We start from the raw sequence: 72,089 nt of genomic DNA, 5'->3' as shown, positions 1-72,089 counted from the left end.
ACACCTAGCATTAAAATTTTTATATAAAGCAAGTGAATTCGCTCACATCTAGATGAGTACAAGTTCGATCCTCCTCGTTGGCAATCATAAAATTATTCTCTCTAGTTCGCTATTTTAACACTAGGTAACTGCTAAGAGAAGTGTACTTTAAAGCTAACTGGAGTATACACCATGTCAGTGTGACGTAACGTAAACTGTAGCACACTATTTAAAAAAGTGTGTGAATAAATATTAAGGTATTGTCTTTGTTGGCAACAGTGTGTGCGTGTCATCAGTCATGGAGCGACAAGTAAAGAATGAGTTTGGTGAGAAGAGAAACCGTAACATCCAGTGTAAATGTGAACTTTGTACACCAAGTATTAAACCTGATCCTTTACGTACAATATATTTCTCACTAGTAAGTGAGGCTATTACATCATACTATACACATGGCAGTTTACTTCGAATGCCACAACATCTAATTCGCTATTTACCATCTGGGTTTCTCTCAACATATGCCGCTAAAGATTTAGATGAAGCATGGGAGAAACTACCCTACTATGTAAAAGCAAAACTGGAAATAGCAGTCTGCAGCCCATGTGTCAGACATTATTGCTACAGAGGACAAGACGAGGTTGATGGTTTTGACGGAGCGAATCCAATGATTAAAGACTGTGAGGGATGCAAGAAAGAATTTAATCATGTATTTTGAACTAACAGGTAAATAAAACAGTGTGATGTTCCACTTATTATTCGAGTTGCTTGAATAATTCATCCTAACCTATATATATACATACACATATTTTTTTTGTTTTTACACCATCCAAATGCTATAACCTTGAATCCTTTACTAGATTTTATTTTTTCTATCCTCAAATCACCAACCTGTGTAGGTGTGACAAATTATAGCTTTCACTCACACACTGTCTCAATTCAGAGGTTGATTAAGAAATAATTCGTAATATTTTATTTAAAAAGAAACCATGCTTTACAGTTTTTCAACCAATATTTCAGCTACGTGGCAGCACGTTCTTTTGTTTTGTTAAAACACTGTCGTGTTTGATGTCTTTGTTCACTGAAGTTCTTTGCTGTTGTTCTTTGCGGTGAATTCACGCGCCCCTAACTGATTCATTAAACGATTTATTACTTCATCTTCCGTGCTAAACATATATATTCGATATAATTTTTGATGAGATAGCACATCATGTGTTTGCCTAACTAATTTATTAGTTCAGAGATCATAATGAATTTTTTTTTGTGTTAGCCATCTTGGACAAAGATAATAAGAAATCACAGACATGACACTCTCATGTATGAGCTGTTTGACCTCGATGAGTATAAACAGTTGCCGACGTATCCAACAAAAATGGCGAGATGTTTTTGTTTTATTCCGTATGTAAAAATTCATACTATCGCGTTCGTAACAACGGAATGTCTTAATTAACCTCTGATTTCAGACTTTATCAGAGTTTTTTTCTTTTTTTACCTAGTACAATGATATTTCATTGATGACATTTATTGATGTAAGGTTAGTAAACAATGCGTGTATCTATCGTCAAGAATTACAGCTAGATGTGCATCCTGTTGAAAAAATAATTAAAGGTAAGTAGTCAAGAAAAATATTTTTATTATTTAATTAAACTAAGCACTTTTGTGTTGTCCGTCACTCATCACCAGTTGGCTAGAGTTGTTACTCGCTAACCTTCAACAGACCAAAGCAGGAGGAGAGGAGCGATTCTTTTTTACAAAAAAAATCTCATATCCTGTTCACCTTTTGGGCAGCAAGTAACCTTGTCAAGCAAATCCAGTTGCTGCAATTATTTAACATGTAGCTGTCTCACCTTGAGCAGTGAGAGGAACTCCAGCAAATAACTTTTAGAAGCAAATCTACTCACAGAACCTTGCCTTTCAAGAAATATTTACCTCTTACATAAAGACCTCTGGGAAGTGTAGTTAACATTTCCTACATGCACCCTAACATGTAAAAAGAACTCTGCAAAAAAAAAAATATAAATTTAGTACCATATCTAACATGATGATTTTTGTCAAAATGTCTTTCCTGTCACCAACATAAACATTTCAAGAGGTAATCACATAGGCAAGTAGGGTAGAATATATTTTTTTTGCTAATTGAACAAAGCAGTTAATTACACTCAATAGAGGATCTTTTTTTAAATCTCTACTAGAAGAGTGAGGTTAATAGTGAACTTGTTTTGCTCTTACAATACCTTTCAGTAAAAAGATACTCAATTACGCACCAAAACAAGTGATGTTACCTATCACGCCCACCCACCCTAAGCATAGCAGTAGTAAGCTACCGCAAGGAGCGACATTCCACACTTGTGTGTAGCCTTGACAGCGAGAGGCGCCCCCCGCACGTGCCTTGCCAAGTGAGAGGCCCCTTCAGGGAGTGAAGCGCACGGGGCATGCGCAGTGGCTGCCGCTGGTCCAGAATTATTCTCTCGCAGCGCTGGTCCAGAATTCTTCTAGATACTCTACTCATATCGTACTATAACTGCTACCTTCAACCAGGCCGCTTCAACAAAAAAACAAAAGAAACATCTAAACTGAGACTTGAGTGTGTACAGCTACCATCCCAGACCTATCGTCGGGCTCACTTGAAATCTGTACACCCTAACACTAATCATTATGTACATGATGCCTTCCAAATCCTATCGTCGGGCGTGACCTAGGACGTTTCATCATCAGTGACTCCAAGAATAACATCTGACGTCCTAATCCTATCGTCGGGCGTCAAAGTGGGTCGTACTACGCCTCCCTTAACATATCAGGCGAACAGCAATTTCAAACACCTCCGACATTTAATACAAAATCTGGTCAGACAAATACCACACGATCGGAACCACGTCTCTTACTATCAAATGAATGCAAGTCGAAAAACACAGTAAGTCTCTACCATTACAATACGTGAACTCAAAAATAAATATACGTGACGAACGATTCTCCACCTCGAACACACTCTCAGCCTGTGCACTGAAGTGTTAGTGAAGCAAATGAAAATTCCCAACACACGTTTACTATTTAGTGGGTGCCTTCAAAATAATAATCATCACTACCGCATTCGAAATTCACAAATCGCCTATCATCAATTCCAACCATTTTATCAATGACCTATCCAGTGAACAAATTCAGTACAACCCAACCATGGATCCAAAGTGCTCTTTGATCCTTGAGGTCGCTCATTATCTTATTATCCATACGGGCTTTACGTAACAAAAATCACTGGACGTTCACTACCAAGATTTTAACATTTTACTAGAGTCGTTTTCACTTGGGATCTTTCTATAAATTTACGATGCTTCACACCATAGTCGTCTCAAATTCGGATTGATTGCGGAAAACAATACAGCCTGCCTCAACACAGCCTGTTTCCTAAATACTTCCTCTTCAAAAATATAGCTTGTCTCAAACTCCTTCTCCTCGCTTTATTCCAGCGGTATCACTTAAAATCCGAGCTTCATTTCATCCATCTCTCTCATCTCCACATACATATAAATTCGTCGCTCTCAATCCCTTTTCCTTCAAGACCCTTTTTCATACTTCGATCCCCTGGTGAAAACGACAACCATTATTAAACACATCTCTTACTTTACTATTATTACGACCTTCGAACCTCGAGAGTCCAAGAGCAAACCGCGACTTTTCGTATCATTGATATACACGATGTCTCAAAATTTCCTTCCCATTACTAAATGTGACTCTATCAAATTTCACCGAAATCATCTAAATATGCCTGCGATCCTTGTAAAAATATACTGTTTAAATGCACTTTAACATAGAAAAATTTTCTTATCCCGCGGTGGACATTATTATTATTATTATTATTATTATTATTAATATTATTATTATTATTATTATTATTATTATTATTATTATTATTATTATCGACCAACATTTCTGAATTCAACTGACATCTGAGATTAAGATATTCGCCACGACTAATTTACACTTATAACTTTCCAAAAAATCCACGCTTTGGATGATATCTCATCGAACATTCAACACAAAATTTTAAGCGTCGCATTTTACCGTTCTTGACATGAACTTTACACACTGAAATTTTCACACGCTGACCAAAAATTACAACACCTTTCGCCTGATAATTACGAATATCAACCCGACAATCATCTGGAAAATTTGTTGGGACAGAACAATAACTAACTACAACATAATATAAAATAGACAGACCTGCACAATGGTGACATTCCCAGCATTCTGGTTACATCGTCACCAGCTGACCTCGGGCTTAGCCGCTCATTTTCACAGATAACATTTTCATTTCCAAAATCTCACTCATACAGACACTACCCTTCACACACACGATATTAAAATTACCACATAAATCAGGCACTTTCTCCGTAATTTGCACCACGAACTTCCCTCGTCCTGCAGTCGACTACAACTGTCTGATGCGTTCCCAGAGCGGTTTCTCTCCGTTACTTCAATAAAAACAGGTGTTCAGCAGATAAAGGGAGCAGAACTACTCTGAATAGCTTCCCCCAAAAACCTCTTCACTTTCAAGCGTACATGAGATTATATAAATAAAACTTGCTGTGTGTATTCAACCAGCCTACACCTTCCTAGTTCGTGGGCAAACGTTCAGAACTTTTCCAATCACTTTCTCTTCTTAACCAAGTATATGGACCTTAGCCACGGACATGTATTTAATTATTTGTCGGTCAATCTGGCGCGAATTCTCAATGACGACGGGCACAAGCTCCCGCGGCTTCAAGTTCCAGATCGACACTGCAAAATCCACGGTGGGGGGTTTCTTTTATAATCTCAGGAGGGACGCTATCCCCTCTATGAGGCTTGATTGTGTAATCTGCCAATTTTGCGTCTAATAGACGGATTTTGATGAGACTTGTCCCAGAACTCCGGACAGACTTGCACTTATGTTAGATGTTAAATTTATAATTTTTATACACTCACAACCGGGGAAATAAATTATTTCTGCCCGTGCGTTTCGCGCGTTTTCTTCCTCCCCTGACCTTGGCACGTGTATCTGGTTCGCTGATCTGACGCTAACATGTACTTAGGCTTAACTGCATTTAAGTTTTTCCCTGGTGTCTCTGTCTTCACGGAGGGTGTGCGAATAATTTTGCTTATTTATTTCTTTATTTACTATATTGCCAAAATCCCTCGTTGTGCAGAATTCCATGAATTTAAAGAATTGTCGGGCACTCGAGTCCCACCGAGGTGTCCCGGCAATTCACGAGCTTGCCGTGAGTGAGAACCTTCCCACGCGGCATCGTGGATCTTAGGAGCGCAACATGGCTGCCCTCAGACATAAAAGTACTTTCTTAATATCAGATAAATATTGGAGAAAAAAAATTTTTCTCACCGTAGAATTATGGGTTCAATATATTTAAATTATCCGCGGACAACCAATTTGCGTATTCGGAGTGAATGCAGATATTTTGTATATCCACGCATTTCTCTAGTTATGGGTAGGTTTCCTGATAACGCTCCACTGGACGAAGTCTTTTATCTTACACCTTAGACTTCCGAGCTGGAGCGAAACACTAAAAAAATGATAGTTGAAATATTATTTTGTAATTATAAAAATGTATGTAGTAATTGTCATTTCATATTTTAACTTCTTAAAGAACACGAGAAAGTAACTTTCAAATGCAGTAATAAATTTCTAGCAATGTATAAGTTATCTGATTTTTCGCAGGTGAATAATCTTATAAATAAAGTTGTTCGTGTCTGTTTGTCTGTTTGTTTGTTCCACCATCACGTCGAAACGGCTGGATAGATCTCAACCAAACTTCATATTTAGAGTATACTCACCCCGGGGAAGGTTTCGATATGCATATCATTTTAAAATCTTTGAAAAGTCGGGGGTTTTATAGGAAAACCACAACGGTTTTATTTTCTCTTATACTATTATAGCCAAAATAACGAATTTGTCGTATAAGGACGAGACAAAGCTCAATGTATTCCTCTTGACGCAAAGAACAAAACTCGGTAAGCCATACGGGCCCGAAAACCATGTTTTAAGGCCCTAAAACCAACCGTTACGGAGATATTGGCACCACACTACCCCTGCTCTAGGAATCGGATAAAGAAATGAACTGCCGTAACCATGGCAACGTCAGCTCCACGATTCTAGAGCAGTGAGATTATGTATGTACGTTTGGGCATAGCTGCCAACCAAAATTGGTACAAATAAGACTTAATATCTGGAAAAGATATACTGTTGTGTAAGGCACTCATAGGACTCCTTTGGGCGGGGATGGAAAGGGGGTGAAGTACGAGTATAAAAATATTACTATATATAGAAATGGAAGTGTATGTGTAAACGACACATCTCCTCGTAAACCACTAGAGCAATTTCAACCAAACATGGTACACGTATTACTTACTATCAGGAGACGATCACTGTGGGGGTTAAGCCATCCCTAGCGCCCTTAAGGGAGAGGGTCAGGGGGAGGGGTAGTTACAATAATAATCTAGAATAGTGTCGAATTCATAGTTTTTGGGGTCGCTGAGTTGAAAAGTAATACTCTAGAATTCTTTAAAGTCCAGCCCCCTTTTAGGTGGGGAGCAAAGGGGGTTGAGATATAGAAATAATTAAAAACAGTTTCGAATCCATAGATTTCAGGGTCTCTGAGATGAATAGTATTACTCCGGATTTTTTGCAAGTCCAAGTGGGGAGCGAAGGGGGTGAGATATAAAATTAATCGAAAAATTACATATAAAAATATTATCTTCTTCTTCTTCTTACTATATCTAAAAATTTATGTATGTGTGCGTGGGTGTGTGAGTGTGTGGGTGTGGGTGTGTAAATGACACATCTCCTCCTAAACCACTGGAGCAATTTCACCAAACTTGGTACACTTATCAATTAGTGTCAGGAGGCAAACCGCGTGAGGGTAAGACACTCCTAGCACCCTTATGGGCAGGGGGCGAGGGAGGTGGTATAAAAATAATCTGGAATATTATTGAATCCATAGTTTTCGTGGTAGCTGAAATAATTAGTGACACTCCGATTTTTTTAAAATTCATGTTCAGCCCCATTTGGGGTGTGGGTGAGGGGGAGTGAGATATAAAAATAATCGAAAACAGTGTCGAATCTACAGTTTTCTAGGTCACTGAGATGAATGGTGACAATCCAGATTTTATATCTCTTAGTGGTGGAGGGCGGTAGGGGGACAGTCTCATTGACATTTGAAATCCTGTACATCGTATCTATAGTGCGACGGCTAAATACATATAGTTATCACTTATTAATTTTTGACAGGATCAAATACTTCCCAGTCGATTCGAGCTTCCATAAGGACGAAGTTTTACTCGAAAACTAAATGATCTAAAACTTGAAGTCAAACTAATCTAAATAATTTTAAAACTACATAATAGATCATAACATATCAATCTGCAAGTCAAAAAGGAATTCTATAAAAATTCACATCACACATAACTAACTGGTAATGCAAATCTTAAAGGTAAATATTCAGAAACTATCCGGGCAACGCCGGGTACTACAGCTAGTTAAGATGATAATTTTAGAAAGAGATCGCAAGATTTAGTGTACAATATATTAATAATCGTATTGGCGTGTTAATTAACTAAAATGTTGATTTTCATCTGATAAGAATTCCGTTGCAAGGACCATTTTACGCACGCAAACAGATGAAAAAAGCAATTGAAAGTTTTAAGAAACATACTTGCTTGAAAACTGCCCTAAACTGTAAATTACTCCCTCAGATATCTTTCTCCTGTTACGCACAGCGTAGGCCTACCACAAGATACATTTTCCAGCTGGATTATTGAAATCGTAGTCCGAAAGAAATTTGAAGCCAGTATTGTCTGACACCGTCGCAGAAAGGTGCGTGATCTTGCTCTACATATGGCGAACCGCTACATTTAAATCCGGAATTTACAGCATTAAAAATTGGCGTTAGGGAAAACTGATAACGGGATTTGAAAGAGAAAGAATAGGGGACTTTTAAGGTTAAAATTGAAAATTCATTTTTTGTCAAAAATAGCCAAATTTCAGTCCTGACTCAACTCAAAGAAGGTACATTGCTGGCAAAGGCTTCAGTCTGCAAGGCAGTACCGGAAGTGGATCTCTTTGCGAAGGCCTGCCTTGTCTTATGAGTTATCTGGCTCATCGACCAACGGATGGATGTCGGTCTGTCAGGCAAGAAACATCGGAGAACAAAGACACTACAACTGTTACTAGAAGAATGATAGCTGGTTGTGCGAATGTAAATGTTTTCGTGACATTATTTGCACTACTCATCATTGACGACTAGTTTACGAATCAATCCTTACACCCATACATTCTGATTGTATTCCCTCACTTGAATGGGATTTTCCGGTAGGATAATGCATGGTGCCAAATGGCCAGAAATGTAAGTCAGCGTTTGCAAGAAGGAGGCAAATGCCTCTGAGTACCTTCCAGCCTCCCCAATTCCCGGACTTGTACCGTTTGTGGGTGTATGTGACCATCTATGCCGAAGTGTTCACTTAAAGATTCTCCTGGCAGACATGCTACATCAGCTGCGGAATGCACAAGGTTCATAATAGCTCAAGATACCAGCAAAAACCCACTCACATATTATTGGGTCACTCTCAGGACGCCCAGCTACTGTGCTAGTTATAATAATATCACATGACTGTGTATTCTGCAGAATGTATTTCTATTGTCAGAGACCCATTGTTATCTACTTCGATTGTTGGCAGCAGCTGGTGCCAAGATATTGAAAGAACGCCTGATACAAGTTATTACACCATTAAGGAACGTTTGCTGGCCGCTGTGTGGCAAAGTGTGTCTGAAAATGAGGGTATTGACATCCATAGATTGTCAATGAATTATCAGATAATGATTTAGAGCAGGGCCTCTCAGGGTGCATGCGCGTGGTGCATGCACTGTGCACGGTGCAAAAGACGACTTGGCTTGGTTGACCAGAGTGCAGACCCCCACTCCTCGATTTGGAGCAATAGCGCTTACTCTCTCTTTCCTTACGCCTCTCTCGCTCGCTCCGCTTGTCTCCCTCTTACCCACTTGCGCCGTAGCGCTCCAAATCCGGGCTGAGTTGAGCCGAGTATAGCCGAGTAGAGCCGAGCATAGCCGAGTAGCCCAGAGACGAAGCGTTGATCCGAGCCATACCGAGCGGCACCGAGCGGCACCGATGCACAGTGCACGGAGCTCTTGCGCCTCGCTTTGCACGCGTGAGATTTTGGGCGTTTGAGAGGCCCTGATTTAGAGAGACATGTTGATGCTTTTGGTCAGATGCTGCAACAATTCCAAACAATCACGCAGAAGTCATGTTCCCTGTTGATTGTGCGATTTATGGCAGCTCCCGTAATTGAAATGCATACTTTTGGGGTAAAGCAAATTCACATTTGTTTCAAGAAATCCAGCGAAACTCACCTCACATCATTATCTGGGAAGGAATAACACTAACGCATCTGTCTGGGCCATATATTTGATCGGTCTGCTAATCAGAACAGTTACCTCCAGATGATAATGACTGGTTCAATCTGCATGTGGGAATCTTAGACATTATTTTGTTTCAACAGGATGGGGAGCCGGCTCAGTTCGCACTGGCTGTTCGACAACGTCTGAACGCAGTCTTTGGGAATAGCTGGATCGGACAATGATCCAGATCCTCTTCCATGGCCACCACAAGGAGCCCTGATAACGCACTCTGGGGTTACATAAAGGAACAGCTGAGGAAGCAGTGGTATGTTGGAATTGATCTGAAAAATGCGGTGCGCGAAGCTTTCCAGACAGTGATTCCAAGGATGTTGCTTAATATGAGCATGAGGGGCGATGACCTAGATGTTAGGCTCCTTAAAACAACAAGCATCATCATCACCAGTATGAGCATCAGTACATGGAGACGTAGTCAGCTGTTCAGAGACCATGGAGGGACACATACGGATGTTTTAGATTACTGAGATGTACGATGTAAGCAGAAATAAATAAATAAATAAATAAATAATGAGTATATGAACTTTTATACATTGTCAGTTTAATTTTATTTAATATAGGAGTAAACAGAATTCGTGCGCACACTGTATAATACATATAATGCATTTACACTTATAGACAGAAAAATGATCCCGCAGATATGCGAAGCTTCTCAAATAAAAATGCGGTCCTCAACATAAGTAATAAACTCACTCAGTTTCCACTGTTAAATATAAAAACGAACTTTACTAATTAGAATACTGGATAATGAGCATTATGTATGTAATCAATGTTCCACAAAAAACACACAGTAAATTGAGATCTAATGTGAAAAAGTTACAAGCAGTAAAGTTCAGTTTAGAATGAGCTAACTGCTGCGAGAAGGAACTTAATTCATGGGCAATTCTACTTCCTAAAGGTTGATGAAGGATTAATTTGGTGACGTAAGAAGCCGTGCTGTTAGCTTCAGACGACGCCAAGAAGCAGACCGTCCCAACAGTGATCAACTGCATCAGGTGGAATACATCCCATAATATAAGAACTAAAATTGTATGTGGATGACTGGATAGTTCACTTTGGAATAAGCAATATAATCTGTAGGCATCGGATGCTAAAGCAATGAAGTAGTATATTATTCGAAAAAGTATGTCGGGGCCATAGATCGAATTGATTAAGTGAGCGACCTTCGTAACTTCGTAATGAAGGAACCGAACGGTCCTGATAGAGTACAAGTCTCCAGTTGTCCTGTTATTGTGAACTGACATGCTCAATCCACCGTAAAACCATATACCACACTCAGTTTTATCACCATCCCCTGCATTTAAACCACTAGGAAACTTATCAAGTATTTCATTTAAATATTTTAAAAGTCTTCTTAGAAATATAACACTGCTAACAAACTGCAGGTAAACAATTGTGGCAATCATGTGCGCAAAATTGCTTAGATAATACTTCAGATATGGATTCTCGTAGAGCCCGTTTGCGTACAACACACACAAGAGAGCAATGTGGATGAGAATTTGTGACACAATCCTCTTGGATTGATCATGTTTAACAGAGAACTTCACGCGTAATACCACTTCTATTTCAGTTAGCTTGAGATAAATGAGTTCAACCTTTTTGATGTAATTGGTTAAAAGGGGTATCAAGGTCACCATGGCCAATACGAACGCTTCAAGATCTAGAAATCCTCGTACGAGTTTCGCCATTCCTCTCCCGGTGTATGGCACGCCCAGAACTGGGGCTTGTATGAGCACATACAGGAAGCCGGCCACTATGACGACAGTGATGGTGATGGTAGTCAACAGTCCCTTTCTGTTAAACTTGAGACGTTGTGTGTTAGAGTCCAGCTCGTATGGCATTAAGCCACACAATCTTGACATATAAAAGAGCGGAAGAAACTCTGATAGCAAGTTCTTGTTTGGCTTCATCCTCACGCTCCTAGGAGTTATGGGGTAACTTTCACGACTTCACGTGTAACACAACGCTTTATGACCGCAACAAGACTTCCAGATATTGAGTTCTTGGCTTCTCTTGCCAGTCAATACAGACAAAAATGGAGGTTTGAGTGTTTGATAATTTTCTTTCATCCGGCCAATTATGTTAAAAGCTTCGTCAACACGGCAGTCCGCCTGACAGCTATTCAGATCGTTGGTTGTCAAAGAAATACAATGCTTACAAACAGTCGTCATATTTCATTAATATTATTCCTGTCCGTTTAGTCTGAGGCATAAGATTTTTAGAGTACTAATAAATATTTAGAGGAACCTTTGCTGAAATTTTCCTTAAAATATCACTCTTTGTTATGAAGTCACTATATTTTTTGTGTATAGTAGTTGGAAATATATTAGCTATTCTTTTAATCCTTGAGGAGATCTGGTCAGTACAATATGGGTATTACATGATAATTTTTGTTATGGAGAACCATTGTTTTTACAATTTGTTTTATGTCGCACCGACACAGAAGTCCAATAATAAAAATACCGCGCGAGTTGGCCGTGCGGTAGGGGCGCGCAGCTGTGAGCTCGTATCCGGGAGATAGTGGATTAAAATCCCACTGTCGGCAGCCCTGAAGATGGTTTTCCGTGATTTCCCTTTTTCACACCAGGGGAATGCTGGGGCTGTACCTTAATTAAGGCCACGGCCGCTTCCTTTCCATTCCTAGGCCTTTCCTGTCCCATCGTCGCGCTAAGACTTATCTGTGTCCGCGCGACGTAAAGCAAATAGCAAAATAATATTAATAATGTTTTATTTATTCTTGCAAAGTTGGGATGTACTCCTTTTCTTACACTTAACCAGTCTTAACCTAGAACACTTAATAACAACTACAGATGACAATAATATGATAATATTAACAATAATAACACTAATAGTATTAATAAAATTAATAACACTAAAAATCATATCATCTATATAATACACATCGTACGTAGAGCACAATAAAAATATGTGAATAATGAATACTATAAATATTACTTAAAGGATAGTATCGAAAATAGATACATTTTTAAAATATACCGATTTTATAGCCTTCATCCGAGAGGTGAAGAGAATGATTAGTAAGAAGCAGCAGCAGAAGAAGAATATCTGTGAAAGGAAGAGGAAAATAATGATGAAGAGGAAGTAGGAGGAAGTGTTTTTAGTTCAAAACTTGATATACCTAGTATTTCGACACAGGCATGTTTAAAAGCAGAGCTGCTGGACATGCTTCTGACATCCACTGGTAAGAGATTCCATTGTTGGGCTGCGGTAACGGTGAATGATTTCGTGAATATTGTTGTTCTGAGATGGTTCATGTTTGTGGGTTACTGTAGTCACGTCCTAGTTCGTGAACCATGGGCAACGGCTGAGTGGCCTAGTAAGTGGTCCTGAGAGTCGGGATACCAGTTGCTATGGAAAGGGAGTGGGCATCTCGGACATATTCTGAGTCGTGGCCCTCCTTGTGCTCAGGCGGCTAGGACTATACAATTCACCGGTGGTCCATAACCCGTTAGAAAAGAGATCCTCACTTGGACTATGTGCAAGTAGGGCAGCATCCTGCTTCATGAATTTACCGAGCTCAGAACACTTTAAGCAAGCCTCGGACCTATGGGAGTAATGGAGTCCCACTCCCATTTGACAGGCGAGGGACTCCTTGGAATCAACTTGGCGAACAAAATGGAATTCGATTGGGAGCTATCAATATTAATGGGGCTTATGGAAGAAAGAAGGTAGAACTTGCTGAGTCAGCAAAGAGGATGCATCTGGATGTGCTAGGAGTAAGTGATATTCGGGTAAGGGGAGATAATGAGGAAGAGATAGGAGATTATAAAGTGTACTTGACGGGTGTTAGAAAGGGAAGGGCAGAGTCTGGGGTAGGGCTCTTTATCAGGAATACCATTGCACGCAGCATAGTTTCTGTTAGGCATGTAAATGAGCGAATGATGTGGGTAGATTTGTCAGTGGGAGGAATTAGGACAAGAATTGTGTCCGTGTATTCACCATGTGAGGGTGCAGATGAGGATGAAGTTGACAAGTTTTATGAAGCATTGAGTGACATCGTGGTCAGGGTCAACAGCAAGGATAGAATAGTGCTAATGGGCGATTTCAATGCGAGAGTTGGGAATAGAACTGAAGGATACAAAAGGGTGATTGGTAAATATGGAGAAGATATGGAAGCTAATGGGAATGGGAAGGGTTTGCTGGACTTCTGTACTAATATGGGTTTAGCTGTTACGAATACATTCTTCAAGCATAAGGCTATTCACCGCTACACATGGGAGGCTAGGGGTACCAGATCCATAATAGACTATATCTTAACAGACTTTGAATTCAGGAAATCTGTTAGGAATGTACGAGTTTTTCGCGGATTTTTCGATGATACAGTCCACTATCTGATCTGTAGTGAACTAAGTATCTCTAGGCCTAGGGTAGAGAAAGTGAAATCTGTCTGCAAACGAATAAGGGTAGAAAATCTCCAGGACGAGGAAATTAGGCAGAAGTACATGGATATGATTAGTGAGAAGTTTCGAACAGTAGACAGTAAGCAGGTTCAGGATATAGAAAGTGAATGGGTGGCAAACAGGGATGCTGTAGTAGAAACAGCAAGGGAATGCCTAGGAACAACTGTGTGTAAAGATGGGAAAAGGCGAACATCTTGGTGGAATGATGAAGTGAGAGCAGCCTGTAAACGTAAAAAGAAGGCTTGGGCCGAGGCAGACAGGCATTTGTACGTAGATGAAAGAAACAGAGCGAAACAAATAGTTGTTGAATCCAAAAAGAAGTCATGGGAAGATTTTGGTAATAACCTGGAAAGGCTAGGTCAAGCAGCAGGGAAACCTTTCTGGACAGTAATAAAGAATCTTAGGAAGGGAGGGAAAAAGGAAATGAACAGTGTTTTGAGTAATTCAGGTGAACTCATAATAGATCCCAGGGAATCACTCGAGAGGTGGAGGGAATATTTTGAACATCTTCTCAATGTAAAAGGAAATCATCATGATGGTGTTGCATACAGCCAAGCTCATGGGGAGGAGGAAAATGATGTTGGTGAAATTATGCTTGAGGAAGTGGAAAGGATAGTAAATAAACTCCATTGTCATAAGGCAGCAGGAATAGATGAAATTAGACCTGAAATGGTGAAGTATAGTGGGAAGGCAGGGATGAAATGGCCTCATAGAGTAGTAAAATTAGCATGGAGTGTTGGTAAGGTACCTTCAGATTGGGCAAAAGCAGTAATTGCACCTATCTATACGCAAGGGAACAGGAAGGATTGCAACAACTATCGAGGTATCTCATTGATTAGTATACCAGGCAAAGTATTCACTGGCATCTTGGAAGGGAGGTTGCGATCAGTCGTTGAGAGGAAGTTGGATGAAAACCAGTGTGGTTTCAGACCACAGAGAGGCTGTCAGGATCAGATTTTCAGTATGCGCCAGGTAATTGAAAAATGCTACGAGAGGAATAGGCAGTTGTGTTTATGTTTCGTAGATCTAGAGAAAGCATACGACAGGGTACCGAGGGAGAAGATGTTCGCTATACTGGGGGACTATGGAATTAAAGGTAGATTATTAAAATCAATCAAAGGTATTTATGTTGACAATTGGGCTTCAGTGAGAATTGATGGTAGAATGAGTTCTTGGTTCAGGGTGCTTACAGGGGTTAGACAAGGCTGTAATCTTTCACCTTTGCTGTTCGTAGTTTACATGGATCATATGCTGAAAGGTATAAAATGGCAGGGAGGGATTCAGTTAGGTGGAAATGTAGTAAGCAGTTTGGCCTATGCTGACGACTTGGTCTTAATGGCAGACTGTGCCGAAAGCCTGCAGTCTAATATCTTGGAACTTGAAAATAGGTGCAATGAGTTTGGTATGAAAATTAGCCTCTCGAAGACTAAATTGATGTCAGTAAGTAAGAAATTCAACAGAATTGAATGTCAGATTGGTGATACAAAGCTAGAACAGATCGATAATTTCAAGTATTTAGGTTGTGTGTTCTCCCAGGATGGTAATATAGTAAGTGAGATTAAATCAAGGTGTAGTAAAGCTAATGCAGTGAGCTCGCAGTAGCGATCAGCAGTATTCTGTAAGAAGGAAGTCAACTCCCAGACGAAACTATCTTTACATCGGTCTGTTTTCAGACCAACTTTGCTTTACGGGAGACAAAGCTGGGTGGACTCAGGATATCTTATTCATAAGTTAGAAGTAACAGACATGAAAGTAGCAAGAATGATTGCTGGTACAAACAGGTGGGAACAATGGCAGGAGGGTACTCGGAATGAGGAGATAAAGGCTAATTTAGGAATGAACTCGATGGATGAAGCTGTACGCATAAACCGGCTTCGGTGGTGGGGTCATGTGAGGCGAATGGAGGAGGATAGATTACCTAGGAGAATAATGGGTTCTGTTATGGAGGGTAAGAGAAGTAGAGGGAGACCAAGACGACGATGGTTAGACTCGGTTTCTAACGATTTAAAGATAAGAGGTATAGAACTAAATGAGACCACAACACTAGTTGCAAATCGAGGATTGTGGCGACGTTTAGTAAATTCTCAGAGGCTTGCAGACTGAACGTTGAAAGGCATAACAGTCTATAATGATAATGTATGTATGTATGTATGTATGTATGTATGTATGTATGTATGTATGTATGTATGTATGTATGTATGTATGCATTTATGTATGTATGTATGTATGTATGTATGTTGTTCTGAGTACAGGGAGGGATAAACATATGGTGCTGCAGGATGAGGTATTTTTGTTATGGTCTTTGGAGAAGATAGGCTGGTTAAAAAGTTTCAAGATTATTATGCCAAAAGCAAAGACTATGAAGTGTGCGTCGTTCTTGCAGGCGAAGCCACTCGAGCCGTGTGTACGATGGTGTGAGATGGTCAGCGTAATGAAGTCCATAGATAAATCTTACACAAGCATTCTGGACACACTGTAATTTCCTTCCCCATTCTACTCCTAGGTTGTCGTAAACTATATCGCAATAATCGACCTGAGGTAATTCGAGTGTTTCAACAAGAATTTTCTCTAGTTTAAAGGAGAAAGTCAATTTGAATTTACTGAGATTGTGTAGCGTTCCGTATATATTTCTATGGCGACGATGGGATAGGAAAGGGGTAGGACTGTGAAGGAAGCGTCCGTGGCCTTAATTTATGCACAGCCTCAGCATTTGCCTGATGTGAAAATCGGAAACCACGGAAAATCATCTTCAGTGCTACCGACAGTGGGGTTCGAACCCACTATGTCACGAAAGCAAGCACGCAGCTGTGCGATCCTAACTGCCGGCCACTTTCTCGGTTTGAAGAAACACAGACATCTGTAGAATATTATAAGAGAACAACATAATACGTTTCTACTAAAAGAAACCTGTTTTATAGCTCGCAATAGAACCACAGAACGTGGTCATAAAAATAACATTCCTGACCTTGGCTGGACAGGAGACCCCTCACGATACCGAGATCCTTTGCGTAGTGGGTATAGTCAAAATAAATTGAGTTGCTGTTGACCTTGACTATAATTTCACTCAGTGCTTCATAAAACTTGTCAAATTCATCCTTATCTGCACCCTCACATGGTGACCAGACTGAGACAATTCACGTCCTAATACCTCCAAATGCCAAGGTCGGTGGATGCAGAGTGGGACTCGGACCACAAGTGGTCGTGTTCCAACAGCTCTCTCTGCACTCCGATCGGCCATCCGAGCAAAGGAGGGGTGGCAACGGCTGGTCCGTGGTCCAACAGCTCTACACTCCGACCGACCAACCGAGCACAGGAGGGGTGGTCACGGCTGGTCCATGACCCAACAGCTCTGCACTCTGACCGACCAACCGAACAGAGGAGGGGTGGTCACGGCTGGTCCATGGTCCAACAGCTCTATACTCCGACCGACCAACCGAACAGAGGAGGGGTGGTCACGGCTGGCCCATGACCCAACAGCTCTGCACTCTGACCGACCAACCGAACAGAGGAGGGGTGGTCACAGCTGGTCCATGGTCCAACAGCTCTACACTCCGACCGACCAACCGAATAGAGGAGGGGTGGTCACGGCTGGTCCATGGTTCAACAGCTCTGCACTCTGACCTTCCAACCGAATAGAGGAGGGGTGGTCACGGCTGGTCCATGACCCAACAGCTCTGCACTCTGACCTTCCAACCGAATAGAGGAGGGGTGGTCACAGCTGGTCCATGGTCCAACAGCTCTACACTCCGACCGACCAACCGAATAGAGGAGGGGTGGTCACGGCTGGTACATGGTTCAACAGCTCTGCACTCTGACCTTCCAACCGAATAGAGGAGGGGTGGTCACGGCTGGTCCATGACCCAACAGCTCTGCACTCTGACCTTCCAACCGAATAGAGGAGGGGTGGTCACGGCTGGTCCGTGGTCCAACAGCTCTGCACTCTGACCTTTCAACCGAACAGAGGAGGGGTGGTCACGGCTGGTCCATGACCCAACAGCTCTGCACTCTGACCTTTCAACCGAACAGAGGAGGGGTGGTCACGGCTTGTCCATGACCCAACAGCTCTGCACTCTGACCTTTCAGCCGAACATAGGAGGGGTGGTCGCGGCTCTACAGTGGTTCTACGCCTCTGCATTCGGGAGTCGGAACCTCACAGCTGGCTCCAACTGTCGGCTATCCTGAGAATGGTTTCCCCTGGTTTTCCATTCTCCTGCACGAAAGCGAATGCCAGGACGGTTCCTAGTATATGCCCCCTCACCTTCTCCGAGCATTTCCTTCGCCGTGACAAATCTCCCGACCTAAGAGGCACGTCTCCCTCTTCAGGAGAGGAATGAAAACACTTTAGTAGTAGTAAGTGCAAAATCTACCCACATCATTCACTTATTTACGCACCTAACAGAAATAATGTTGTGTGTAATAGTATATTCCTAACGATCTGTCCTGCGCACACTATGTCTTCCCCTTTTAAACACCTGTTAAGAACTCTTCATAGTCTCCTATCTCTTCCTTGTTATCTCCCCTTATCCGAATATCAATAATTCCTAACACATGGAGGTATAAGATGAAAAATTGTAAGCAACGATGCTCAATTTAGAATGAGCGAATTGCTGTGAGAAGGCAGATCATTCTTAGGAAACTCTACTCCTGTTGTTTTTTGAAAAATTGATTTTGGCCAAGGAAGCAGCCACATATTTGGATTCAGACGATGCCAGGAAGCAGACTATCCCATGGTGATCAGCCGCGTCGGGTGGAATACATCCCGTTACACAAGAAATGAAATTTAATGCAGATGGCTTAATCGTTAACTTTGAAGTAAGCGGTACACTTGGTAGATATCGGATATTAAACAATGAAGTAGTGCATTCCCTTAAAAAGCATATGGGGACCATTGATCGAATTGTTCAAGTGAGCGACCTTTGATACATCATCGTGACCCCCTTAGGGGGTGGGGGCGCACGGTATCTTTTGCCTGTCGTAAGAGGTGACTACCGTGCCAGATGCAGCTTGTACAGGGGAAGAGCTCTGAACTGAGTAGGGGCTTTTCTGTACTCTGTGAAAGACGGATCTGGATGGGAAAGTCCTCAACCCCGACACGGCGCGTCCCAATGGCTGATAGGGGCTCTCGTGAGAGAGTGGTGTTCGCACCTGCGGATCAACTGAGGACATGATATAGTGGCAGCGGCTATATCATTAATGATGATAAGTAGACCGATACGTCGACCTTGTATCAGCATACAGCTGCGTCGCATCCTAGCATCCTTGGATGTTACGATGTGACGTGGTTACTGCGCAATGAGGAAGGCAACGGGAAACCACCTCTATTAATTTTCCCTAGTAATCGCCATGGCTATGCTTGCAGCTAAATTAGTATCCGGAGTAAGCTTATCAATAAGATCTCCGGGAGGGGCAGATAGAAACACAGCGACAGAAAGACTGAAATATCAAAATAGAGTCAAAATTGGAACTTGGAATGTGAAGGCGATGAGCCAGGCGGGAAAGATCCACAATGTAATAAAGGATATGACAAGAATGAAAATAGATATTCTAGGAGTAAGCGAAATGCGGTGGCCAGGATCTGGAACCATCAACATAGACGAGCACCGAGTTTGCTACTCGGGTACAGACAATGGTATGCATGAACATGGGGTAGGAATCATACTGAATAAAAAAATAGCCAAGTGTGTTGACAACGTTATTCCAGTCTCACCACGTGTTATGTTAGTTCAAATCAAAGCAAGGCCAGTTGACTTAAATATTATTCAAGTCTACGCTCCTACTGCAAACAAACCAGATGAGGAAGTCGAAAATTTCTATAACAGCATAAACCATACCCTGAATAAGCTAAAACGAGAAGACCTCAACATAGTCATGGGCGACTTTAGTGCAAAACTTGGGGCGGAGGAAACATCAAACGCCGTCGGACCCTTTGGTCTAGGAGACAGGAATGCTCGAGGAGATGACTTGGAACTATTTGCAGAAACAAATCAGCTAGTGGTGATGAATACATGGTTTAAAGTTATACACATGGAAATTGCCCATGGACAAACCAGGACACACATTGTAAGGAATCAGATTGATTTCATGATGGTGAATAAGAGATACAGAAATTGTTGTACACCTGTCAGAACATATCCAGGAGCAGACATACAATCAGACCATGTCCCAGTGGTTGGAAATTTCAAGATCAGAACGAACTATGTTGTCCCCAAAACAGCACGGAAATACGACTTGAGAAAATTGAAAGATGCTACCATACAGCAGACAGTAAAGACAGCTCTAAACAATAAATTGATTGACAATGGTGACGATGTTAATGAAAAACTCACACACCTACAAGAAGTGATAAAAGGAGTAAAAGAAGAGCATTTGAGACCGGACCTTAGAAAGAGGAAAACGTGGATGACAAATGAGATTCTGGACCTAATGGAAGAACGAAGGAAGAGAAGAGGTAATTTAATGGAATACAGAGCGGTTAAAAATACAATCATAAGGAAAATTGGAGAAGCCATGGAGAAAGAGAAAACTGAATTATGTGTAGAATTAGAGTTTTATCAGAGTAGACATGACGATTTTAATGTGCACCGGAAGGTCAGAGAGGCAACAAAGAATATCGCAAATCAAACTGTCCAGAGCTTGTAGATAGTAGTGGTAACCTCATGATCGACAAGGAATAAAAAAAGAGGAAATGGGAGAAATATCTGGAACAGTTATTCCAAGATGACATGAGGAGACAGGAACCAGAGATATCAGATACAACAGGACCAGGTATTCTAGTAGGTGAAGTGGAAGCGGGCATACAACAAATTAAGGAAGGGAAAGCAGCTGGGACAGATGGCATACAAGCAGAATTTCTCAAATTGCTCAGTGAGGAAAAAATAAAAATGACCACAAAAACATTCAACGACATTTACTCATCAGGTAAAATCCCTCCAGAATGGTTAAAATCAGAATTTATTGCTTTACCTAAGAAATAAAATGCCACAGAATGTGGGGACTACCGTACCATGAGTTTAATGAACCCTCTGCTAAAATTATTTCTTAAAGTGATACACAAGCGGATATACAGTATTTGTGAAGAACAGATAGCGTCCAACCAGTTTGGGTTCTTGAAGGCAGTTGGCACTAGAGAAGCAATATTTAGTGTACAGGTACTGTTCCAAAGATGTAGGGATATCAACCGTAATGTATTTGCATGCCTCATTGATTATTAAAAGGCGTTTGATCTTGTGAATCAAGAACACCTGATAGACGTACTCAGGAAAACAGGAATTGATGGGAAAGATCTAAGAATAATAGCAAATTTATACTGGAACCAATCTGCAGTCATGAAAATAGATCAAGACCAATCTGAGCAAGTGAGAATACGCCGAGGGGTCAGAAAAGGATGTATAATATCACCGATACTCTTCAACCTTTATTCTGGGCACGTATTCATAGATGCCCTAATTGATGTGGAAGGAGGAATTTCAGTGAATGGTGTCAAATTCAACAATTTGCGCTACGCAGATGACACAATTGTCTTTGCAGATACGATGGAAGGGCTACAGAAGTTGATGAACAAAATTTCTGAAACAAGCAAGGGATATGGTCTGGACATCAACACTGATAAAACAAAATTGATGATCATCAGTAAGAACATCCGAGGCGTGAATCTGTTCCTCAATGGAGCAAGTATTGAGAGATTTTCACAGTATCCGTATCTGGGTACCATCATTAACGAAGCATGGGGCAATTCACAAGAAATAAAGTGTCGCATTGGAAAAGCGAGAAGTGTTTTCAATTCAATGAGCTCAACCTTCAAGAATCACGACCTTACCATGGATATCAAAATGAGGCTTCTTAGGTGCTATGTGTTTTCAGTTCTCTTTTACGGTGTGGAAGCATGGACCCTTTCAAAAGCCACCACTGATAGACTGGAAGCATTTGACCTCTGGCTATACAGAAGAATTTTGAGAATATCATGGACTGAGAAAGTTACAAACGTTGAGGTTCTACGCCTAGTTAACAAGAGGCCAGAGCTGATCAACACCATCAAGTGTCGTAAACTACAATATTTTGGACACATCATGAGGAATCAGAAAAGATATGAGCTGCCTGAACTTATCCTGCAAGGGAAAATAGAAGGAAAAAGATATCCTGGGCGAAGAAGAATTTCCTGGCTCGACAACCTTAAAACCTGGTTCAACAAAACATCTGCAGAACTGTTCCGAATTTCAATGGATAAAGCCAGAATAGCCATGTTGATCGCCAACGTCCGAGGCGGACAGGCATGCTAAGAAGAAGAAGAAGAAGAAGAAGAAGAAGAAGAAGAAGAAGAAGAAGAAGAAGCTAATAAAAGGGGCGACCAAGGAATGATAGAATTGGACCATGAGATTACTTGTGATTAAGTGAGAAACAGCATGGGTTGACGATACATGCGATTAGTACCACTATGTGAGGAACACCATCGAGTCTTTGTTACCTGTGGGTGGTACCACAATGTGTGATACACCGTGGGTCTACATTGCCTACGATTAGAACCACTACGTGAGCAACACCAGAGGACTACCGGCACACGTGATTAGCCCCACTAAGTGAGTAGTACCCTTATGTGAGGAACACCATGGGCCTTTGTTACCTGTGAGTGGTGCCATGATGTCTCATATACCATAGGTCAACATTACCTGTGATTAGTACATTTTGCGAGGTACACCCTGAGTGTACGTTACCTGTGATTTGTACTGCTATAGGAGGAACACCACGGTTCTGTTTTACCATTGATTAGTGCAATTATGAGGAGCCGGTGACCTTCATTGGAATGCAGGCAAAAATGTGATTCTTCAGACTACATTACGTTCCGCCAGTCAGCTACTGTCCATTTTCGATGATTCCCAGGCCATTGCTTGCTTGCTTAAATGCTTTCATTCCCCACCCTGAAGGGGTGGGGCAGGCCACCTAGAGGGTGACGCCCTCTCTCTGGCCAAGAGATGCGGGCGAGTTGGAGAGATGTGAGGGAAGAAGGAGGTGGGTAAAGGATGTGAAGAAGGAGGAGATGGGAGAGAAATTGTGCCTATGTCTAAGTATTTATTCTTTATTGAAATTAGAATACAGTTGTGATTATGTCAAAATGAGCTATGAATAATACAGTAAAGAGACACAACAATGATGCAAAGATGAGAGGGGTTATACAAGATGAGAGGGAAATACATGAAGGGCAAGGGTGTGATAAAGGGAAGAGAAGCTAACAAGGGAAGTGAGAAGAAGGCGAAGGATATCAAAAGAAGGAGGTGGGGGAAAGTAACGTGGTGGGGGCAGGAGGAGATAAGGATGAAATGATGGATGAGGTGGTCGGGGGGGGGGGGCGGCCGGGGACTACTTCGAGGTGTGGGGGGATGAGATGAAGGTTGTGGAGGTTAGCGAAATGGTTCTATGCGATGATGACGGCCGTTGAGGTGGATCCCGGTGGCGATGAGACGTTCAACGTCTTCAGCAGTTGGTAGATGAAGTCGGACGAGATAGGTGGGTCCTGCGGAGTTATAGATCCGAAAGGCTCAGCGCACTGGTATCCCTGTCTGGCGGAGTTCCTGGACGATGTATGCTGACGGAAGACTGGGGTCCACACCGCAGGCGACGCAGCTAAATGTGGTTGTGCTGGTAGAAGGCGGTGGGACCAATGGTGGCTGTGCCAAGTTGCCAAGAGTATCTTGATGGGAATATCCCTCGGCAGATGACTGAAGTGATGAACGCTGTGGGTGTGTGGGGTCGGTGGAGAGAGGGAAGGAGAAAGGAAATGTCATGAGAGGGGAAGGATGAGTGTTAATAGTAGTAGTGACAGGGAGGGAAGAGGAGGTGTGAACTGAGGTGGTAATGGTGGTGGTAGTGGTGGTTAGAGCAATGACAGAGGTAACAGGAGGGAAGGAAAAAGAGGGCGGGGGTGAGCAGTAGGGAGGTGGTGTGGTCGCAGCGGGCAGATCGACGGTTCCAGGCGGAGGGTCTTCGGTGTCCGGTAGCTCGGCCAAAAGATCTTCTGGAGTAGGTTCAACCGAATAGAGATGGTTGTGGATGCGTACGCCATTCTTGATTATGGTAGAGACGTCAGCTGGAGTGGAGAAATAGAGAAGTGGTTGAGCCCCGTCGTCGACTAGCCGGCAGGCACCATAGGCACCCGCCGGACGAAGAGCAGTGAGGACATCTTGGTCTGAGAAGACGGGCGAGGCAGGTGTAAAGCATGGTGGGAAGACCGACCTCCTACGTGGTGCCAGCCTATATGCTTTCTTGTCTAGGCGGAGTGATAAGTAAAGGTGAACAGTCACCCGGCCGAAGAAAAATTATGCGTTGCGTTGAAGCAGAGGAGAGCAGCAACAGGTTGTTTTCGCCGAGAGTCGTGAAGAAGGTCGCGCAGGCCATTGAAAACGCGCAGCTTTATATGCCTGTGTGAGCAATGGCCTCTTGCGAGGTGACCAACTCCAAATGTTCATTGCATGCATGCGCTAACAGGTAGAGATGGACCTCCATTCACTGACTACATCAATTCCTGTCGGTTTTGGAAACGATTTTGATTCACAAGCCGTGAAACGCGTCTCAGGTCCCTCTCAGTCAGGATTTTTCTCCAACCACAATTCTGACATCGTACTTCGTGGCCACGTGTAGTACATCACTGCTTGTCAACACGTTGAACAGTCCGCTGAGAAACACTAACAAGTCCAGCATATGGCCTGGGGCACGGCCAAACACGATTTCCCCGTATTTGCCACTCTGTCACATCCTCACTATGTTGACGTGCTCACGTAGAGATAGTGCGCGTGCGGTTGAGCACGGGACTCGTTCGCTGCGCCATCTGTACAGACTTAACGATCCAAATGTGTGTGCGCACTAGGGTGAAATTTTTTTGTCCGATGAGCTTATAATATAATGCATTTAGACCTTATAGACAGGGACATTTCCCATATACCTACTGTAGATGTATACCAAACTTCTCAAATAAAAATTAGATCGCAGCAAAAAAAAAAAGGAATGGATGAGTGGACACTGCCAGAAATGAAGAAAAAATGTTCTAGTTAGAATACTGGATAATGAGCGTAATGTACGAAATCACTGTTCCACAGAAAACGCACAGTAAATTGAGATCTAATGTGAAAAAGTTACAAGCAGTGAAGTTCAGTTTGGAATGAGCTAATTGCTGCGAGAAGGAACTTAATTCATGGGCAATTCTACTTCCTAAAGGTTGATGAAGTATTAATTTGGTGACGTAAGAAGCCGTGCTGTTAGCTTCAGACGACGCCAAGAAGCAGACCGTCCCAACAGTGATCAACTGCATCAGGTGGAATGCATCCCATAATAAAAGAACCAAAATTTTATGCGAATGACTGGATAGTTCACTTTGGAATACACTATACAATCTGTAGGTGTCAGATGTTAAAGCAATGAAGTAGTATATTATTCTAAAAAGTATGTCGGGGCCGTAGATCGAATTGATTAAGTGAGCGACCTTCGTAATTTCGTAATGAAGAAAACGAACGGTCCTGATGGAGTACAAGTCTCCAGTTGTCCTGTTATTGTGAACTGATGTGCTCAATCCACCGTAAAACCATATACCACACTCAGTTTTATCACCATCCCCTGCATTTAAACCACTAGGAAACTTATCAAGTATTTCATTTAAATATTTGTAAAGTGTTCTCAGAAATATAATACTGTTAATAAACTGCAAATAAACAATTGTGGTAATCATGTGCGCAAAATCGTTTAGGCAATACTCCAAACACGGATTGCCGTACAGTCCGTTCGCGTACAACACACACAAGATAGCGATGTGGATCAGAATATGTGATACGATCATCTTGGATTGTTCATGTTTAACACAGAATTTCACACGCAATAACACTTCTACTTTAGTTAGTTTGAGATAAATGTTTTCAGCTTTTTTGATGTAATTGGTTAAGAGGGGTATCAAGGTCACCATTGCCAATACGAGCATTTCAAGTTCTAGAAATCCTCGCACGACTTTCGCCATTCCTCTGTCAGTGTATGGCACACCTAGAAGTAGGTCACGTGTGAGTGTATACAGGAAGCCGGCCACTATGAGGACAGTGATGGTGATGGTAGTCAACAGTCCCATTCTGCTAAACTTGAGACGTTGAGTGTTAGAGTCCAGCTCGTACGGCATTAATCCACACAGTCTTGACACATAAAAGAGGGGAAGAAACTCTGCTAACATGTTCTTGCTACGGTTCATCTTCACGCTCGTAGGAGTTCTGGGAGTAATATTCATCACCTCGCCTGTACCTCAGTGTCTACAACAAGGCTACCAGATACTGAATTCTTGCCTTATCATGCAAGTTTATTTCCACCAGAATGGAAGCTTGAGAGTTTGGCGTTATCTTTCATCCAATCATATTAAGTTAACAGCGTAATCAATAGGGCAGTCCTCCTGAAAGCTCTTCACACCGTCCATTTTCAAATAAATACAATGTACACTGAGGGATGTGAGTAATTCGAATGTTATTTTCTTCAGCTAGAGAATTGGGTCGATGTCGTACAGACGCAGACGTGTACCTGGAAATTTGAGTGGCAGATAAATGGCGTAGTAAAATTATATTCACGTTTACAATCATGTATAGGCTACAGGCTGGAACCTCCATTGTTCAATTTTACTTCGGAAAGGCGTTGCTCCCTTTTTCTTATCTAAACATATTCTGAGATTTGGAGCCTTTGTGACTAAAGTGGCAGCGCGCCGGCCTATTACCGCTGGATACCGTGGTTCAAATCCGGGTCACTCCATGTGAGATTTGTGCTGGACAAAGCGGAGACGGAACAGGTTTTTCTCCGAGTACTCCGGTTTTCCCTGTCATCTTTCATTCCAGCAACACTCTCCATTAACATTTCATCTCATATGTCAGCCATTTATCACTGCCCCAGAGGAGTGCGAGATGTCTTGGCAGCCGGCACAATTCCTATCCACGCCGCTGGATGGGGGCTTCATTCATTCCATTCCTGAGCAGTTCGAATGACTTGAAACAGACTGTGGATTTTCATTCTGAGCTTCCTCGTGCGTGACACAAACGAGATTGAAGAATATGGTTACGCAAGTATTTGGAGGATGTAGTAAGTATGTAAAGTAGGGGGTGTACAAGTCTCTGGTAAGACCGCAGTGTATGGGACCCTCACCAGGACTACTTGATACGAGAACTGGAAAACAACAAAGACATGGATAATTTCCGACAAAAGAGTAGTGTTACCAGTATGTTGCAAGGTTCATGACCGTCTCTGTACACCGGAGGAGGGGAACAGGCCGCCATGTTTTATGAAGTACCTTTCTTGCTAGGAGGTTCATGACCGTGGCTGTATACAGGAAGATGGGAACATATCACCATGTTTTATGAAGTACCTTTCTTGCTAGGACGTTCATGACCGTGGCTAAATGTGTGAGGATGGGAACACGCTGTCATGTTTTATGAAGTACCTTTCTTGCTAGGAGGTTCATGACCGTGGCTGTGTGTGGGGGGATAGGAACACGCTGTCATGTTTTATGAAGTACCTTTCTTGCTAGGAGGTTCATGACCGTGGCTGTATACAGGAGAATATGAACACGCCGTCATGTTTTGTGAATTATGTTTTGAGATGTGAGTGGAGAGTTGGCGTCGAATGACATAAGAAAAAGAACAAGCTTGAGTGGAGCTTTTAAAAGTAGGAAAGATCGTAATAAGAATATAAAGTTGGAATTCAAGAGGACAGATTAGGGCAAATATTAATTTTTAGGACGAGGAGTAAGGGATTGGAGTAAATTACCAAGGTAAGTGTTTCATAAATGTTCACGTTAATTGAGAATCTATATATATATATAACGCTAACTTGTATGTTTCACAAAACTCAAGCTCTTAAACCAGAGGGAATTAATAGGTTCGGTTTGCACCAAATTCTTCCATTCAAATCTTGCATTGTTTGAAAAGTCAACGGAAATATATTTATATTATGTAATTCACTCAATTACAAAGCCGCACCAAGATTTGTGTCGATCTTGATGGATAGATTGTCGGTAAGTGACAGCGCCTTACTCTCTGTTATGATAGACCGGAAAGAAATGCTGTATACAGGAGGATGGGAACACGCCGCCATGTTTTATGAAGTACCTTTTCTTGCTACTAGGAGGTTCATGACCGTGACTGTATGTGGGGGGATGGGAACACCCCGCCATGTTTTATGAAGTACTTTTTTTGCTAGGACGTTCATGACCGTGGTTGTATGCAGGAAGATGGGAGCACATCACCATGTTTTATAAAGTACCTTTCTTGCTAGGACGTTCATGACCGTGACCATATGTGTGAGGATGGGAACACGCCGCCATGTTTTATGAAGTACCTTTTCTTGCTAGGAGGTTCATGACCGTGGCTGTATACAGGTGGATGGGAACACGCCGCCATGTTTTATCAAGTACTTTTTTGCTAGGACGTTCATGACCGCGGCTGTATATAGGCGGATGGGAACTCACTGCCATGTTTTATGAAGTACCTTTCTTGCTAGGAGGTTCATGACCGTGGCTGTATGTGGGAGGATGGGAACACGCCGCCATGTTTTATGAAGTACCTTTCTTGCTAGGAGGTTCATGACCGTGGCTGTATGTGGGGGGATGGGAACATGCCGCCATGTTTTATGAAGTACCTTTCTTGCTAGGAGGTTCATGACCGTGGCTGTATGTGGGGGGATGGGAACATGCCGCCATGTTTTATGAAGTACCTTTCTTGCTAGGAGGTTCATGACCGTGGCTGTATGTGGGGGGATGGGAACATGCCGCCATGTTTTATGAAGTACCTTTCTTGCTAGGAGGTTCATGACCGTGGCTGTATGTGGGGGGATGGGAACACGCCGCCATGTTTTATGAAGTACCTTTCTTGCTAGGAGGTTCATGACCGTGGCTGTATGTGGGGGGATGGGAACACGCCGCCATGTTTTATGAAGTACCTTTCTTGCTAGGAGGTTCATGACCGTGGCTGTGTGTGGGGGGATAGGAACACGCCGCCATGTTTTATGAAGTACCTTTCTTGCTAGGAGGTTCATGACCGTGGCTGTATGTGGGAGGATGGGAACACGCCGCCATATTTTATAAAGTACCTTTCTTGCAAGGAGGTTCATCTAACTAGGCAACTCATTGCCTGTTATTTGGAATTAGCAATCCAACATGCCGTGTTCGAGATGTACTTTCATGTAATTAGGCAATTCATTGCCGAGGAATCTTTTCATTTTCGCATCAGAGTGAAAAGCAAAAAATGTCGTGTATTCACTCACGTTGCAATAAACATCCACGCATGGGGTAAATAAATCGCTATTTATGTAAGCAAATAGAAATAGTTTGATCAAATTAATGGACGTAGGTATCTAAAATATAGAACATATTGACAGTTATTATTTCGTTGTTTTGTAAGTGAAATTACAAGGAAATATAATAAGAAATATATAAATAATAAAACAACCAAGAATAAGGAAGAAAAATGTTAATAAAGATTGCATCAAGTAGAATTAATTAAAATAATACATTTTATTTATTGAGGCGTAGCAGCGCCGTCGGGTATCAACTAGTATTAGAAGAAGCTATGGAAACAATTATAAATAAATAAAAATATGAAGTCAACAATTGATAGGGCATCTACCACTTGGGCAACAGCCCTAAATGCAGATGATTGATTGATTGATTGATTGATTGATTGATTGATTGATTGATTGATTGATTGATTGATTGATTGATTGATTGATTGATTGATTGATTTTCTGTAACCCAGCTCTGATCTAAACGGAGGTTCATGCACTTACAGTCGAACCTAGATATTTCGAATCTCCATTACTCGAATTTTCAATATCTCGAAGTAAATTAAATTTCTCGAACATTTGTCCTATTCTTCAGGTGTATTTTTTTCTCTATTACTCAAAATTCGGTTACACGAATTTCTCGATTTCTAGAAGCAAACATTTCCTCCCTTGAAGCAAAAAATACTCTGTAACTCGAATTTTGTGCAACATGAACTGTGCAATGCGGCATTTGTGGTTGGTAAGAAACAGTTAACAAGTAAAGAAAGGGTTACAGTGATGTTTGCAGCTGATATGACGGGAAGCGAAAACTAAAACTTCTAGTGATCAGAAAATCGGCGAAGCCTCGCTGTTTCTCGCGTGTGAATTAATTACCGGTCACGTACGAAAGCAACCCCCGAAGTCGCGGATGACAGGCTCCATTCACGAATCTCGTCACGTGCTATTGACGAGAAGTTTCAAAGTGAAGGAAGGAAAGGTTAACCGTAACCGAAGAGACTAAACGGATTTTTCCCAAAGCTATGTTTCCTGTTTCACTACTGCATCCTTCTAAAAAGTTACTACAATAAGTGCTATAATTAAAGTGATGCCGTAAAGGAGAGTTTGTTTGTATAGTTTGAAGTACAGTTAAAAATAATGTTCAATATAAGCCCGTAGACACATATGATACAATTATGTGCTATACATGCTCAAAAACAGTATTTTCTATTATATCTCGATATTTTGATAACTCGAAATAAAATTTAGCTCCCAAGGTGATTCGAGATATCAAGGTTCTACTGTACATACAAATCCAACTCTCTGAGTTTTGGCCCTCTAATTTTGAAAGAACGTTATCGACGTGGCTCAGCAGTTTATTAATACATAAATTGCTTTTTTTGTAGTGGATACTATGTATTTTCTAGTTTTCACACGTACAAGGTTCTAGGTTTTACAGGCCTTTAATGTAGCCACCAGCGTCGCTTACGACGTGTTCTTGCACGCGGAAGCCTTTGATACTGTCGGCACCTCTTGATGGTGCGAAGGGATCAATCGATTGCCTGCAGGACGTATTCAACTGTTCGGATGCGAATCTCGCGCAGTGGTTTCTTCATCCTAAGGATTAGGTTGGAGGCGGTTGTACTAAATCCGGAAAGCATGGAGGATGGTATAACACTTCCCAACCCCAGTGATTGATCAAATCACACACCGCTCCTGCTGCATTCGCTCTTGCGTAACCATGCAGAAGGATGGGTGGGATATGCATAAACTTCCGGAGTGGAAGGTGCAGAATGCGCGGTCAGACAACGCCGCAAGCATGATTAGCGGCAAGCGTACAGGATGAAGAGTTCCTGTTGAGTGCACGTTTGTTTGTGTTGCATTCCTACACTAGTTATTGGACGTTATTTGTATTAGTTAACAGTACGGTGAGGTTCAGTATTCGACAACGGCTATGTATAGTTGAGACAACGAGTGTTCCGGAATTTTTACGCCGATGCAGCGTTTATATCGAGAACGATGGACATAATTTTCAACGGCTGCTCTGATGAAATGTAAGATCTACATTAGTTTTCAACCTAATTATTATTAAAAATTATCTAATAATTGACGCCTGCCGTAATGAAACTGCACTCCTGCCCGCGCTACCACAGCTTACCGGTGAGGCTAGCAATGGATTGCGGGCAGTCTTTTCCTCCACGACGTCCCCTACAGAGTGTGGTAACTCTTCGCTGCCTCTCCCTGTACATAGAGGTCGGTGGATGCAGAGTGGGTCTCGGCTGGTCCGTGGTCCAACAGCTCTGCACTCTGACGGGCCAACCAAGCAGATGAGGGGTGGTCACGGCTCTACTGTGGCTTTGCGCCTCTGGATTCGGGAGACGGGACAGAGCTGATCCTCACGGCTGGCCCAAAACGTCGGCTGTCCTGAAAATGGTTTTCCGTGGTTTTTCCTTCTCCTACACTAAGGCGAATGCCTGGACAGTTCCTAGTATAGGCCACGGCCGCCAACGCCCTCGCCTTCGCCGAACATCTCCTTCACCGCAACAAATCTCGCGGCCTGAGAGATGGCGTCACCGCCTAAGAGGCTCCCCTCCCCCTTCTGGGAAGGAATGAAAACGTTTGAGTAGTAGTCCCCATCGATGGTATCTTTACCTTGTCGTGGTGGTGGGGCTTGTGTGATCAAAAGATCCTGAGAGCTATGCCGGCGGTAGCTTAGCTACTGGTAGGGGCCTCCCTTGCCGGACAGGTCGAAGGTCCAGACTAAAAGGGATACCCTGGTCCTCCAGGTTGGGGGTTGGGCATAGGGTTGACAACTCTATCCCGTTAAAAAAAACTGTTGAGAAGCCACAAAGAGTAAGAAAAAGCGGACGGATAAAACTGAAAAACGACCTAGGCGAGGAAATGGTTAAGGCAATCGATAGAGAGATTCGGAAGAAGATTGTTACGGAGACCAAGGTTCTACAAGGACCGTAGCGTCAAGGTAAGTCTTCTATCTTCTATATAAATAAAATTGTAATGATCGTGTGTCTGTACATTGACTATTTTGGCGAATTTTCCGTACAGTTATCTGTTTCAGGTGTAATAATGACCATGCGCATAATTTTTAGCCTTGGTATCTGTCTGTTTGTCTGGTTGTCTGTACTCCTATAACTTGCAAACTACTGGATATATTTCCACCAAACTTCATATTTAGAATCCACCTGTCCTTGGGTAGGTTTTAGGGTAAATATTGTTTCTAAATCCCTGAAATGACTGGGGGTTTATACGAAACCGAAACCGTGATTTTGCACTCCCTCAAAATATACACAACCAAACTTAATGGAAATCTACTTGCCTTAATGAAAATTAATTTCTTAACTTTTTTCTCATGTGCATCCTTTCGATACAAGTATTAATAACGGAGATATCATTAACGGACCGTTTTTCGGTTCAAGTTCCGCCGGACTTAACGCAAGTGCGGATGCGTGTAAAGCGTATTTATTACAACTTTAAAACTACTGAAGATATTTGAACCAAACTTTATATTTAGCATCCACCTGTCTACGGGTAGGTTTAAAGGTCAATGCCATTTCAAATTCCCGGAATGGACTGCCGAAATGGTGATTTTACTCTCCAACAATATATACAGTAAAAGACAAACCTGACTGGAAATCGACCAAACTTCATGGAAATCCTTTTCTAATTTATTTTTCTCATGTGCATTTTTTCGACAGGAGAATTTATAAATGAGATATCATGAACGGTCGGTTTTCCAGGTTAAGTCCAGCGGACATAGCCCAAAAGGAGCTGTACGTGGAGCAGATTCCTTACCTATCTATTGAACCCATGACCTTTGTGCCCTAAGAACATTATGCATAATGTAACAATTAAACTAAAAGTTGGATTCTTGATAGCATGGATTTGACACGTGACGAGGGGGTGATTACCTTCGGTCCCACGCTCTGGGGTACGTGACGTCAACCACACGTGTCGACGGCGGAAGAATCTCAAGTCATTTTTATGAACTATTTCAAAGCGCGTGTACATGGCGTGACCACGCCAAGTCAAAAATATATAGTGCCTATCAAAGGAGGTCAATCATCTCACAAATCGAACCCGTAAAATTTTTAAATGTCCCTGAACACTACCGCCAGAAATGTAGCAAGCATGTAATCACTTTCAAAACTCTTGAAATTACAGTTTAGGTAAGTCAGAAAATTTACAGAAATTTTCTTGGCGGCAAAAGGGAGAGATCCGAGGAGAGGGGGTAACTGCTATAAATATGAAGGGACGCCATGACGAAGTCTCCCTCCTTCTCCGGCATTTGTGATACAAAGCGGACGAAAAATTGTTGAGCTGCTCTGCGAAATCAAACCAACGAAAGTAGACTGAGTTCAACTGCAGATTTTAGCCATTGCGGCTAAGTCTTGACTCCATGAGGAGATAGTTTTCTTGAGTGAAATAATTGTACCAGATAGGACGGTCAAAGTACTGAATAAATTCTAATGTGATTAAGTAATTCGTGTGCGGAAATAATTATAGTCCATCGTGTGCGTTCAAGCAAACAAGTGAAGGGTATTTTCTTTTTTTATGCTTTATTCCAGGAAACTTGAAGAAATAATAATAAATTGTGAAGCCATGAATGTAAAAATGGCTAAATAAAATGCCAGGGTCGCAGGTGAGCCCTAAGACGAATACTGGCATAACGACATGAGGTAGGTGACTTTCCATCTTACTACCTCTTATATCCTGTCTCGTGATTTCTTAAAGTGTATTTGAATGGGAATATACGACGCAGTGGTCACCCTACTAAGTTTTGTAAATGTGAGAGTACTAAAAGAGTCATTTGTTTTATTTTCCACTTGGATAAATTTTTGAAGTCTTGCGAGTGCCGTAAAATGTTGTAAAAAGTTATTGAATAGGGTTCCGAAGTGATATCACGTCCAATGTAGATCGTCATCCGTGTGAGTGTACTGCCTATATTTTGTGATGTCAAATTAAGATGTTCATTCGACGTAAAATTCTTCTGTCTGCAATTTGACGTTAATAATAATAATCCATGGTCACTCATTTTCAATCGAGTGGAAGCGCGCTGTCGGATGAGAACCTAGGGTGATGAATTTGGTCACGGAGAGAAACTTTTTTTTAATGCCAATTTTAAACTGTGTCTGACTGACAATAGAAGATCTAGTAGAATGTTTCAGTCATTTCTCGTAAAAATCAAGTTATTAAATACGATATCATTTATGCGAAGTTATTCATGATTAATGCATTGTGCGATATTAGACGTTGGGATTTCTAGTGAGGATTTTATTCCAGTTCTTTGTCGATGATAATTGTGGAGCTGGGAAACAGAAGTTAGTTTTGTGAATCAGGTTGGACCTGTCATTGAAGCCGGGACACGGAAGCCCGAGGAATGTTTTATATGAGTTGAGATGAGATGTGCGAATCAGGTTAGAGTCCTGTCATTTGAAGCCGGGACATGATAGCCCGAGGAATATTTTATAATGTTGGGAATGGAAAGAAATTCATAGAAATCCATAGCGGTATCAATTGGCGACGCGTATAATTAGTGTGGGCATCTTGAAGCATAATCTGTGCATTTTGTTGGTTAGAATATCGTATTTGTTTAATTATGTCGGCAGAGTTTAAAGGGAGCATTTTGAGAAGTCAGTCAACTGTGAATAAACCAGGTGGTTCCTGTAACTGCCAAGCGAGCTTGGGGGGGATGAGAGAGCTCAGCTATGATAGCGGGAAAGGAGTGGAGTTGAGATTGTACTGTAATTCTCGGCCAGGGGAAACGTTAAAATGCTGGATTTAGTTGAAATTCATAGCCGGTAATGATCTGAGTATTGTGAAATACTGTAATTGGGGATGTAATGAACTTTTGAAATCACGAACTTTGAGTATAAGGAACAGAGTAACCCAATTTCAGGGTTGTCCAAAATATAGAGAGATGGTCGTGATGATCGGTTTGTCTGTGAGGGGTGTGCAAAATTCATAATGGTAATGACGAGATATGACATCGTAATTATATGGCGAGTTGTTTGGTTTGTGCGTAGATTATTAGGATATCCAAGTGTTAATAACGGTTAGGACTAGATTAGATTTTTAAGCATGATATCACGAGATAGGATATATACAGCTGGACATGAATTATGTAAAATTCTTTTCCAGCCAGATAAACATCGCAATATTGAACTCACATCACAGCTGCGTAGAAATTTGTGAAGAAACCAGAGTCCGCGGAGATAAAATTTGTTGTTCGTTAATCTTTCGTTAAATCATTTAAATTTATTTAATTATTAAATTCAATGAAACCGCATTTGAAATAACTTTAATCAAGCGAATAACTTGGAGATGCATTCTGGAAATTTTAGTTTGTTTTCTGGGGAATATTAACATGTAAAGTAACGATTAAGGGGACATATCCGAAGGAAATGGATTTTTACTACCACAAAGTTTGTGAGCATTGCTATTGTTGTAATTATTGAACTTTGATTGATTGAGCAGTGAATGTGCTGGGGATAGTAAAGTGGAACTTTGGTCATCAACCGATGTAACTTAATTGTGTTTAGCCTTCAGCCTAGAAACTTGGATGGTCAGGGGGTCATCAACCTCAGTGACTTAGATTAGGGCCATATGCCATCGTAGCATCATTTCCTTGCGGTCATCATCCACAATGACTTTAAAGTAACATAGAAGATTAGATGTCGGTCCATGACATAGACGCAGGTCACATCGATTCAATTAAGGGTCCATGCCGTAGAACCACTGTGTGGCACACACCAATTGGACTACCTTAATCATACCTAGAGTCCAGAGTTCGCGTTACGAGGGCTGGACCATAACGAATCACTATGATGGTACATGTGGTCTCACATGGAAGCCGAATTTAAGGATTTCCAGACTTTCCTTTCTTAAATGATTAATAATTGAGACAATGGTTTCTAGTAAGAATGCCCGTCAGGCAGGTACGTTAAAGTCTCACACCAGTGTTCTGACATTTATGTAAAAGTGATTGTGGTGTCCAGTGGACACAATTGACTTCTCTGATACTGTTGATATATCCGATGGCTTCAGAATTTTCCTGAATAAATAGGAATCTTTTAAATAGACCTTTCATTCCAGTAGATAGATTAGAATTAATGAACCCTACCTTTACCTCAGCAAGTGACGAAGAACCCGAAACGACCCAAGAGACAGATCTCATGAACTTTGCTGATAGGTAAGGAAGGTAGGTATCCCTCAATATGGACCTAAAGGGTTCACTATATAAATAAAATCGTAACGACTGTGTGTGTCTGTACATTGACTATTTTGGTGAAATTTTCGTGCAGCTACCCTTTTGATGGGTAATAATGATCATCTGAATATTTTCTGGTGTAGTTTCATGAATGTCCTAATTTTTACCACCCTCACCGAAAATCCAGATAATCTGCCAGACGAGGAATATTGAAATTTGAGAAAATTATACGTTTTAGTCAATAACGGACGGAAAACTTCCAATATCTTTAAAATTTTCACATTTTTCCCCCGAAGAATATCGAGATATGGAGGCAATTTTATTGATGGTGCAGACCTTCGTTTTGAGGTATTTCTTGGGATAAACGGAAAGTCCTATCACATAACGGATGGCACAATCTCCATTCAGTTTGGAGTGATCTTCAACCTTGTTCTTATGACTTTTTGTCGTATCTGTATCAGTTATACGTTAGATTTGTCTCTATTTCCCGATTTTAAGTAAATTTGGACTTTTTACATGCATTATTCATATTTTCAATCACTTACAGGAAAGATAGAATCACCAAACTCTACACGAACTTTGGTCCACCCAGTACCCATATGTGAGCCAAATGCTATGTCACATAATTATCCGAAAAGTGTCCGACTCGTTGGCTGAACGGTCAGCGTACTGGCCTTCGGTTCAGAGGGTCCCGGGTTCCATTCCCGGCCGGGTCGTGGATTTTAACCTTAATTGGTTAATTCCAATGGCACGGGGGCTGGGTGTATGTGTTGTCTTCATCATCATTTCATCCTCATCACGACGCGCAGGTCGCCTACGTCGGTCAGATAGAAAGACCTGCACCTGGCGAGCCGAACCCGTCCTGGTATCCCGGCACTAAAAGCCATACGACATTTCATTTCATCCGAAAAGTAATTGAATGTAATGTAATCTTACACAAATTTCATCCTATTCAACGTTTCTAACTCAATATGACCCAGAATAGAGGAGATGCGATAAAATATCATAGGACCAGTCATTTAGGCCGCTAATACTGCGTCTTTTGGTACAATCCTTTGTCGATAATACGTACATTTTAGCAGCAGTTAATCTGTAAATGAAGGTCTGCAATATTGTAAACATGCATATACTTTCGTATGTCGATCTATATATATTCACTGATGTCGATTTTTAGCGATCGAGAAAGGGTGTGTCTGCGATTGTGATCAGTACTCCCCACACCGCCTTTGACTGGCAGTAGGAATGGGGTCCTTCACCAATTCCTGTGTAACTGGCATTAATAAGGCAGGCCTACCATTGTAATGAATAATTCACTTCTCGATTTGACTTAAAGAAGGCAAGGGAGCATGCAGTTTTGTTCAAAACTCCCCTACCCGAAAGTGTTTGGTTGTAGGCCCCCTTGTGCACGCCATTACAAAAAAATGTACCCATCTAAAATGTGACTAGCATTAGACATAGTGGCCTGCTATTTTAACGGAAACTCACCAACTCTGTGTGACTGGCAGTAAGCTAGCTGGCAGCAGGAAAAGGGGCCTGTCATTATAATGATAACTGCACAACTCAATTTTGAGTGGTAGTAGGGAAGTTGCCTGCTATTATAATAAACACTCCTCAACTGTTATCTGCCTGGAAGTAGGAAAGGGGGCCGGCCATTTAACGAAAACTCCCCAAATCGATTGTGACCACGCAGTAGGGAATGGGGCCTGCAATTATAATGTAAACTTCCCAACTCTATAGTGAATGGCAGTAGGCAAGTGAGCCTGCCGTTATATCACAACTCCGCAACCCACACTGTACATTGGAAACAACGTATGGGGACCTCCCCATGCTATTTCTTGGATAACGCTAAGAGACATGCAATTTTAAAACAATATTATTTACTGCACGTACAGAGTTTACTTCGATATCCGTATACAATGTAGAATACTGTAGCGAAGCACGGGTACATTTGCTAGTAAGTAAGTAGTAGTAGTAGTAGTAGTAGTAGTAGTAGTAGTAGTGTAATACGTACGTACGTACGTACATAGATACATACATACATACATACATACATACATACATACATACATACATACATACATACATACATACATAATTACATACATACATACGGGACATTCAAATCACATTAGACAAAAAATGAACTTGTTCTTCAAAATTTCGAAACTGTATAGCTCCGTCATTTGTTGAAAGACTTCAGATTGTTCGAACCCCACTGTCGGCAGTCCTGAAGATATTTTTGCGTGATTTGCCATCTTCACGCCGGGCAAATGTTGGGGCTGTACCTCAGTTACGGCCATGGCCACTTCCTTCCCACTCCTAGTCCTTTCCCGTCCTGCAGTCGCTATTTTATTTTTACAAGTTGCTTTACGTCGCACCGACACAGATAGGTCTTATGGCGACGATGGGAAGAAGCCATACCTTTAATAAATATAGAGCCTCAGCATTTGCCTGGTGTGAAAATAAGAAACCACGGAAAACCGTCTTCACGGCTGCCACAGTGGGGTTTGAAATCACTGTCTCCCGAATACTGGATACTGGCCGCACTTAAGCGACTGCAGCTATCGAGCTCGATCTCAGTTGATATAAGACCTACCTGTGTCGATGCGACGTGAAGGCAATTGTAAGAAAATTTTATAAATCGGCCTTCCTGAAACAATGTTCTATATCATAACACTAGGGAGAAATAAACTATATAACTATTTTCCTAAGAACCTCGAAGGCAAGTATTAAAGAATAAAACTTGAAGTTAACTATGACAAATGGAAAGGAAATGTAACAAATGTCCTAAGAATTAGTAGCACATCATATAGAGCATATCGTACAAAGGAGCCGAGATATAAACGTAAAGCAAAGAACACAACTAATTATGGTAAGTGGAAGACTGTTGTAAATCAATAATATTTGCTTTGTGTTTGTAGGCTTGTTGTTATTCTTAAGACTATACTATCTTTCTTTACATCGACATGAGTTAACTGATTGGATGCGAATAAAATGTGACAAGAATAAGCAAGTTCTGAAAGTGTAATATTGATCATGTCTAAATATAAGATGTTCGCTATACTGCGGTACTATGGGATTAAGGATAGATTATTAAAATCAATCAAAGGCATTTATGTTGACAATTGAGCTGCAGTGAGAGTTGATGGTAGAATTAGTTCTTGATTCAGGGTACTTACAGGGGTTAGACAAGGCTGTAATATTTCACCTTTGCTGTTCATAGATACATGGAACATCTGCTGAAAAGTATAAAGGTACAGGAAGGGATTCAGTTAGGTGGAAATGTAGTAAGCAGTCTGGCCTATGCTGACGACTTGGTCTTAATGGCAGATTGTGCCGAAATCCTGCATATCAATATCATGGAACTTGAAAATAGTTGCAATGAGGATGGAATGAAAATTAGTCTTCCGAGGACTAAATTGATGTCAGTAGGTATGAAATTCAACAGAATTGAATGTCAGATTGGTGATACAAAGCTGGAACAGGTCGATAATTTCAAGTATTTAGGATGTGTGTTCTCCCAGGATGGTAATATAGTAAGTGAGATTGAATCAAGGTGCAATAAAGCTAATGCAGTGAGCTCGCACCGCGATGAATATTCTGTAAGAAGGAAGTCAGGTACTGGACCAAATTATCTTGATATCGGTCTTTTTTCAGGCCAACTTTGCTTTAGGGAGCGAAAGCTGGGTGGACTCAACATATCTTATTCATAAGTTAGAAGTGACGGACATTAAAGTAGCGAGAATGTTTGCTGATACAAACAGGTGGAAACAATGACATGAGGGTACTCTGAATAACGAGATAAAGGCTAACTTAGGAATGAACTCGATGGATGAAGCTGTACACATAAACCTGCTTCGATGGTGGGGTCATGTGAAGCGAATGGCGGAGGATAGGTTACATAGGTGAATAATGGTCTCTGGTATGGAGGGTAAGAGAAGGAGAGGTAGACCAAGACGACGATGGTTAGACTCTGTTTCTAACAATTTAAAGATAAGAGGTATAGAACTAAATGAGGCCACAACACTAGTTGCAAATAGAGAATTGTGGTGACGTTTAGTAACTTCACAGAGGCTTGTAGACTGAACGCTGAAAGGCATGATAGTCTATAATTGTGTATCTATGTATACGGATGGATGGATGGATGGATGGATGGATGGATGGATGGATGGATGGATGGATGGATGGATGGATGGATGGATGGATGGATGGATGGATGGATGGATGGATGGATGGATGGATGGATGGATGGAAACAACGTGTGTATTAATGTCAGAGGTTGGTTACACTAATAAATAATTTGAGAAAATTTGATTGACATTTTTTCAGCTGTTGAAGTTAGCCAATTAGATCATTACACAGTGTTGCTGAACCTGCTCGTGGCCAAAGACCAGCTTGAGAACGAGACTAGCATCAAACACTGTTGGTGTCACCGTATCGAGATCCTGTCAGCCTGGTGGACCGTCCCATGAGATATGATTGTTTCTTTCTTCGATTGGTGCTCTGACTTCGGGCTTCAGACACGTGCAGATTTTATCAACACCGCCTCGCAAAAACTTATATTTGCCCGAGAAGCAATCTGATTGGCTAACTACAGCAGCAGATAAAATGACAACGGCCGGGCTGCGTGGCTCAGACGGTTGAGGCGCTGGCCTTCTGACCCCAACTTGGCAGGTTCGATCCCGTCTCAGTCCGGTGGTATTTGAAGCTGCTCAAATACGTCAGCCTCGTGTCGGTGGATTTACTGGCACGTAAAAGAACTCCTCCGGGAAATAATTCCGGCACATCGACGTCTCTGAAAATCTTAAAAGTAGTTAGTGGGACGTAAAGAAAATAACATTAATTATTAAAATTACGACGGCTTGAGGTATACAATTATTTATCAGTACTGAGGCGTATTTGGTACAGTTAAATAAAAATAGTAAGAAAAGAACTCGCGGATAGTATTAGAAGCGGAGTGGGTTCGCAGTGGAAGCATAACAACAAAACAACAACCCAAACGCTGGGCAACTAGAGGAGAACTGAGGGTGGTACAAGGAGATAAGTGGGTTTCCGATAATATCAAAGAAAATCAATTTGACAAATAGATGTATTTAGACACAGAACGTTACATTTCTGATCATGACAAATGATAGGAAAACGTTTACAATATTACAGATAAAGCATGGCAGTATTCCATTGATTACATACCTCACAGTGAGATATTGTCAGATACAGAGTGAAGTACATAAAAATGATCTTTCCCAACCAGGTTTAAAAAAGGTAGAGAATGCAACATTTTAAAGAAACACAGGTGACCATCAGAATAGGACACTGCTAAGATAAATGACATAGAGACTCCAGAATATTCTCAAATGAAATGTATAAATCCAATTCGACGTCATAGGCTAACTGGAAAACAGAGAGCGGAAGAAGTGTGATTAAGAGAATACTTGAAAACAGTCCACAAGTACGAAGGATGAACAGTCTACAATCTTTAACAAAACAACCCATCTTCACATTAAATTGATACAAACAGGATGGAAGTACAAGAGTTCTGAAGTACTGATTAAAATTATGCTCGGTTTGTCAAAAACCACAAGATTGGAAGAGCATAATAGTCAATAATTTACATGAATTAAGAATCCGTTGGCTACCACATCTATTCCAAGATCGAGTTCAAACACTCGATAAGCTTAGACATCAGAATATAAAAATATAAGTTACACATCAGACATTTACAGACAATCTTCTCTCAGTGTCTCTCTCCCCAAGAGTCGAAACGTGTTTCCCCATGAGAAGGCCGTATTTATTGCCAAGTCGGAGAGGGAGGTTATGTCACACGCAACACACAACAAATTCGAAGATACTGGAACATTCGAGGTGTGAGGCAAGTTGATAACAATGACGTCAGCGAACACTTGATGTATGACCACGAGGTTCAGTGATAGGTCAGCCGGCAAAGTAGGAAGGTGGTCATCACCGCTGGTGTCCAACATGAGGTTGCTGAGATGTGTGGAAGTAGGAGGGAGGGAAAAGGTAGGAAAGGGAAATGTAGTGTAGTGAAAAGGAAAAGACAGGTGGAACAGGGTCATGGGAGGGAGAAAAGGGAGGAGGAAGTACCTTCTGCAGCAGTGAAAGAAGATAAGGCTGACCAGGACGGGAGGAGGTCAAATGAGGTGGGTAGGGTTGGGGTTCTGGTCATGGGGAATTCCATCGTTAGACATGTGGGGAAAGTGTGTGCAGGAAAGGGAACCAGGGTAGAGTGTTATCCAGGAATTAGGTGAGGCAGATGTTGAGGAAAGTAGAAGAGAAGGAAGAGGGAAAGAAGAAGGTGGTAGTGTTTCACGTTGGTAAGCAGGAATAAATACCAACATAGTTGGGGATGTGTGGGATCTGGTAAATGCAGCACGGATGAAGTTCAAGGAAGTAGAGATTGTTATCAGTGGAATACTGTGTAGGAGGGATACTGACCGCAAGGTGATTGGGGATTTAAATGAGACTATGGAGTGGGTATGTGGGAAACTGTGAATGAGATTTGTAGATCCTAATGGGTGGGTAGGAGACAGGGATCTGTGCTCAGATGGCCGTCACTTAAACCGCAGTGGTACATATAAGTTAGGAAACTTGGTTAGAAAGGTTATAGGCAGGTACATTCAGGGAAACGGGCTGACCTGGAATTCAAATAGGGATGACATAAAAATGTTAGTGCTCAACCTGAGAAGAATTATAAGCAAAGGAATCGAATTAAGTAATTTAATAGATATATATTTACCAGATATTGTAATAGGAGTTCAATCATGGCTGAGAAATGATATCATGGATGCATAAATATTCTCACGGCACTGGAGTGTGTATCGTAGAGATATGATAGGAATGGTAGGAGGGGGAGTATTCATTCTGGTGAGAAAAGAATTTGTCAGCTACGAGAAAGTTAAAGATGAAAAACATGAAATTCTGGGCGTAAGGCTCATCTCTAAAGATAATAGGGAACTTGATGTCTTTGGAACGTACAGAGCGGGAAAGGGTAGCGCTGACGCTGATTCAGAATTATTTGACAAGATAAGCAACTATGTTGGAAATGATATGGAAAGGAATGTGATAGTAGCAGGTGATCTCAATTTACGAAATGTCAATTGGGAAGGTAATGCGAACAACAGAAAGCATGAACAACAAATGGCAAATAAGTTAATATGGGAAGGGCAGCTGACTCAGAAAGTGATGGAACTAACCAGAGGGAATAATATTTTGGATGTGGTGCTAATAACACCATATGAGCTCTATAGAGAAACCGAAGTAATATATGGTATTAGTGATCACGAAGCTGTTTTTGTCGTAGATAAAAATAAATGTGAAAGAAAGGAAGGTATTAAAATTAGGACTATTAGGCAGTACCATATGGCCGATAAAACAGGCATGAGGAAGTTTTAAAACGTAACTATGTTCGCTGGAAAGTCGAAAATAAAAATGTAAACAGACTCTGGTATGGGTTTAAAGCAATTGATAAGGAATGTGAAAATAGGTTTGTACCATTAAAGGTGGTAAGGAATGCTAAAGATCTACTATATTAAGACAGAGAAGAAAAGAGACTAAGAAGGAGGTGCAGGTTGGAACGGAATAGAGTCAGATATGGTTATGGACGTAAGGAGAAATTGAAGGAACTTACTGGGAAATTGAATCTAGCAAAGAAGTCAGCTAAGGATAACATTATGGCAAGCATAATTGGTGGTCATACAAATGTTAGTGAAAAATGGAAGGGTATATATAGGTACTTTAAGGCAGAAACAGGTTCAAAGAAGGACATTCCAGAAATCATTCATTAACAAGGGGAGTGTGTATGCGAGGATCTTCAAAAGGCAGAAGTATTCAGCCAGCGGTATGTAAAGATTGTTGGTTACAAGGATAATGTCCAGATAGGGGAGCTGAGTAACACTAAAGAAGTGTTAAAATTTGCCTATGATAACAATGACATTTACAGTAAGATACAAAAGTTGAAAAGTAGAAAAACAGCTGGAATTGATAAGATTTCTGGGGATATACTAAAAGACAATGGGTTGGGATATAGTACCATATCTAAAATACTTATTTGATTATTGTTTGGTTGAAGGAGCTATACCAAATGAATGGAGAGTTGCTATAGTAGCCCATGTGTATAAAGGAAAGGTTGATAGACATAAAGCTGAAAATTACAAGCCAGTAAGTTTGGCATGCATTGTATGTAGATTTGGGAAAGCATTCTTTATGATTATATTAGATATGTTTGTGAAATTAATAACTGGTTGTACAGAAGGCAGTTTGGGTTTAGGAAAGTTATTCCACTGAAGCTCAACTTGTAGGATTTCAGCAAGATATAGCAGATATCCTGGATTCAGGAGGCCAAATGGACTGTATTGCGATTGACCTATCTAAGGCATTTGATAGATTAGATCATGGAAGACGACTGGCAGAAATGAGTGCTATTGGACTAGAAAAAAGAGTGACTGAATGGGTGGCTATATTTGTAGAAAATAGAACTCAGAGAATTAGAGTAGGCGAAGCTTTATCTGACCTTGTAATAATTAAGAGGGAAATTCTTCAAGGCAGTAATATTGGACCTTTATGTTTTCTTATAAATATGAATGATATGTGTAAAGAAATGGAATCAGAGATAAGGCTGTTTGCAGATGATGTTATTCTATACAGGGTAATAAATAAGTTACAAGGTTGTGACCGGCTGCAGGGTGACCTCGATAGTGTTGTGAGATTGACCGTGGACAATGGTATGATGATAAACGGGGTTAAAAGTCAGGTTGTGAGTTTCACAAATAGCAAAAGTCCTCTCAGTTTTAATTACTGCGTTGATGGGGTGAAAGTTCCTTTTGGGAATCATTGACAATACCTAGGTGTTAATATAAGAAAATACCTTCATTGGGGTAATCACATAAATATGATCGATAATAAAGGGTACAGATCTCTGGACATGGTTATGAGGATATTTAGGGTATGTAGCAAGTATGTAAACGAGAGGGTATATAAGTCTCTGGTAAGACCTCAACTAGAGTATGGTTCCAGTGTATGGGACCCTCACCAGGATTACTTGATATAAGAACTGGAAAAAATCTAAAGAAAAGCAGCTCGATTTGTTCCGGGTGATTTCTGACAAAAGAGTAGAGTTACAAAAATGTTGCAAAGTTAGGGCTGGGAAGACTTGGGAGAAAGGAAACGAGCTGCTCGATTAAGTGGTATGTTCCGAGCTGTCAGCCGAGAGATGGAGTGGGAGGACATTAGTAGACGAATAAGTTTGAGTGGTGTCTTTAAAAGTAGGAAAGATCACAATATGAAGATAAGGTTGGAATTCAAGAGGACAAATTGGGGCAAATATTCGTTTATAGGAAGGGGCGTTAGGGTCTGGAATAGCTTACCTACGGAAATGTTCAATAATGTTCCAATTTCTTTGCGATCATTTAAGAAAAGGCTAGGAAAACAACAGATAGGGAATCTGCCACTTGGGCGACTGCCCTAAATGCAGATCAGTATTGATTGATTAATTGTTTGATTGAGGTGGTGCGAGGAACGTACGGCGATAATTGGCCGACATTACAGTGTGACCAACCCTCCAAACCACATACACCTTCTCCACCATGTTTCAGACCACGCTGTATAAACCGCGAAGAAAGTTTGAAATATCACAGGTGCAATACAATAATTAATTTTTTTTGTAAATTTATTGTATCACAGGGATTCAAAACCCTTTAAACAACAAGCTAAACTTTTACAAATTAAAGAAATTTCTTCCAATACCTTACGCAATAAACAGTAGCCATAATGAAAAGCTTACATTCTGTGAGGGAAATCTTGTTTAGTGAAGGTTCTTCATTTACCTTATTATCGAGTGTGACCTCCTCTCCACTGTTCAGGTCTCTGCCACACTGTGGCATGCTTGTGATCAGTACAATGACGTCCCTTTAAGGGCTCCAGTGGGGTGAAGATCACCATAAATTTTTTTTTTTTTTTTTTTTTGCCTTTGCCCAAACTAGACATTTAATTTTCCTCTTTAATTTGGTATATAACACATACATATGTGTTACCTATGAATTCCGATAATATATTATATATGATAGCGGTGTGGGTGTGGCAAACTGTAAAAGCCACGTAAAAGCTTAACGAAGAAAGAGTTAGGGCTTCAGAGAAAGCATTAACAGAAGTGTAATAAAAGGCAAGGGGAAAGAGAAGACAATTAAAGAGAAGGCTGGAGGAAACCTACCAAGTGTATCTAGATGATCCAAGCTATGGTGCTGGAATGCACTGAGACTTTGACCGCTGTTTGAAAGACATTTGTACCTTTTCTTGAAATCTACTTACATGAATTTACTGTAACTTTCACAGCTTTGAAAGTATTTGTCTGTAAGTACCTTAACAAGCTGCCTCTGTGGATCAGCGGTAGAGTGTCGGCCTCCGGATCCCAAGAAAGCGGGTTCAAACCCGGCAGAGGTAGTCGGATTTTTGAAGGGCGGAAAAAAGTCCATTCGACACTCCATGTCGTACGATGTCGGCATGTAAAAGATCTCTGGTGACACATTTGGTGTTTACCCGACAAAATTCATTAAATCTCAGCCATAGAAGCCCAAGAGAGTTTCGGTTTACTCGGTCTGCCATCTAGTGGGGACCTAGAGTAAAACGGAACGTCGAAATTGATGAGCAGACAGCCAGATGGCGTTAAATTGAAATGTCTGCACACGGTAGCTGAGGCCATACGATTATTATTATTATTATTATTATTATTATTATTATTATTATTATTATTATTATTATTATTATTATTACACTGACTGACAGAGCAAATGCAACACCAAGAAGGAGTGGTTCGAAAGGGATGAAAGTTGGGAAAAAAACAGAGACGGCACGGACGAATAATTGATGTTTATTTCAAACCGATATGCAGGTTACACAATGCGCACGGCATCGACTCAGTAGGATGTAGGACCACCGCGCAGAAACACGTCGAGGTACAGAGTCAATAAGAGTGCGGATGGTGTCCTGAGGGATGGTTCTCCATTCTCTGTCAACCATTTGCCACAGTTGGTCGTCCGTACGAGGCTGGGGCAGAGTTTGCAAACGGCGTCCAATGAGATCCCACACGTGTTCGATTGGTGAGAGATCCGGAGAGTACGCTGGCCACGGAAGCATCTGTACACCTCGTAGAGCCTGTTGGGAGATGCGAGCAATGTGTGGGCGGGCATTATCCTGCTGAAACAGAGCATTGGGCAGCCCCTGAAGGTACGGGAGTGCCACCGGCCGCAGCACATGCTGCACGTAGCGGTGGGCATTTAACGTGCCTTGAATACGCACTAGAGGTGACGTGGAATCATACGCAATAGCGCCCCAAACCATGATGCCGCGTTGTCTAGCGGTAGGGCGCTCCACAGTTACTGCCGGATTTGACCTTTCTCCACGCCGACGCCACACTCGTCTGCGGTGACTATCACTGACAGAACAGAAGCGTGACTCATCGGAGAACACGACGTTCCGCCATTCCCTCATCCAAGTCGCTCTAGCCCGGCACCATGCCAGGCGTGCACGTCTATGCTGTGGAGTCAATGGTAGTCTTCTGAGCGGACGCCGGGAGTGCAGGCCTCCTTCAACCAATCGACGGGAAATTGTTCTGGTCGATATTGGAACAGCCAGGGTGTCTTGCACATGCTGAAGAATGGCGGTTGACGTGGCGTGCGGGGCTGCCACCGCTTGGCGGCGGATGCGCCGATCCTCACGTGCTGACGTCACTCGGGCTGCGCCTGGACCCCTCGCACGTGCCACATGTCCCTGCGCCAACCATCTTCGCCACAGGCGCTGCACCGTGGACACATCCCTATGGGTATCAGCTGCGATTTGACGAAGCGACCAACCTGCCCTTCTCAGCCCGATCACCATACCCCTCGTAAAGTCGTCTGTCTGCTGGAAATGCCTCCGTTGACGGCGGCCTGGCATTCTTAGCTATACACGTGTCCTGTGGCACACGACAACACGTTCTACAATGACTGTTGGCTGAGAAATCACGATACGAAGTGGGCCATTCGCCAACGCCGTGTCCCATTTATCGTTCGCTACGTGCGCAGCACAGCGGTGCATTTCACATCATGAGCATACCTCAGTGACGTCAGTCTATCCTGCAATTGGCATAAAGTTCTGACCACTCCTTCTTGGTGTTGCATTTGCTCTGTCAGTCAGTGTATTATTATTATTATTTAGTACCTTAACACAGGGATATTGTATTGTACTTAATACCAAGTGAATTATGGACTCGAAACTCCTTATAAATTTCAAAAAAAATAGGTATTTCTAAAAGGAATCCGGCAACCGAATGGGTATTTTTGGAAATCCCTGTCTTAAAGTATTAAAGAACCATAATAGGCACACCCTTTTGTTTGTTTTTTATAAATAAATTTACCTTACTTGGTTCATGCGAAAAGGTGCAATGAAATTTGTAAAAAATTCCTACCGAAACCCCCTTAAGGGTTTGTGGAGATTGTGGGCGATCAAAAAAGGTTTCTAACTTGTCAATCAATGATGATCTGCATTTAGGTGGCAATCGCCCAGGTGGCAGATTCCCTATCTGTTATTTTCCTAGGCTTTTCTTAAATGATTGCAAGGAAATTGGAAATTTATTGAACATCTCCCTTGGTAAGTTATTCCAATCCCTAACTCCTCTTCCTATAAACGAATATTTCCCCCAATTTGTCCTCTTGAATTCCAACTTTATCTCCATATTGTGATCTTTCCTACTTTTAAAAACACCACTCAAACTTATTCGTCTACTGATGACTTTCCACGCCATCTCTCCACTGGCAGCTCGGAACATACCACTCAGTCGTGCACCTCGTCTCTTACTCCAATACTTTGCAAAATTTGTCGGAAATCGCTCAGAATGAACCGAACTGCTTTCGTTTGGAATTTTCCCTTTTCTCGAATCAAGTAATGGTGGTGAGAGTACCATACACGGGAATCTTAAAATTAAATAATACACCGATAGAACAAGTCACAGAATTCTCCTATCTGAGTCGATAATTACCTTTGATATCAGACCTCTTTCGGAAATCAAGAAAATAATATTGGCAGCAAAACATATCTTCCGAAATAAGAAAATCTTATTGCTAAACAACCATCTGAGTTTGGAGCCAAAAATAATTTCTCAAGATCTTTGTTTGGGGTGAGCTATTGTATGGATGCGAAACCAGGAAATTAGGGGAACAGGAAGAAACAAAACTTGAGGCTGCAGAAATGTGGTTTTGGAGAAGAATTACAAAAACAAGTTGGATGGATAAAAACCAAATGACTTTATTTTTTTTTTTGCTAGGGGCTTTACGTCGCACCGACACAGATAGATCTTATGGCGATGATGGGATAGGAAAGGCCTAGGAGTTGGAAGGAAGCGGCCGTAATTAAGGTACAGCCCAGGCATTTGCCTGGTGTGAAAATGGGTTATGTCTCGGTCTCATCAACTAAATATTGGTCACCTATTAGCCGTACTATTACACCTCGAGTATGCCGTGAATAGGCAATACGCAAATTAGTGGAAGGGGTATCGCTCCCTTGTAAAAACCACTGCAGTAAGGGACGAGCGTCACTCGGGACTCGCGGCTCATCGACGGCGAAGCTATGCTTGGTTATGGCCTCGTTGGTTCTTTGTTCAAGTGAAGTTAACTCCCATTTCATGTGAAATAATAGGATTCGCATAAACAATGTATAGTTTTGGTCTCCGTGACATCAGTGTTAACTTTTTATAAAACCGTGATGTGTAAAGTAATATTATTATCATTACTATAGCATAATAATCTTACGTAGCAGCAGACTGAATAGTGGCTGAGAGATAGAGGGGATTCGGTACTGAACCGCGGACTACGTAGTCGTATCCGAGATCGTGACCGGACGTTCACATTGAACGCTGTTAACCGGAGTGTGGAATTAAACAGTGACGTTGTGTGTGTACAGGATTAACTGCCAGCGGCTCCACAAGGAACGAACCATGGACCCTCAACTTCAAGGTGGTATGGAAATGCAAGTAATCACCGCGGTGCCCATAGACCAGGAGTAAGCCCAGGATGGACCTCCTGAGCTGACGAAGGTGTCATCATGTGATAGAGATGAGTACTACTTTTTAATATCTGGCATGCTTAGAGGGGATGGGAAATGTTTATCGTAAGCCGACGCTATAAAAGATTAAAGATGTAGTCCAGTTAAAATAGAGCGCCAAAATGGGCGCGTAGTTGTTAATTCTTAGTTTAGGAAACCGACGACAGGTCTGACTAATTGATTGTAAATAATTTAGGGAATATTATACCTTAGTTTTGCATGTGGTAGAGATTTATTCAATTATTTCTTTCTTGGGAGTTTTTGTTTGATTATTTGCGTCAGAAGACCGGTAGTAATCAGTTTAGGGGAGTGCAGTGAAAGTAGTTATTAATGAGAGTAATTATTATTTTGATAAGTGCATGGCAAGTAAAAACGGTAAGTACTATAGTGTGTAAGGCACGTAACTACGAGGCTCAGCGGCCGAATTGACAGCAAAACACCCCCCTCTTTGAAATACTTAGATAGGGAGCGTTAGGATTTAAATTGATTATGTGATTAAGCTTACCAGGATGTGATCATAGTGCGAGTGTCAAATATCAATCCGTGTGAATATTAATTAATTAATTAAGGTATTGCCGTGTGACGGTAAGGTAACCAAGTGCTGATCATCGATTAATAAGCAGTCAATAATCAGATGTTAATTGCCGTGCGAGCACGTAAATTGTGTTGTAATTGCTGAATAGATTCCGCACGATGACCATGTATGATTAATGTAGCGGGTAAGTTATGTAGAATGGCAGCAATAATAATAATAATAATAATAATAATAATAATAATAATAATAATAATAATAATAATAATAATAATAATCGGGCAAATATTAGCATTGTAAAATATGTGTTGAATTCGAGGTAATTTGCGCGAGTGTTTGAGACCTCAGTTTATTGTAGACGTACTTCCGAGTGGAGTGGTCTTGTGTCCTTATGAAAGGGAATGTTACGCCTGTTAATGATGGGCTGTTGACCGCATGTGGAAAGGGGAGCATTTCGTCTGTCCCTGCCACCGGTCGTGTTTTTTGTGTGTGTCCCAATGAAAAGAGCAAGGGCTTTTAAAGTGAAGAGAAAGAGGCCTGTTTGACGGCTAAATATTTGATTCAATCAACACGCCAGAGCAGTGTATTTATTAACAAGTGGCCCGGCCGATAATGCTAATGTTTGCTAGTGAATAATTGTTAATTGTTCGAGTATAATATAGATAGGGATTACATCGCAAGAGGTTATCAGTTCGATGCTCAACGTAGACATTGGAAGTTTACGGCGTCTGAAGGAAGATCAAAGTGCCTTACGTATTTTGTTGCATATCATGTATGATTTATGTGTTCTTTATGTCATGTGTGGTTGTAAATAAGGTCAGTGGTGGTTCTGTCCATCAGCCTGGCGATGTCTATAATAGCGAGGGTCGGTTCGAACCCAGGTGTTGTTTCATATGAGTGCATTTTTCTTTTACGTCATTTCATTGGGAAATCTAGGTTTTCAATAGAGATTGCTCGGACACGTTGTCGGTGCATGTTAGTTTTATGTGTTAGTGATAACATAGCCTCACTGTTATGGTAAGAATTTCCATTCGCTTCATGTCACGATACATCGCTTCTCGATAAACGTGCTCATTTCTATCAAGCATAATGGACAGATGTCCACATAATAATTCACAACAAACATTTATAAATTTTAATGTAGTTCATTAGTGTATTTTAATGCGCCATTTCCCATCATCATTAAGGTTGAATAAACCGGTTTGTGAGTTAAAATCTTAATTCGAATGTGTTCTCATTTTAGTTAAGTATGCCCCGCTTCTCCTCCCCTGTACGCCTTTATGATTACTTTAGTTCCGCGCCTATTTATTTTTATTTTTCTTGACCCATGTGCGACCCTGTAGATTCCATGCCGGTGCCGTATAGGGAGGGGGCGGGTGCAATATGTTTTATGTATCTCACGTCAACACTAATCTCTTGTTCGCAATCTGAACAGGGTATATTTATTTGTTCGGAATCTGGACGGTTTTTGCCTTGTTCGGAATCAAGACACAACCGAATCTGGATCTCATGGGTCTGTGATGCAATCCCGGCGTTTCCCCACACACACTTGGAATCAGTGTTGTCAATCTTGCTATTTTACATTAAACCAAGCAGGTTCAGATATTCAGAAAAATAGCACCAGATACTCCCTTACCAACAGAGTCTATTTTAATGCGCCGGAGATCATAGCTTCATGCTGTACTCTGTTATACTGAACATTTACCGAAAACTAACGAAGTTGTAAAAGCATCAGATCCTAATGAAGCAGCATATATTAGGCTGGATCAACACGCATCGTCATGTGTCATGTGTGTAACACCTCATTTACACTGTATTCATAAAGCTATTACGTCATTGGAAGCAGTTGGGATTGCCTTACACCTGCCACTTGCAAAATTTGACAAAAACGTTTCCACTTTAAAAACAGTTCCAGAAGTTATAGGAGAAACTGTGAAACTGAAGGTAACGAACGTTCTCTCCAAAACTGCTGGGTGTAATGAATCCACTGCTTGAAATTGTAGATGTTTTAGAAGGCGAAGCACCCACAACACCAAGGGAACAATCATTATCTACAGAACAGATAGCAGCATTTGTGATGTCCCTGTCACTTCGTGCGGTGAAGAACGGAGTTTTTCGCGCTACAAACCTTTGCTGAGGGACAACAACAGAAGACTGACGTTGGAAAGCATTCGTCACTCCCTAGTTGTTAATTACAATAGAGGAGAATTCAGCGATGACGTCTGGCACTTCAAAATCCATGGAATGACGACGGAAGTTACATATACTAATTTCATTTTATGAAAATTTCGTCCCTCTAGGGACTTCCACTTTGCGCGGTTGGTACCTAATGTTTAGCCGCGCGCACACGCGTAGCCTCATTCCGTTGTCTTGTTGTGAGAGTTGCTTGTGTGCACCACGTTTAGTTTCCGTGTGGAAGGAGGATTCATTTTTTATGTCAAGCTGAGTTAGTGCAGCATTCAAATTAGGAGCCTGTTATTTCTAGAGTGAGCACTGATATGTGTATGTAACACTGGGCTGCATTTCAGTCGTGTGGTGTAGTTCCTGGCGTGTAGTCGCTACAGTGAGGTGGTTGGCGTGAGTTAATGTAGCTCCATTACAATAAATCATGGAATGATCGTAATTTCGTCCCCCTTCATTTTATTTGTTATGCAGTTTATTATCATTTTCAGTAGGAAAAACGCAAGCAGTGGGATAAGAAGGCTACGAAAAAGGCCATTAAGGCAGTGAGGGACAAGATTAATGGATTACAAACGTGCAAGTAAGGCGTTTAACATCCCACGAGCATCGCTGAAAGACAATGATAAAAATAATAGCAAGAAAACATTTTTCCTAAATGGCCTTCAAGTAATTAATTATAGGGAGAATGTTAGGTAAGGTTAGAAAAGAAAATTATATTAAAATTAATTGTACTTTTCATAAATTTGGAAGGGGACGAAATTACGAACACATTGCAGGTAGTTAAATTTTGTAGTTGTTATATTGATGTCAAATATTTACTACCTTTCGTTATGACAGTTTCATTGTAACTTGCCCGCAATTGGAGAGTATATTCAGTAATATTCAGAGGGGTACAGAAAAATGATGACACTCTTTGATAGTCAATATTAATGGAACAAAACAGCATACCATTACAATTCTTGCACGGCGGAAAGGTTATTTTATGTGATCACAGTGACCCCAATTAGCAGGCAAACAACCGTCGATGCCGCTGAAATGCTGATCGGTGTGATAGCCGCACAGGACACCTGGATGGTTTCTTGTAGCTCGTACACTGTAGCTGGCGTCTGTCGACAAACTTCATTTTTCAAGGTCCCCCCTAGATAGAAGTCAAGAGGTGTAAAGTCTGGAGACCGTGGTGGGTACTCAGCAGCTCCTCTTCGACCTATCCGTCATCCACGTAGATTTGCATCCAAGTAGGCTCTGACATCTCTGTGGTCGTGAGGAGGAACGCCATCTTGGTGTAGGTAAAATCTTTCATTACCGAACACCTCTAGGATGGCTGGTAAAATAGATGTTTGCAGCATATGAAAATACACCTCACCAGTTACGGCACCTTCAAAGATGAATGGGCCAATCAAACCTCGTGATGACAGACCACACCACACATTAAAGTCCACGTGAACGTGAGGATTTTCAGGAGCCCAGTACCCGCAGTTGTGGCGGTTTACATTACCGCCTCGTCAGACCAGAGGACATCCCTGCAAACCGTTCGTCCTCGCAAACAAACCACTCGCAGTACTCCATTCTTTGATCCGCGTCATCCTCGTTCATAGCGTTCAGCGATCTTGGAATAGTCACTTTCCACTTTGCAGCCTTCAGAATTCGTGGTATGGAGAATCAGCTTACCCCGCTTTCACGTGCATCCTGGTTCACAGATATTTGAGATGACCTAGCAAAATGTTGCAACACAGCAGTTTTGGAAGCTGGAGTTGTTGATGTTTTTGGCAGGCCAGACCTTTTTTGTGCACATCCTAAAGAGCACCGTCGGCTTCAAATTTATCCCGAGTACGATACATTGTTGTACTTGTTGGTGGCTGAGTTCCCTACACATTACGCCATTAAGGTTGTACGTCTATCGTGTTTTCGTACTTCCAGTACCACTTAAACACAGCCTAGCGTTGCTCAAATGACAATCTTACTTCATTCATTGCTGCACTGCCATCTGCTGGAAAATGCGTGCCACGATTGTCGCGCCGTTCACGTGACTTTCATCATCTGTTGAGAAAAAAATGGACTACGCTACCGCGCAAGTACTGCAACGATGAGTCACTTTATTCCAAAGATATCGACTATCAAATAGTATCTACATCTTTCTGGACCCCATCGTATACACCAATTTTCAGCCTTGTTTATAACATTCCTCAATTGCTACGAGTCCAATTCTGCTAAGGGGGCGAAAAATGGACCCCCTACCTTAAGCTCAAAATGTCGTACATTTATGTACTTTCTAGGGCATTAATGCATTCATATTTATACTGTTTTAGGGCATGAATTTCCGATCCTTAATTATATGATATCTACGAAATTCTACAGATTTCTTTACGACCAGATGTTCCTCAAGCATAGGCTCGCGTTTGCTCTGCTTCTTCACAACCAGCTTCCTGCCACCTAATATTCTCCTCTTCAGTACTAGTGTATATTCCGAAACAAGCATTTCAATGACGAACGTGAAAGAACTAATACACAGTCCTATAATCAAGAGGAAATATGCCCCTTGAAGTTCAAATAGCGAAAGTACAGTGTTGCTTTCTTCTTGCATATAGGCGATGCTAATCGCTTCATTTATACTCAAGTCAGATACAATTTTTTCCACAAGTCCACTCTCTACACATCGATCTATTATTCTGTCAAAAGTATGCACTAACAAGCTTCCCTTAGGCATCAACATTGATACGTAGAATGATAAAAAGGGTTTTCGGAGACTATGTAATTCTGGTAATACTCCTTTGTCAGCATACTTCGTCGCTGCGATGTACTTTAAAGCCATTTCAATAGCTAAGCAGGCATCGCCATGCGTGACTACCTCATCGAAGCACTCCTCCACCGTGTCGCATGCACGGAAATGTTCTAGGACCTTTTGGCCGGTTGGGTCACTGTCATTCACAAAGTAGTTCTTACATGCCTCCAACATTCCTATCCTCAGATCTGAATTTACTAACTCTTCTATACTGCCAATTTGACGACCATATCCAGGATGAGTAAGAACACCAATTAGACAGGATTTATATGCAGCATTGATCAGCAAACACCCGAACAACCATATAATTAGAACAAATCTGAAGTATGTGGTGTCGGGAAATGTGTTTGCTGCATTCCCAAGAATAGCAAGGAGACAGTTCTCAAAATAAGAATGCACGCGTTTCAGTTTCCCGTTCGGTTTCCTGATAGCTACTAAATACAGAGTCACCGATGCTAGAAAGTATGCGGAAATTACGCTGAGCCAAATTTCCTTTGAAAATGTTCTTAGTAAATTTAGAGAAGTTGGTATCGGGTTTTGAAACGGTAATATCCAGATATAACTGGCTGGAAGGTAGGGAACAGTAGTGTCGGTGAGTGCCATCGTCTTGGCTTTATACCGTAACAGACCGAGTGCCACGTCAGCTCGGTTGTATATGACGTCACTGACAATCCCTGTCCAAGTACCGTTGGGATGTCTTTTGCTCCATTCTGGCTTGGTACCTTTCTGAAAATATTCCATTACTACCGTAAAATTTGCCTTCTTTGCTATTATATCGAGCAATGTTATTTCAATGCCTTTATAACTACCCTCCGATTCGACGACGTAAGGGTGAAATTCGAGTGCAGAAAACTTTAACGGGCATCCATGAAAATTAGAAATAATTTTCGTAGGGAACAAATTGACATTTTTAGTAAACCGCCCATCAGTCCAACAGTCTAGCAAAGCACCATAAAAATTACAGTTTTCTGCATTTTTGTACTGAAACCAGGTGTAAACCTTTAACGTGGAGTTATCCAACGTTGCCATAACCACTATGCTATTGTATATATTCCTTGACTGCAGTTCGGAAAGACAGTTATTAAGAATATCCTTCTCGAGATTCACGTCGACATTCTTGATTGCTACAACGAAGCGGGCCTGGGAGTTCCATGTGTGATGCGACCACAGTTTGTTGATGCACGTAAGTAAACATTTGTTGCCTCCAATGACTATCAAGTAGCCCTCAGCCTTCTTGTACAATCCAGAGAACTTCCATTCCTGTTCAGAACTGCAGTCCACAAGCAACACCGTATGTTCGGAGTGCTGAACCCGTCTTATAAAGTTATCTGTACTGCTTAACACATAATTCTTTGAACTGTTGTAGTTCATAAATACACAGGAATCATTCGAGACACTTTTGCCCGTGGAAGGAAACGGGAAACAGTCCGACATGCTTCGATCACCATTTACTTTCTCGTACATATTTCGTTGAAAGTCAAATGATATGACAAGAGGTCCTTGAATTTCGTGAAAGAAACGAAAATAAATATCTGCCACAGCACGAATCACACCATTTGGGGGAGGATGACTGCCGGAGAATAACACAGTCGTTGTGAGAATCAGCCACACTGGCTGACTGCCAGTACTGCCCATCTGAAAGAAGAAAACAATTATTATTATTATTATTATTAGTGTTAGTAGTAGTTGTAGTAGTAGTAATAGTAGTAGTAGTAGTAGTAGAAGAGTAGAAGTAACACAGTAGTAGTAGTAGTAGTAAAATTTACATTGCTTATCACAGATATTGCTGAGATCACTACTTTTTATTTTCTTTCTTATTCCTGGCCCTTGCAATTACCATATGACTTTTCAGGTGAAATTTCCAACTCCTTCGAACGTTTGACGTTTGCAGAGTCAGATTCCCTATCTTTTATTCACCAAGGCTTTTCTTAAATAATTGCACAAAATTTTGAATTGTATTCAACATCTCCCTTGGTAAATTATTCCAATCCCTAACTCCCCTTCCTATGACCGAATATTTGCCCCGATTTGTCTCCACCTTTCTCTTCATATTGTGATCTTTCCTATTTTAAAAACACCACTCAAAATTATTCGTCTACTAATGTTATCCCACGCCATCTCTCCACTGACAGCTCGGAACATATCTCTTAGTCGAGCAGCTCGTCTCCTTTCTCCCAAGTCTTCCCAGTCCAAACATTGAAACGTTTTCGTAACACTACTATTTTGTTGGAAAGCACCCAGAATGATGGAGCTGCTTTCCTTGAATCAAGTAATCTTGGTAAGGGTACCATACACTCGAACTGAGCTATACTCTCGTTGGGATCCTACCAGAGACTTATAGATCCTCTCCTTTACATCCTTACTACAACCCCCAAATACCCTCATAACCCTTTGCAGAAATCTGTAACATTTAATAAAAAAACACTTAGGTGATTAACCCAATGAAGATCTTTCCTTATATTAACACCAACCTTTAAATATTCTCAAAATTACGACAGATGGTCCTCTACTGCATTCTGCCGTCAATAACTATACTTGTTCTAATTATCAGGATAAGAAAAATACAAGTATGTACTGTGCACAAGACGGCTTCTTCTGAACTCACTCAGTTCCACCCCAGCTCGAGATACTGTGTGAGACCGATTGCGGAGTTTATTGTACAATTCCATAAAGCATGATCAATAAAGCTCATTATAAGCTCTTTCATTTACTCCCGAGTTAGATCCACGAGATGATAATGAGGCATACCTCGGAGTATTTAGTGCTAGACTCGCGTTACTTAGGATAAGGTAGCAGCATGAGTTATTGTTGGATATTATCGTTTATGTAATGGGCTCGCATATTGTGCGGTACAATTAAGCAGGGAGTATAAAAAGCGTTACCACACTGTTAAATATAATGCATATCAATACACTCCGGTCTCGCACGGTTGCAATAATTACGGATTTATGGTTGCAGGCCTTATAAGATTTTCTGATAGGCAATCTTATAATTTTCTCCTATGTACTGTTCGCAGCTAAGTTTATTATTATTAATATTGTTATTATTATTTATTTATTTATTTATTTATTTATTTATTTATTTATTTATTTATTTATTTATTTATTTATTTATTTATTTACAACAACTGTGTGCACAAATATGGAAGGTCTAGAGAAAATGGCGAGACCTTATGTATACGTAGTAGAGTGATTAATTTCGTGGACTGGCCGTCTAGTGTCACAGAGAGTTTGCATCACAGGAGAGTTCTTCGCTAGTCCCAGCAAGAGGCAGTAGCGTGCGTACAGTATAAGTAGAACTACGGTCAATGTTGTGAAAGATACTTGAATATCAGTGGCAGAATTTGAGAATCGTAGTTGGAGCAACGGGCACATTTCAAGTTCTGCAAAAAATTAGGCAAATCTGCTAGTGGAACGTTTGAATTGATCAATTCGAAATGGCCCGGAGCACTAAGACGGAAAAAGACGCCAAAACACAGGTCAAAAGAGTATGTGATCCTTGAACTGTTAGCGCCAGTTGAGGAACATATTGACTATAGTACGTACACAGGTGTACACTGCGTTGCCTACGCGATAGGCGCCAGGCCAGGACGATATCGACTGTAGTACAAGGGTTTACTCCGTGTCGCCTACACTGTAGGCACGTTATTGACTGTATAAACCGTTCCCTTGACCTAGAGATTTTATTTGCAATATTTACATGGTTTCCAAAATACTTAAATAGTACGGTGCAACATGTCGTCCATTCTCTCTGTCGACAGTTAACTGATCTCCCATTAATTCAATCATTCCTGTGCTCACAAACTTTCTGTCCGTCTGTCAGTATACCATTCACTCAATCATCCACAGAGTCACAGGTACATACAGCAGTTCCATTAAATTACATTTTTCTTCATATGCATCTGAAATTTTGGAAGGCACAATTTCTTGACATCTCCTGACAGCGAGTCCCATAATTTTTCGGAATGCCGATAGAAGGTGGACAAAGTATAAGACTTTCTCCTCTTTTAGCTGAGTGATAAACAAGGTATAGACGATGGTAGTGTTGAATTTCTACTGTCTCAGTGGAAGGTGACCTTACTGGATGAGTGCCGGTTATTCTGTGCTGTTGTGGGATGCCAAGCAGGTAGACCATACGTCAGTCCGGACCGAACCTAGCTGATCTTATACTGTAGCTCGTGGACTGAAGCCAGTGAGGATTCCTTAAGGCCATTCCGATCGCATGTTTGTTAGTTCGCTAATACGACTTTATTATCATTTAGCGTATGACTTTTACTGCTGGGAGTATCACAGGACTTTTCCAGCTTATCTATTTGCCTCCCATGGGTGACCTGACTTCTGGGTGTAAGATTATATGACAATGAATTAGGGGAAGGGTGAAACCCCGTCTGCACACATAGCCTACTCGTGTCAAATAACACCAAGGTATCTTCTCAAGGCTAAACATTTCCATCGGACGGATGAATTACAATCAACAGCTTCATATGCCTTCGCTCCAAATAAACACTGGGCAGAGGTTTGGACTCAATCTAGTCGTTGTAAATTGTATTACACCACCTGTCCTACCCTGGTGGTCAACGTTCAGCTGATGAAAATTGTTTTCACCAACGGGACTCAAACCGGCTAACCACGGTGTCAGACCATAGGGACTGAACGTCTTAACGATTACGGCCATTGATCGGGCACTAAAAGGACAAAACCTCGTTAATCATTCATGCAAATCGCCTACCGTGAGGGGCTCCTCCATAATAACAAGTTTATTGACGTGAATAAACAATTTATTTTGAAAATGATATGTGTTTAATTGGTTTCTAATTTTATGGTGAATTTTTCACTGCAAACTATCTGGTGGACTTTTCTTCCTTAAGTACTTGAGATTTATCGTTGATGGTTTAAGCTCCGTTAAACAAAAAATAAAATAAATTAAAATTAAGATATAAATAAAACATTAAAAATAAAAATAAAATAACAATAAGACATACAAATAAAAATAAACAAAAATAAAAATAAACATAAAAATAAATTCATAACAAAAATAAAAATAAAAGTAAAAATAAAAATAAAAATACAAACAAAAATTAGATAGCAGTTCTTTTATTTTTCATCAATTTCCTCCACTTACCATTTTGTGTGGATATTTTGAAAATGACGCTTTATCGTACCATGACTACTTTCCGCACTCGAACGAGTACGGAAAATGAAGCTTTATCGTACTGTAATTACTTTCCGCACTTGAACGAGAAAGGAAAATGACGCCTTATCATACCAAGACTACTTTCCACACTGGAACGAGAACGGAAAATGACGCTTTATCGTACAGTAATTACTTTCCGCACTCGGAAGAGAAAGGAAAATGACGCTTGATCACACCATGGCTACTTTCCGCATTGGAACGAGAACGGAAAATGACGCCTAATCATACCAAGACTACTTTCCACACTGGAACGAGAACGGAAAATGACACTTTATCGTACAGTAATTACTTTCCGCACTCGGAAGAGAAAGGAAAATGACGCTTGATCACACCATGGCTACTTTCCGCATTGGAACGAGAACGGAAAATGACGCCTTATCATAACATGACTACTTTCCACACTGGAACGAGAACGGAAAATGACGCTTTATCGCACTGTAATTACATTCCGCACTCGAAAGAGAAAGGAAAATGACGCTTGATTATATCATGACTACTTTCCGCACTGGAACGAGAACGGAAAATGACGCCTTATCATACCATGACCACTTTCCGCACTGGACCGAAAACGGAACTGACGCTTTAACGTACTGTAATTACTTTCCGCACTCGAAAGAGAAAGGAAAATGACGCCTTATCATACCATGACTACTTTCCGCACTGGAACGAGAAAGGAAAATGACGCCTTATCATACCATGACTACATTCCACACTGGAACGAGAAAGGAAAATGACACTTTACCGTATCGTGACTACTTTCCGCACTCGAACGAGTACGGAAAATGACGCTTTATCGTACTGTAATTACTTTCCCCACTCGGACGAGAAAGGAAAATGACGCTTTATCGTACCATGACTACTTTCCGCTCTGGAACGAGAACGGAAAAAGACGCTTTATCGTACTGTAATTACTTTTCGTACTCGAACGGGTGCGGAAAATGACGCTTTATCGTACCACGGTTCTTTCTGCACTGGAACGAGAACGGAAAATGACGCTTTATCGTACTGTAATTACTTGCCGCACTCGAACGAGTACGGAAAAGTAAGGTTTATCGTACCGTCACTACTCTCCGCACTCGAACGAGTACGGAAAATGAAGCTTTATCGTACTGTAATTAATTTCCGCACTCGAAAGAGAAAGGAAAATGACGGCTTATCATACCATGACTACTTTCCGCACTGGAACGAGAACGGAAATTGACCCTTTATCGTATTGTAATTTCTTTCCGCACTGGAACGAGAACGGAAAATGACACTTTACCGTATCGTGACTACTTTCCGCACTCGAACGAGTACGGAAAAAAGCTTTATCGTACTGTAATTACCTTCCGCACTCGAAAGAGAAAGGAAAATGACGCTTTATCGTACCATGACTATTTTCCTCACTCGAACGAGAAAGGAAAATAACGCTTCATCATAGCATGACTACTTCCGCCCTGGAACGAGAAAGGAAAATGACGCTTTATCGTACTGGAATTACTTTCCGCACTGAAACGAGAACGGAAAATGAGGCTTTATCGTACCATGACTACTTTCTGCACTGGAACGAGAACGGAAAATGACGCTTTATCGTACTGTAATTACTTTCCGCACTGGAACGAGAACGGAAAATGACACTTTAACGTATCGTGACTACTTTCCGCACTCGAACGAGTACCGAAAACGACGCTTTATCGTACTGTAATTACTTTCCGCACTCGAAGGAGAACGGAAAATGACGCTTTATGGTGCTGTAATTACTTTCCGCACCCGGACGAGAACCGAAAATTACGCTTTATGGTACTGTAATGACTTTCCGCACTCGAACGAGTACGAAAAATGACGCTTTATCGTACTGTAATTACTTTCCGCACTCGAACGAGAACGGAAAATGACGCTTTACGGTGCTGTAATTACTTTCCGCACTCAAACGAGAATGGAAAATGACCCTTTATCGTACTGTAATTACTTTCAGCACTGAAACGAGAACGGAAAATGACGCTTTATCGTACTATAATTACTTTCCGCACTGGAACGTGAAAGGAAAATGACGCTTTATCGTACCATGACTACTTTCCGCACTCGAACGAGAACGGAAAATGACGCTTTGTCGTACTGTAATTACTTTCTGCACTCGAACGAGAAAGGAAAATGACGCTTTATGGTGCTGTAATTACTTTCCGCACTCAAACGAGAATGGAAAATGACACTTTGTCGTACTGTAATTACTTTCCGCACTCGAACGAGAACGGAAAATGACGCTTTATGGTGCTGTAATTACTTTCCTCACTCAAACGAGTACGGAAAATGACGCTTTATCCTACTGTATTTACTTGCCGCACTCGAACGAGAAACGAAAATGACGCTTTATCGTATTGTAATTACCTTCCGCACTCGAACGAGTACGGAAAATGACGCTTTATCATACCATGGCTACTTTCCGCACCGGAACGAGAACGGTAAATGACGCTTTATCGAACTGTAATCACTTTAAGCACTCGAACAATTACGGAAAATGACGCTTTATTGTACCATGACTCTTTTCCGCACTGGATCGAGAACGAAAAGTGTCGCTTTCCGTACTGCAATTACTTTCCGCACTCGAACGAGTACGGAAAATGACGCTTTATCCTACTGTAATCACTTTCTGCACTTGAACGAGAACGGAAAATGACGCTTTATCGTACTGTAATTACTTTCCGCACTTGAACGGGTACGGAAAATGCTTTATCGTACCGCGACTAGTTTACGCACTGTTTTATTAGACATCCTCTGTGATTGGTTTGAACTCCTCTTCACAGTATTATATACACGGATAGTCGATGCTGACCCTATCTCGCCTCAAGTAATCCAGTACTCTGTTTCCCTGCTGGTGCTCAATATATTTGATTCCTTGCGAGTGCTTTCGTCAACATAAATAGAAAAGTCATAATTATGTCCTTAGGGTTTACTGTTCATATTATAAAGAGAAGATTGAACGTATCTCAGGGTATGAAAGTTTGGAGATCGATCTAAATGACTCATCAAGTTATATAATGTGATAAGTATCACTTATGCCGTATCATCTTCAACCTGTGTTGTAAATTGTATATTTTTAAATAATATGGCATTAATCAAGGTGGAATGTTTGTAAGTTACAATTCATGGTATTTCATGTTAAATAAAAGGGTTTCACCGAAGTCACGCGAGGTTGTAATTACCGTACAAAAGGATCAACGGTCTAAAGATAGAGCAATGTTCGTTTGATTTATCGTGAGTTGTCTCTGATATACGGTTTCTCCTAATATAAAGATAACCGTGATAAGTGGTTGCGGAATATTGGGTAACATGCTTTCTATTACCTCTTTTATGCCTGATTAGTGCTCAGTACTTAATATTAAAACTAATGTAAATTGGCATCAGCCGCGTAGTGAACTGAGTATTAGTTGTGTTATCTGACATCAATGGAAAGGTACGCATTACACACAAATCCGACAAAATGGATATAAATTTAAGAGCACCTCTTGTAGATGCTGAAGTGGGGGAAAGTGCAGGTTCATCATCGAAAAACCCCGTGAAAAAATATAATAATAGAACAGAGAGTTTTGCGAACTGTCTGTAGAAACTGATACAAGAGCTAGATAGATACTCTGGTCGTCTGACCAGAAGTCGCCTTGATGAGGGTTAAAGTATGGTTACTGCGCATGCGCGTATCTGACGTCTGAACGCCTGACAATAAACATCTGTGACTCTTGCAGACCAAGACAGAGCGCACGATGTTTGTACTCTGGGCTAAAGCAGCTGCCTCAGCCCAACTTACGTCACGCGCGGCCGCCCTGCTTTAAGCGTGTATACAGTCTTACATGAAATCTTACGTTATAAAAGATGCTGGAAGTGTAATCCTTCATTATGAGGGACTTCATAAACACGATTAGGATTTTCTGCACACCAATAGCGAGAGTTATGACTGTTCACACGATCATTAAGATGAAACCGGGCCTCGTTTGAAAAGACACAGGCTGTATGTCGAATAAACGATCATTCAATAGATGCAAGATCCCACTCACAACATCGCTCTTTTGGCTGGATAAGCAGGTTTTAAACAAGTGGCCCGCGTAAACCTGTGCGGTTTGATGTGTAACAGCTTTGAAGCTCTGTGTGCAAAAGAAACCGAAATCCCTATTTGTGTTCATTTTGTGAGTGATTTATTCTGTGACGTTCTAGATTCGCACCAATGTCATCTAGCATTTCCTCTGTTAAAACTGTTCGTATGTGCGCATGTTTCTAATGAGCACCGAGCCAGCAGTTGAAAATTTATTTACAATTACGTGAATCTGTGCTTATGAAGATGGCACTTCACCAGGAAATTGCTGAACCAATGCATCTTGTCCTCTTGGAGCCGACTCGTACTTAAAATAACTTTTACGTACGAAAATACGGTATCGCAATGATAACTGCATCACCATGTTAACAGATGAGATTCAGACTAGTTACTGCTGGTGCACGCGAATTGCGCGGTCGAGAACAATGGGCGCGCCTCCCGTACAGCTGTTTAGGCCTCGGAGAGTCAAAACGCTGCCGGACGATCTGGCTTTATAAGATAGGCCCTGTACTTTAGTGATATATTTACTGTAATTACTGTACAGTTTAACTATGAGAATACATCTGTTTCAGAGAGCCTTCGAGTGTAGTATCTCTTACTCGCTCCGTACTTACAAGCTGTCGTGACTTCTCGTTAGACGCAGATAGTATGTCCAGCCGCCAAAATCAGCTAATGGCGCTAGATGAAGTTGGCTAGTTTACATCGATTGGTCTTGAATAGAGTAGTATCGCCTGATCTCACATGCCTCGTTTACTTCCTCTGAGAAAATTTTACGCAGCTCATGTATAAAACAAAATAATTCCTCTCAGTTAGGACTGTTGCAGCCAATGGAACGCTTCGTGACATACCGTGAGTTTTCTTATGTGTAGACAATCTGTGCTTCGACGCTGTAACGCATACTGTACTGTAGAAGTATTGTAAAGAAAGGAATAGAATTAAGTAATTTAATAGATATATATTTACCAGATATTGTAATAGGAGTTCAATCATGGCTGAGAAATGATATAATGGATGCAGAAATTTTCTCACGGCACTGGAGTGTGTATCGTAGAGATAGGATAGGAATGGTGGGGGGGGGAGTGTTCATTCTCGTCGAAAAAGAATTTGTAAGCTACGAAAAAGTTAAAGATGAGACACATGAAATTCTAGGTGTCAGGCTCATTTCGAAAGATAACAGGCAACTTGATATATTTGGAGTGTACAGATCGGGAAAGGGTAGCACTGACGCGGATTCGGAATTATTTGATAGGATAGTCAGCTATGTGGGAAACGACATGGAAAGAAATGTGATTGTAGCAGGGGATCTGAATTTGCCAGATGTCAATTGGGAAGGAAATGTCACGGAAATCTCAACCTTTGGCTCAAATCACTCTAGGTCTCAAACATAGCGTGACCGTGTTATCAAAAATGCCTATCTCGTTTCTACCAAATTTATTTATGATTATTATGGAGTCCAAAAAAACGTTAATTCAACAATTAGTGTTAAAATCGGATTCACTGTCCAAATAAAATATTCATGCCACATAATATCTCCACATTTAAATTACTTTCATTTGCAATCATTCTATCCAACTAGGCCCGTGCCTTTATTCTCAAAGATTATTATTAAACACGCCTTTACACATTACCCAATATTAATGTAATACTTCGACGGTCACGCTATGTTTGAGACCTAGAGTGATTTGAGCCAAAGGTTGAGATTTGGAGTTTTGTGGGGCAGAAATCCGGCCCGAAATAAAAGTGAATTTTACTGATGTTGATGAAGAAATAGGTGGATCTTAAGTTAAGTTAATAGTTGTAAAATGAAGGCAAATGCCTACATCTGGACCATTAGGTTATAGTCGCTTTGTCGTTTACTTCAAATAGCGATTAGCATATCTTGGTTAGGAACCCTGGGAGAGTTTGTAGTTTTGTCCACTGGCGAACTTCGCGATATTTACAAACAAATCAATGGACTTCATTCCGTCCCACAACAATTTATATCACTTGGCAACCCTACCTCTGGATTATCTTAACAACATGCCTTAATATCTATAAAAGGTCCGATACTGGAAAAACACTTTGGAAGCACTTCTCAATGAATATTAACATTATCTTTACGTGAAACGTGCTCCATATCATATCAAACAACTCAAGCACTTGAATGAACAACTCAACCCTACTATACTCTATTTAATAATCAAAATTATGAAGAGTGCTCGATCTAATCATGCACATATTAATTTGTCCCTTTGTCTATGTATCTTTGAATTTATACGAGCCGGAAACGGCTCGTTTCACAATCAAGTTACCATGATAAAATAATATGATTTACTCCCCCTAACGATAGCAATCTACAAATATTTGAAAAGGTTACTCATCTCTTTTTTCTAGTCTGCTGAGCCGGACGAGAAGCACAGGCCCCGTCCAGTCTTAGCCCTGCATTCCACTGGTATTCATGCCAGCTTGAAGAATTAATTCTTGATCCTTTTCAACTTTACACATTTTGAATAAAAACAAATAAAATAACTGTTGCACTCTGGAATAATTTTCACCCTAAATTCTACTCACAAATTTTTACACTCTTGGCCTTGTATCTAGCCCACTTAATGCAGATATACATTCTTCATTCCTTTCCCGGACACTAGGAACATGGGATACCTCGGGATCCCCTTTACAACGGCCAGTGCGCGCACTTGAATTTCCCGTCTCACGTTCGTGTAGCTGACCAGGTATCAGTTTAGAATCGACTGTTTACTAGGTGACATAAACAATCGTGAGCGTTCTCACGTAACGCACTTCCTAATCTGTTGGTAGAATCTCACACTCCGTAAGTTATGCTTTACTGAGTCCTGTCTATTTGAAACACTTCATACTAGTATACTGCTCAAGACTGTAATATGAGCTACATCACGTCGTGAATCAATGTACTATGTAACAATATAATACTTCGAGCCCTACTCCACGAGTAAGTACACACACGCACCCCTGGCGTAATCACGGCTCGAACAAATTATCAGAAGTTGTCACGCACCCCAGGCGTGGTATCAGCTCCGACACTTTGTCAAAGGTAGTTGCCAGTCCTACCCAGGACGGAACCCAGCCCAGCATACAGCTCGTCAGAAGGCCAATAACGAATTGGAGGATCGACAGCAGGAGAGCAGACGATATATAGATGAACTAATTAAACGGAAATGGAAAGATGCGATCCAGAATAGAAATCCAGATGAACAGGTTTCCGGATCTGACTGGCGTACAGCTACAGCAAGCCAGGTCGGAGCGCCAATTGAATCCGAACGCAAGCCAATTTGACCCTGAACAATGGCTCGGGGCTACAAAAAATACGCCAAATTTTAGAGGGGAATGGACGATCGGGAAGATCGATTCATGGATCGCGACCCCGGAATAATTGATTGACGACCCTCAGCCTCTGATCGCCAAGGGCATCAGACAGTTACCCATTATCTTTACTAGGATTGGGAACTTAAAAATACGCTCACTTATTGATACAGGCGCTAGCATCTCCGTAGTTTCGCGAAATTTAATGGATGAATTAAAATAAAAATTTAATATCCCTATTGTTCCAGTTTCAAGTATCAAAATCCGAGGTATAGTTCCGGACAAAAATTTCATTTGTAAGCAGCAAGCTTTATTGGAAGTCGAAATTTGTCAGTCGGGCTTCCCCCACGCATTCGTGGTGATGGCTAAGATTAACTACAACTTTATCATTGGGGCTGATTTCATGACGGAGTATCACGCTTTGATTGACATGGGACACAATACAATCAAGTTCAAGTATGAAGATAGTATAGAGGACGCATCAATGGACCCTCAGGAATCTACAATAAATAACGAAGAAACTGTCTGGAACACGGAGGTTCAAGTTTGGGACAACGAACTAGTGGACGCAGCAGGTATTGATACAGAAGAAATTGTCGGAACAATGGGAGAAGGTGATGGGGATTGTGAGAAGGTCATTGAGGGAAAAATCAATGAAGCAAACATCGATCCAGAGGGAAAGGCAAAATTAGCAGATATTTTGAGAAAACATTGGGACTCATTTGGCGCGAAACCGGGGAAGATTCAAAATTTTGAATATGAATTAAATGTTAACGACTGGTCCCCGTATAAGAGAAAGGTATACCCGGTCGCGGAGAAATTCTATCCGCAAGTCAGGGAGGCTATTAGGGACATGGAGAAGGAAGTTCTTATATCTAAGTCCCCGAAACCATTCTTGAACCCGTTAGTGGTGGTCAGAAAACCCGATGGTTCCGTGCGCATTTGCCTGGACGCACGGGCTATAAATGAGAGCCTGGTACCAGAATATGAACAAGCGCCAGCCATTAAAGAAATTTTAAAGAAATGTAGGGACATGAGGTTCTTCTCGACTTTTGATCTCACCTCGTCCTTTCATCACATAGTATTAGAAGAGAAATCAAAATTGCTAACTGGATTTTTGTTTGACCAGCAAACATATGTTTTTAACAGGCTCCCGTTTGGTATTAAGAACGCTGGATCAGTCCTTATCCGCGCTCTTGATAGAAACCTCAGCCCTAAAGTCAGAGACACAACCATTCGGTATGTGGATGATATTTTGATAGCCACAAAAACTCTAGAGGAGCACTTAGGAATCATCGATGAGGTCCTCACAGATTTGGGGAAGAATAACTTCAAAGTAAATCTCCCCAAGTCCCATCTGTGTCAAGAAGAAGTTCTGTTTTTGGGTCACTTAGTTGACGGAGAAAGAGTAAGACCAAATCCTTTGAAAATAGAGGCAATCAGGTTATTCCCAAAACGTACCAAAATTAAACGTATCAGGCAGTTTCTCGGTATGTGTCAGTTCTTCGCGGATCATTGCCAAGAGTATACATCGGCCGTGGCACCATTGCAAGATCTTCTCAGAAAGAACAACCGTTGGAAGTGGGATTCAGCATGCGAAGAGGCTTTCAATCAAACCAAGCAAAGGCTATTGCAGAGCGTAAAATTAGGATATCCAGACTACGAAGCAAAATTTATCATTCAGACGGACGCTTCCACCATAGGGATCGGAGCGGTCCAATTACAAGAAGTTCCAGAAAACTCTAGCAAGAAAACATACATTGTGTTCATGAGCCGAAAATTGCGGAAATACGAGACGAAATACACCATCACCGAGTTAGAGATGTTGACCATCGTCAATGCCTTGCAATATTGGAGGAAGATAATCTATGGTTTCCCGATTATCATTCGCACAGATCACAAGGCATTGACGTTCATAATGAAAACCAATATGTCAAGTGAGAGGGTCAGCCGTTGGGCTTTGTTTGTTCAACAGTTTGATCTTACCGTTGAACACTGCCCAGGGAAATTGAATATCTTGGCGGATACATTAAGTCGTAAACCAAACGCAGATGATTTCGCGATACACCGTTTGGAATTGGTCGATGAGGATCGTGAGGTATTAGAAAAGTTGAGGGAAATCGGAACGCTGCAGAAGAGACACGATTTTACCAATTTCATGATTGATTTCTGTACCCAGAAACTTCAACCTGGCAGTCCCGAATTTGTTAACGCAGGAAAAATGGCTCCAAATTACCATTACTACAATGGGACGCTGCACAAGTTCGTTGATGAGAACCATACGAAGCTGAGGATAGTCGTGCCTTCGGCGATCCAAAAGGCACTTGTAAACCACGTTCACCGAGTCATAGGCCACGGTGTAATCGGGAAGGTGATATCCACGATCCAGGAAACTTACGTATGGAATCGAATGAACAAAATTGTCAGAGATGTATTGCGATCATGTGACATTTGTCAGCGAATTAAGCCGAATCCATTCTTGCTCAAACAATCACCGCGTCCATTGTTACCAACTGAGCCAAAAGAGATGTTCGCAATGGACCTATACGGCCCTTTGCCAAAGGCCCGCAGGTAAAACAAATTCATTTTAGTAAGCTTAGACGTGATTTTCAAATTCGTGGCTCTATATCCCATGCAGAAAGCAAATTCTAAACTGGTATTGAGGGGGATAATATCTCACATAATCCCAACCATGGGAAAGCCGAAATTCAACTTGACTGACCATGGAAGTCAATTCACGTCTTTGGCATTTGCAAACGAACTACGCAGGCTAGACATCAAACATGTATTGAGCTCGATACGGCATCCTGAAGCCAACCCGTCAGAACGAATCATGAGGGAGATCGCCAAATTCTGTAGGATTTGCTGCTCAGAAGCACACTGGCGATGGATTGATGTGGTACCCATAATCACGGAATGTATAAATACCACTATGCACGAAGCTACGGGACGAATACCTGCCGTAGTTCACCATAACCAATTTCCAGCCAGACCTTGGCATGAAGTCGTCGATTACCCGACGATCCGCGAGAGTCACAAGAAATGTGCGTGACTAAGACGCGTGAACACCTGCAAGCGCAGGCCGATAGAAGGTTGAGGAGGCTGAGGAACAAGCGGTTTCATCGCCCCGTGAGGGTAGGTGAGCTTGTATTAGTCAAGAAGCCGACGCCATCGAATCCAGAGCAAAAGGTATATCACAAATTTTCGGGACTTTATGTGGGACCATTCAAAATTATTCATACTTACGAGAATAATTCCTACAAAGTCCAGAGCATGGATGGCACAACAGAAAGTGTGTACAACGCAGCAAAACTTAAATTGTACGACACGCCAGCCGAGGGTATGGAAGAAGGCGAAGAAGACGAAGAAGATGAGGCAGAAGAAGAGGGGGAAGGAGATGAAGAAGATGCCATACGAGAAGAAGAAGCCATGGAAGTAGATGTCCAAATGACTGGCCTATATCAATAGCCAGACCATGTTCAGAATGTGGAAACCCAGAAAGCGACGTCCTGGAGTTCATAGAAATGATTCGTCAATTAGAGCAAGAGAACGAGGCACTTCAAAAAGAGAATCATCGACGACGAAACTAGAT

This window comes from Anabrus simplex, chromosome 1 (assembly GCF_040414725.1).
Source record: "Anabrus simplex isolate iqAnaSimp1 chromosome 1, ASM4041472v1, whole genome shotgun sequence".
In the NCBI taxonomy this organism is placed as follows: domain Eukaryota; kingdom Metazoa; phylum Arthropoda; class Insecta; order Orthoptera; family Tettigoniidae; genus Anabrus; species Anabrus simplex.
Note: the sequence above shows the minus strand (reverse complement) of the source record.